At 38.7% G+C, this 71,423-nt stretch overlaps 1 protein-coding gene across 1 annotated transcript; it reads left to right on the top strand.

Annotated features, from left to right (window-relative positions):
* The first annotated feature begins 32,963 nt into the window (after positions 1-32,963).
* On the top strand, positions 32,964-42,528 carry SPINK1 (serine peptidase inhibitor Kazal type 1). Its single transcript, XM_061188980.1, has 5 exons — positions 32,964-33,018; positions 34,737-34,768; positions 36,252-36,358; positions 39,376-39,429; positions 42,324-42,528. Exons 1-5 carry the CDS (start codon positions 32,964-32,966, stop codon positions 42,526-42,528), a joined length of 453 nt encoding a protein of 150 aa, XP_061044963.1.
* The last annotated feature ends 28,895 nt before the right edge of the window (positions 42,529-71,423 follow it).

Here is a 71,423-nt window from a genome sequence, read left to right as displayed (position 1 = left end):
AATCTTAAAGGATAAAGATTTGCAATACATGATTTCAGAGACTAAGGAGATGAGTTCCTGGTCAAAGTTAAATGAACTAACCAGCAAATCATGACAGCTGTTCCCAGTTTATACCCAATTCAGAGTTAATTTATTGCTAAGAAAAAACCAGAAGACAATATCAGAGCTCTTGATCAGAGCAAAAAAGGACATTTTTCAGAGGACAATAGGAGATCTGCTGCAGGCAACACCACTAACAACAACTAAAAAGGAGGTGGAGCTTGGAATGATGTTTCTACAAAAGAGAGAAAAGCAAAATTATGCTTATAGGTTTTCCCACAGAAAATTGCTTTCAAGGAAATCAATGATAACCAATTGCATAGTCAATCTTGAGCATAATTCAAACACAAGTTACAATCTAGATAAACATTTTGAATATTTGTAATTCAAAGTTGCAGAGATAGAACTAAATCCTGAGTGCTGGGATGAGAATTAGCATAAGTGGCCCCAGGGGTGGGAAGATGAGGAACACTGGTAATGTCTGAGAAAGTCTTCATGGAGAGTGGGAATTTAGGCCAGACCTAGAGGAATGGGCAAAACCTAGGAACATACAAGTGGGTGAGGGCAGATGGTATGACAGGAAGAAACAAGTAAGGCAGAGAAAATTCCAGCTACACTATCTCAATAAGCTTCCATGAAAATACCATCAGAAACTCAAGTACTAATGGGACCCTACATTCAGTCAGATTTGTGCCAGAAACCCCTGAACAACTAAAATAATGGTATTTGGTAATCACAACACTAGCAGTGTTGGTACTAGGGTGAAACTAGTAAGATACTCACCTCAGGTACAAAATTTAGGGGAACACTGAAAAATTCAGCTTCAAGATAAATAATACCCTGATGCAATAATTTTTTATAAATCAAAATTAATGCAAAAATGTCCATGATGAACAAAATATAAAATTTTAAATGAAGACAAGGTCAAACTTTGCACTTGATGATTTGATGATGACCTCACTCCCCTCACCCTGGTCCTGGTTCTAAACAACAGGCTAGTGTTTCATCATCAAAGAAAGAGAAAAATAAACTCATACAACTCTGTATAGTAAATAAGAACAAAGGCTAATTAATTTTTTAAACATCTTTATTGGAGTATAGTTGCTTTACAATACTGTGTTAGTTTCTGCTGTATAACAAAGTGAATCAGCTATACATAAACATATATCCCCATTATCTCCTCCCTCTTGCGTCTCCCTCCCACCCTCCCTAAATATTTTTTCAACAAAGGTTGAAAAATTAAAATATTAAAAGAGATAACCAGCATTGAAAGGCCATGTGTATTTCAATGAATTTTAGGAAACAGAATTTTAATGGTGACAAATACATGCTTAATAACAAATATCTTTTGCAAAAGAGTCATCAGATAAAGCCAGTGCTATGAGCTGTGACACTGTGCACCGTGGCAAGCACTGTGGCAGGGGCTGGAGGTGGGGGTCCTTGCCTTCAGTAACTCCCTGTCTGGTATGTAGATGTTCGATTTCTTGAATGCAGAGGGAGAATGATAGTGGACATACCAAAGGGCTGAAGGACCCAGAGAAGGGAGGACTAAATTCCATCTGAGGAGGCAAGAAAGGCTTCACAAAAGAGGTGTATCTAAGCAAGATATAAAAAATGCCATAGGAACTTAATAGGTTAAAAAAAAGTGGGGTAGAAGATACGCACTGGAATGGAAGTCAACTTCATGAGAGATTTGAGATTGTTAGAAACACTGAAAATTCTAAAATTGTAGGAGTTCAAGGTTTTGGTAGAGAATGATAAGAGAGAATGAGTACTAGTCAAGGACCAGATTTTATTTTATTTTCTCAAAATTATCACATATACATGGTTTGAATGATACGAAAACATGTCTTATTTATCCTTTGAGCATTCATTTATGTAAATAAGAGAAAATATAAATAAGTTATTTTATTCCCTCTCTTTCATACCCAAATGATGGCATGCATCTCTTTTTCCCTCTACTTCCAATATAACCTAGAGCTTTTTTCTAAACATGCAGTTTCTTCATTATCCTTTTTTCAGTTGTATGTATTTCCAGTGTGAGCATATATTGGAGTTTAATTATTAAGTGCCAGATTTTGAATTTTGAATGTCTTAATGAGAAGTTCACACAGTTTTCCTAGAGTCCATAAGGAGCCATGAAAAGTTTTTAGGTGTAAATGGTATGATAAGAACCATGTTTTCGGAAATTTACTCTAGCTGCAATGTGGTCTGCAGTGGGGTGGGGTGCACCTGTGGTGATGGTTAGAGAAAAGGCATCAGAATAGACAACACAGTATGAAAAATGTTGATAATTTCTATCTTAGTGCACCTCTGAGTCAAGAATTGGATAATTGAGGTACTGTGCACTCATGAGGCAGCCTGATGCCATGGAAAGAACTTAAGAGACAGGGCATATGGCCTCTAATCCCTGCTCTGCTTAACAGTAGCTGTGTAACCTTTGGCAAGGCATTCTTTCTGAGCAGAGGATTTTAAATGAGGGGTGCTGTGTTTGATGATCCCAAGCCTCCTTCCAACTCTAACATTCTACATATGTACAATGGTACCTGCCTCCCCTGACCCAACACTCCTTCTGAGCTTTTCCTTTGGGATCAAGAAGACTGGAGGTCTCTCAAAAGAGTGAGTAGTGTCTGAGAAGGCAGACGGCCAAGAGCCATAGATGCCTTGTGACATGTAACTGCTGGTGGCAACTGCTAATTTCTAAGTTCCTATCAGCTTTTCTTCTAGCAAAATCCTCTAAGATCAGCTGTCCCGCCCAAATCTTCCCAAATGAGACTTGCCGTTTCATAAGCCCTAGACAGCAAGGCTGACATGCCTATAGCATTTCAAGAATAAATTTTTCCTAATTCAACAAGAGTAACCAGGTTATTCCCTAAACTCTCACAGTTGCTCAGAATTCACCAACTCCTTGAATTTCCTTGTGGCAATATATACATAACATAAAATTTACTGTTTTAACCATTTTTAACTCTACAGTTCAGTGGCATTAAGTACATACACTGCTGGGCAACCATCATCACCATCCATCTTCAGAACTTTTTAACCATCCCAAATTAAAACTTGTACCCGTACAGTAATTCCCCATTTCCTTCTTCCCCCCAGCCCCTGGCAGCCACCATTCTACTTTCTGTCTCTATGAATCTGACTACTCTAGGTTCATGTAAATGGAATCATACAATACTTATCCTTTTGTGACTGGTTTATTTCACTTAGCGTAATGCCATCAAGGCTCATCCATGTTTTAGCATGTATCAGAATTTCCAAGGGAGATCAGCTCGGTGCTTTGTGTCCACCTAGAGGGGTGGGATAGGGAACGTGGGAGGGAGACTCAAGAGGGAGGAGATATGGGGATATATGTATATGTATAGCTGATTCACTTTGTTATACAGCAGAAACTAACACACCATTGTAAAGCAATTATACTCCAATAAAGATGTTAAAAAAAAAATTTCCTTCCTTTTTAAGGCCAAATAATACTCTGTTGAATATATATACTACCTTTTGCTTATTTGTTCATTTTTCAATGGAAATTTAGGTTCTTTTCATCTTTTTGCTATTGTGAATAATGTTGTTATGATTCACAATACAAATATTGTATTAGGTGTACCAATATCTGTGAGTCCCCACTTTCAGTTCTTTTGAGTATTACTCAGAAGTAGAATTAATGTATCATGTAATAATTCTATGTTTAATTTTTTTGAGGAGACTTTATACTGTTTTCCACAGAGTCTGCACCATTTTACATTCCTACCAGTAATGAGCAGGGGTACCAATCTTTCCACATCCTGGCCAATACTTGTTATCTTCTTTCTTTTTTTTTTAATAGCACTCCTAATGGGTGTGAATTCTGCATTTCCTTTTTCACTCTAACTTGTCTTCAACACCTCTATTTACAGAGCAGAGTAGGAGTGTTCAAAGGCCAACACTATCATCTCCATCATCATAATCATTATTATGGATTTGGTTTTATAGTTTACAAAGTTCTTTTTGTAAACTATAAAATATATATGTTTGAAATAAATATATAATTTCATGTAATATCCACAAAGTATAGGAACTTGGGAAGTCTTAATATCTCTATTATGCAGAGAAGTAAACAGGTTTGGGTTTATTCGAATGGTCCTAATGTCATACCATAAACTGGTAGTCAGGATTGGAATCCAGATCATCTGCACCTCATTCTAAGTCTCTTCCTGCTACCCAATGAGCAAAACTCGGGGCTCATCATGTGGCTGTTTTTCCGGTGGTCTATGACTCTCCTCAAATCTGTGTGACCTACACAGATGTAGGTGTTTGATCAGATTGGTAAATCAAAATGAGATTCAGGGAGGTACCCATGGCCCTGACCCAGCCTTGTAAATGACTGGGTCTATTCCCACCCTCTCTTCCAGGGAAGACAAAAAGTTATGAGGTCCCAAATAACTACAAAGAAGATAAGTAGAATTACGCTCTCCTGTCACCAGCTCACTGGGCAACCAAAAAAATTGCATCTTACAATTGCTTATCAGTGAGAGACGCAGGTGAAGCCACTTACATACGACAGTGATTCTGAAAGTATAATCCTCAGATCAACATCGAGGATTTCTCTAGAAACTTGTCACCAAATTCTCTGGCTCGCTCTTAAACCCACTGATTGTATCAGAACCTCGGCCTGCAGCCCAACAACGTGTGGTTTCATAAGCCCTCCAAGTGATTCTGATGTGTGTCAAAGTTTGAGAACCTCTGATACAGAAGAAAGAACGCTTGTCTTAAGATCAAATAGACCACAGTGCTAGACAACTCTTGTTAACAGCACTGGCTTTGGGCCCAATACTTCATTTTAGCTGCTTTTATTCTTTAAAATTGGAAAAGTAGAGCCTCACCGTCTTGGTGAGTATTACTGAGTCATGTGTATTTGAGAACATTTCGTACTTAAATATCTTTAAGGAAACGTAGGGGGTTATGATTCCGCTGGATAGGCTGAGCCTAGGGATGCCTGCTGTGCTGATGGAAGGAAGCTGCCTCTCCTATAGCGCCTATTTACTCAATGACCATGAGGGTTATCACAAGATCCCAATCCAGAGGCTCTAATGGATTTACCCCGGGACCAAGCACTAGCTCCAGAGCAGACAAGCTACAGGCTGGCCTGAGAACTAGGAACTATGGTATGACCTAGTACACACACACACATACACACACACATACTGAGCTAGGTAAGAATTTTCATCTTAGAAACATGAAAGTGTTAATCCAAGAAAATGAAGTAGTAGGTGATAGAAGCTGAAACCTAAAGACTGCTTTGAGTCAAGACAGGTCATGGCAAGGTGAAATTATAAGGAAGCAGAAACTTTAAGAAAGATAAAAGATATAGAGAAGTTGCTGTCAGAGAGAAAGAGTAGAGCAGAGAGGAAGCAGGGTTGCCTTAAAAGATGGCAACCCTGTGACCCACAAGAGGGGAAAGAGGAGCTGATCCCTAAAGCAATCGCAGCTTCTGATGGCTTTCTAGCACCACTTTGAATCCCTTGTAATGAATGACATTTTCTCTTGAGTGGGTCCCTGTTCCTTTAAAGCCCAAATCCTCAATTCAACATATTTTCATTATTACCACATTTAGACTGTAGAAAAGAAGATCCAGCCTGGCAAGGAGGTGAGATAGTGTGTCGTTGCCTTCAGTTACATGATGGGCTATCATAAGGAAAAGATAGAGGGCTTAGACCATGCGTCTCCAAAAGCCTGAGTCAGAACAAATACATAGAAGTTATGTGATCCATGAGGGCTTAGAAAGGAGGTCTTTTCTAACAACAAAATTTCCTTTTTATACAGCTTTTCTTTTACCAAATTTTATCATGAGCATGCTTTACAGTTTAAAATTAAAAACTGTTTTTTAAAATGTTTTCAAATATTGGATCTTTCCTGTAAACTTTAGAAAAAAATATTTCCTTTGGTAAACATTGTATTAGCAGTCAGTGTTTGTTAAATTCTTAATGTAAAGTTCAGCAGATGACTTATGGGATTTTAAGACTCTTAATTGGCCACAGTCTGTAACCTGAACTGTGTGGACAAGGTAGGGTTTCACCAAGGGACTTCCTTGAGTGCTCAAATTCCAACCTAAGAGTCAACATACTGTTCTTTAGCGATTTCCTCCTTAATCCTTTCTAATATAATAAAGGAACAACTTGCTCACATGTTTAAGGCATAACCTACTTTCCAGAGACACACACAAATATTTCATTTCTACCAGTTTTAATGGAGCATGTAGGTGTAGAAGATGGCTTCTAGTGTGTGTAATAATGTGACTGTGTATTTACTAGGATCTGCTTCTAACTACCACTTCTAACAGTGTGGCCTCAAGTGTGGCAAGTAGGATTCATAACCCACATAACCTTAGTTTTCTTATCTGTTAAATGGGGATAATGATAGTCCCTAATGTGTTTTGTAGCACCAAATGAGTTCTATGGAATATGGCACAGTTCTTGGTACACATGAGTTCTTTTCATTATTTATTTTTATTATTTATCATAGATTTTTATTGCTACTGGTGCTTTTATTAATAATTATTTTTGGTTTTGCCATTATTATTGACTGAAGAAGAATTACTTTTGGCTTCTAGACTAAAGAATTACCAGTAATGCAAGCTGCCTTTTCAGTCCTTCTACCTAGTAACCACATACCTGCAGAGGTAGACATTTTCCTAAACTCACTATATGTGATGATTTAATTTTGATAATATCTGAATCAGGTACTTTACCAGCTTCAGAGAGCACCAGTGCCTGAGGACCATTCTCCCCTCAACTCTGATAAAGCCCAAATTTAGGGGAGAAGCCAAATGAGAATGGAAGTTGAATACATATAAAGAAACTCCAAAACCTTTCAAATTTTACATTTCAACAAGGACCTACTGTATAGCACAGGGAACTCTACTCAATACTCTATAATAACCTATATAGGAAAAGAATTTGGAAAAGAGTAGATAAACGTTTATGTATAAATAAGTCACTTTGCTGTATACCTGAAACTAACCCAACATTGTACATCAACTATACTGCAATATAAAATAAAATATTTTTTAAATGCCAAAAAATTTTTTTTTACATTTCTAGGTACATCTCTTTCTCTGCTTGTTTCCATCAGCTTAAGGGGAGGTATCCTGTTGGAAAGAACCTTAAGACCTTAATTCAATGTCCCATCCCTCTGTAAAATTACTTCTGTCCTGTGGCCACCCATGCCCTCCCAAATAACTCAGGCAGTTCATTACATATTTGGACAGTACTGACTATTGACAAGTACTTTAAAATATGTGCCTAATAATGTGTCTTCTTTTACTTATTGTTCCTACTTCTACCTTCTGGTGCCACAAAGGAAAATGGTTTCCTATTTTACTCAATAACCCTTCAGATATATCTTATACCCCTTCATATCATTCTTATATGTTTTAAATTATTACTTATTTACTCAATTCATTCAGAAAAGAAATTTTACCTACTACCCTATCAGATGCTGTACTTGGCATTAGGGGAGTACAACAGGAGGGAAAGTGATGCAGTCCTTAACCTCTTGAAGTTTATGTTACCGTTAAGTCTTTTTTCTGGGTCAAAATTTCTCAAGACATTTTTTTTTCAACTCAATAGCAACAAAACTAAAAATCCAATTTAAAAATGGGCAAAGGATCTGAATAGACATTTTTCCAAAGAAGACATCCAAATGGCCGACATGTGCATGAAAAGGTGTTCAACATTAATAATCATCAGGGAAATGCAAACAAAACCACAATGAGATATGACCTCACACCTGTTAGAATGGCTATGATCAAAAGGACAAGAGATAGCAAGTGTTGGCAAGGATGTGGAAATAAGGGAAGTCTGGTGAACTGCTGATGAGAATGTAAATTGGTGCAGCCACTATGGAAAACAGTATGGAGGTTTTTCAAAAATTTAAAAATAGAACCACCATATGATCAGCAATCCCACTTCTGGATATATATCCAAGGAAATGAAAACTAGAATCTTGAAGAGATATCTATACCCCCATGTTCATTGCCATGTCATTCACAATAGCCAAGACATGTAAACAACCTAAGTATCCATCAATAATAAATGAATGGATATTACCCATGGATAAATAATAGATAGATATTATTCAGCCATGAGAAAGAAGGAAATCCTGCCATTTGTGACAACGTAGATAGAAATGATGGAAGGTTATTGAATTATTATTATTCCCAAATAAAATAAGATACTGAAACATTACTGAACATAGGCTTCCTTTTACAGAAAAACTAAAAATTTTTAGGACTATTAATAAATATGTTTGGTGCCACATTGAGACATTTTCTGTAAGAAAGCACAGTTTTAGAAATTATAAATAGCATTTATAAGATTGTCATTCTACAGAATGCTAATGTAAAGCACAGTTTATAATTTCTTATTTCTTAGTTTCTACTAGAAATTAGGTTTTTAAAGGTTAAGGATTCTAATTAAAATATGAAATTAAAACTAGTAAAAATTAATAGGGAAAACATCATTGCATGCAAAAGAAAGAAGGTATAAGGAATGGAAGTGCATTTTGTTAAGGGAAAAGTAGGTGATTTTGTCCTAAAAAGGAGTTAAAAAAAGAGAAAAAGAGAAAAGGATGGAATCTGAAGGTGAAGAGAAAATCTGTAGAAGTTTTGTGGAAAAGAAACCCTGAGAAAGGAGTTTTATATGTGATCAGAACTGGCTAAGACTGGAATGAATTTTAATATTAACAGTAAGGTGGTACAAAGTTAGAACTGGTTTTTCTCCCTGTTAAGAGGACAAAGTTTTCTTGGACTCTTGATCTGATTTTTTTTCCTTTTTATTGAAGTATAGTTGATTTACAATGTTGTATTAGTGATCTTCTTTTGATAACAGACTATAAAATTTCTTTACCTTTTAAGTAATCTGTTGCAACGGCTCTGTATTTGCCTTTGAAATCTTTTATTGTCACTAAGCTAAATGAATAAGTATCGTTTCACAGTGACCTATGATCTTATTTGATCAAGTGTTTTAAAACCTTTTGGTATCTTTGATAAACTTCCTTAAGTCAAATTCTAAATGAAGTTCTTTTGACCTCTAGCTAACTTTGACATGATTCAGAGAGCCCCTGGAACATATCAGAGAGACATTAAACTAATTAGGCTTATTTAGTATGGTAAATTACATGGAAATTATTGTCAAATGAGTGGTGATAAAACTTCTTAGGTTATATTGTATGAGTAAATGTCAACAATATAAATGTTCTAGAAATTATATGGAATTTCTAATAATTGAATGTGTCATGGTATAATGTTATCAGTCATAATTCTAGTTAATATTTTAATATTGTATGTCACAAAAATAACCAAATTTCTTTGACAATTACATTGTAATCAGGCCTTTAACTGTGACTTTTTGAGTCTTTTGTCATTTATAGACACATTGTTTTACTATGATGCTTTTGCAAAAATTCTTCATCTTCAAGAAGAACCATAGAAAGGACTTCTTGACAAGCACAGGTTTCTGATAACTTTCAGATCATACCACTGAACTGGGTAATAAATTAAAGAATTCTAATGGAAAACCAGATGGCTTCATAAAACTACTAACAGAAGTCAAGATCAACAAGAATTAGTTACATAGGGCTGAATGATAATTTTTACGACTTTTTTTCTGAAATACTACTGGCTTTAATCTTTGTTTTGCAGATACAAGGAAACCTTTCCCCTTCAGCTAATTATGGCTTACAGCAATTTGGTAAGTTACACCTCTGTGAGCAGAATTGAAACAGTCATCTTTTCTCTCTAACTGATCCCTCTGCAATCTAGAAACTCAATAAGATTCTTATTTTCAAGACAATATAATTATTTGCATAAGTTTAATGACAATCTGTTTTTCCTATAATAGGACATAATTGGAAATACTGGTCATATTACCATGGCTTTGACTGGAATGTCATATTTGAGAATGTGCATAGAATCAGGTTAAGACCAGACAGCTTTAAATAACTAAGGTGAACTTTATGGAGCCATAAAGCTCCTTGGAAAAACAACCTGGTACCTTGCTTACAGGGTTCCCAGAAACCTTACCAGGTAAATAAAAAAGGTCACTTTCTGACAGGTACAGGAACCTCAAAATATTTTATTTGAGAACCTTGAGAAGAGAGGAGCCAACACAAATCTGTAGATGTTGTAGGTGAAATCTGATGACAAGTCCTTGGCATGGCTCTCCAGGTCTTGAGAGATCTTTTAAAAGTTCAATCTGAGATTCCTTATGAAAAGTTCCAGCAAAGCCGATTTAAAAGGGCCTATATCAGGACTTCTCTGGCAGTCCAGTGGTTAAGAGTCCGCCAAAACAAAACAAAACAAAAACCAAACAAAAACAAAACAAACAAAAAAGTAAAAGAGCCCATATGATCAATTACACTTATGTAAATAATCAGTTTATTAAAAGCCAGAATTATTTTACAAACAAATTAGTCTTAAGTTGACCATATTTGGTAGAAATGAAGGTAATGAGGTAAATTTAAAGAGAAAATTATGCTTCAGTGGATATTAAGTTCTAGTTTTAATTGTCTTTGTATTTAGCCTAAGTCTCACTTCCTAGATGGCTCCTTGTTACTATGTTGCATTATTGTAAAGTTTAATTGAATTATTAAAAGGACATTCTAAGCTTGTTCCTGAAGCTTATCACTTTAATCTATCTTTGGATGAAGATCAGATGCTCTGTGACCTGCAACCAGGAGATTATGTGCACTGGAAAAAGCATCACTTAAAGGACTGTCTTCCAACTAGTTAAAAGGACCCTGATGGTACTCTTAACTAGCTCATGAGCAACAAAACTGAAGGGAATTAACTCATGGATTCATATTTTTCACTTAAAAAGGACTCCTGCACTGGATTGGTCTATAGAGAGGACTGCTGATCTTGAACTCATCTTAAAACAATGCTCAAACAGAGGAGAAATGACACCCATATCAGGATGAGAAGAAGATGATATTAGAAGTAGATGGCTATCCCAAGATGCCAGACATGACCTGTATGATTATTCAGAGTGTTTTCTTGATTTCTTGGACTTTTGCATATGAATCAAATGTTTTTCTATCATGGGTTCAATCCTATGAAAATTTTAGAAATCAATCCAATTGTGAGGTTTGTAGTAAATTACCTACATCCAGTACTTCTGATTTACCTTGGTGGATTTCTTCTCTCTAAGGCTCTGATTGGATGATCTTTATAAAATTTATTTTAGAAGAAAGAAGTTGTAGTTCTGTTAAGGCAGCTATTGATATTGCTAAATGGATCCCCTCATTTGGCCAATCAATCATACTTGCTCTGACCATGGCCATAAATAATAATTTTCTTTTAAGTTACTCAAGTTCAATCAGAACAACAAGCTAACTTTCAGTCAAAGAATATAGCTAATAAATTATTAGGAGGGACCCACCCTCAGTTATGGGATGGATCTATATGGCTAACACCAAGCTACGGTCAGTTAAGTTTAAGGCTCCCCTGTGTTGGGAACAATTAAATCATACGAAGATTATCAGCCTAATAATGCTAGAAAATTAGGTTGGGTGCCTTATGAAAAATGCCAACATATCATTTCCCCTAAAGAGAGAGATTGGTATGGAACAGACTGGGTCAGGCAACCAGGAATATACGAGGTCACACCTAATGGAACTCAATGGTTTTCAGCATCAATTTGTGGTCTTGGCTTCCTCCAGGATGACAAGGAAGATGTATCCTAGGATTCCCTTGGTCTCAAGGCCACATGCATACCAATTTAGATATGACTCCAGCAAATTTACCATTAGTACTAGCCTGATGGACCAAGAGATCTGTATTCCATTGGTATGACCATTTAGCACCTATTTTTGTGCCTTCAGTAAAATTGGAAGATGTAATTGCCCACATCGAAGCCTTAACAAAATTCACCCAATAGGCCTTAAAACAATAGTGATCAGGCTATCAGCCTACTGAATTCTGAGGTCACTTTGATGAGAAAAGTGGTGTTACAAAATCACACAGCCCTCAATATCCTTCCAGCATCTCAAGGAGACCCCTGCACCATAATTCAAACTGAATGCTGTGTTTTTATACCAGATGAATCCTCTAATATAAAACATTTAATGACACACATGAAAAATCAGATTTCTGCCTTAAAGTGATCCACTTCCTAATATTGGTCATCTTCTAAAGAGTTTAATTCCGGAAGCTCGTGGCTTAAATCCCTACTTATGACCTTATTAGTGTTATTAGCTATATTACTCATATCCTATCTATTTTATAAAATTGTTGTTTTTTGCATGTGTAACCAAGTCTCTGACAAAATTAATGTTGGCTAAACATCTTGAGGCAATTGATCACATATATAGCTCTACATAAAATTAATTGTGTAGGGGACTTCCCTGGGCAGTCCAGTGGTTAGGACTCTGCGCTTCCACTGCAGGGAGCTCGGGTTTGATCCCTGGTCAGGGAACTAAGATCCCACATGCCGTGTGGTATGGCCACAAAGAAAAAGAAAAAAAAATTAATTGTATAGTGTAACTCTAGTTACGGGAAGAAGCAACAAGGGAAAACATTTCCTGGATCATGGTAGACAAGTAAGACATATGATCCAGAGAATTTATAGGGTATTAACAGAGCCTAATCTAGATATAGCACATGAATGGCCTATCAACAAAATCCTTACCTGAACTAGGAATGAGCCTTCAATAGTACTGTGGGACAAATCAGTCACAAAATGCCTCCCAAACCTTGGTCAAATTTATGACCAAAAGAGAGCAAGCTCCAAACAAAAGGAACAAAGATGGTCCTCATCATCTCCTGTGACAAAGTCACAACCCATTGCAGTTGCCTAGAAACATTGCACTCTGAGGGGAATTCAGGTTGGAAAAAACAGGAAGCATACGGTGCTTTGGATAGAGGGGCCCCTAGATAGTAAAAATGCGTATCTAAGAAAGAAGTTCAATGACCTCAGACTCTTGCATCTTACCATACATAGAAAAGCACTAAAATTATTAACTCGAGATGTCTGTTTTAATGATTAGCAGTAATCTTTTAATGCTCAACTACATTTTTTTTTCAGCAAAAACTCCTATATATCCTAGCTCCTCCCTTACCTCTTTAGAACAGTTCCTCAGAGCTATCTGAGAAGCTGTCTCCCAGGCTATATTTCTCAGTAAGATCCCTGAATAAAACTGAAACTCACAGTTCTCATGCTGTGCATTTTTATTTCAGTCAACACTCTCCCACTTAAATACCTTCAATATATCCCCTTTAAAGTAAAGTACAAACTTTTGACCAGGCATCCAGGCAACATCCATTCCAGTCTGGTCTCTAGGATTTTGTTTTACTCCTTTACTCCTTACTCTTTGTATATGTTTCATTTAGGCAGCAAAACTTGGGGAAAGGTATGTCTCATTCATTTTCACATTCTCTCCATACTCAGTAGATGCTCAAATGATGGAAAAGCAAATGTTTGGTAAACAAATATTTGCTGGGCCCTACAGAGACAAAGGGACACAAAGAAATTGTAACAAACACTTTGCTAGGTTCCTCTGTCTTTACACACATAGTTCCTACTACAGATATCTATGTTATAGCTCCCTTCCTGGAACAGATCCTCCATCTACATTCTTTAGGCAGTTCAGGGGAAGGTCAAATAGTATTCCTGAGTCTTTTGAGCCTTAAAAATAATCAGCCTAAATTAATCCTCAGGTCAAAGAGACACAATTTGGGGTGGCAAATTTTGCTCCCCTACACATTATTAAATTTTGTTCTATTTTCTCCTTTCAATCTGTAGCATGTCAATTTAATTCTCAGACCAGACAGAAGAACTTAGAAGGGTAGAGGAAAATTTCTTTCCTCCCCAACAAAAAGGCTCTCATATAAGGTTAAGGACTTCTCCACAGTTTCTATCTACCCACATCACACTCTGTATGCTGATGTGCAATTTTCACAACAGTAAAAGAAGCTGGTAATCAAGTTTCCTTGTGTAACAGGAGCCTGATAATTCAAGGCATTAGTAATAAAAGTTTGAAAAAGGGTAGGTGCAATATCTGTCATATTTTGTCAACCAATGTACTCAAATGTTCGTATCCCAGGGAGTCTTAATAAGATTGAAGTGATGTTTCCTCCTTTCTCTGTTAATCCAAATCTTAAGTATCTTTCAAGGCTCATCTCAAGAACTCTTTTAATGATGTTCCCAAGAAAAACTCTGGCAAGTATTAATTTCTACACTGTTCTGACCATTCATACAAGCTAAGAACTATTATTCAACACAGTTCTTCATTTTCTTTTAACACATCATTCTCTGTGTCATGTGTCCAAGTCTTATATGACTTTATCCACACTGAGGACCCATGAATATGCTTTCATAGCAAGTGATTTTTATGCTTTCCAACACAACCCTTCAGCCCACCTTTGATTTCAGTATGAACAGCTGCAATGACCAGTTTTGTGCACACTGACAATGTCTCACCTTAGAACTCTGTTGTGCCTCTCAATCTTTCTGCCTCAGAATCTTTTCCCTCCTCTAAGGAGCTTAAAAGCAAATGCAGGGAAGTTAACCTCCTGGAGCCAACCCTAAGCAATGGGAGCCAGAATTCCATAGATAAATACTCTGGCTTCCAATTTTATCCATGTTCTCAGAGAGCATCCAGTGGGGATTGAGCCCCATTTCCCCATTTGCCCACAACAGTAATCAGGCCAATAATGCATCACTTTTCTTTTTTTTTTTTTTTTTTTTGGTCTTACATATCCAGTTCCTTTCCTCCTGCTTCCTGCCAAGTAAACTTCTTGTCTTAGAATCTGTATTGTCAAGAGGAGGGGAGTGTTTGGGGGGAGAGGGTTCATGGGGGTTCATTATTTCATTCCTCAACTCTATTTTCTAGCATAATTTATATCTGTCAGTTGATTAAAATTCACATAGAATTTTCACAAACCTACTTCATTACATTCAAACTAAAAATCTGTAAGAAGCCACCATGCCCATTTTTCAAATGAGGACACTGTGGTTAGTTGCCATAGTAAAGATTACACAGTTTATTCACAGCCTACTACCATGCAGTCAGAGCACTAAGGAAACACACAGAAAGGTTTTCTAAACCCATGTTTGGGGAGTGGGGCATTGGTGAAAAATGGCTTCCCAGAAGAAGTGAAATCTAAACTGAGATGTGGGCGAATTGGTTCATAAAAAGGGGACAAATCATAAAGGATCGATTATGCCATGTTAAGGAATTTTTATTTTATCATAATTGTAAAAAAGGAGTCAACGAAAAATTTGAATTAAGGGAGTTACATTATCATTCTGCTTCCAGGTGAAGAACAGATTAGAGGATTAAAAAACTGGCAGGAGAAAAATGGCTGATTCTAGGGCTGAGGCAGGGAAAATGCAAGATGAGTTTCAAGCATCTTGTAGTGACTGAAATTAAGGAAATGCTCAGAAAAAAAAAGAAAAAGAGCATGCCATAGGGCTACAGGAGCCGAGTGGAAATCACACCCAATGGCAAAGCTGGAATGATCTGACCAACAAAATAAACAGCCTAGTATTAGATTATTTTAAAAATATAAAATAAATATTCATGAGGCTTTGTACTTATATCACTATCTAGACTGTTGGGGCTCAGGGCAAGTCATCATATTGATTATTTTGAATTAAGGTGACTTAAGAAATGGCCAATGCAGGAAGGACACTCTAACCCTCCTCTCTGTCTCCCTGAAAGCAGGAAATAAATCTCATGTGAAAAGTGCACTCCCTGCATCTGGAGGTAGAAGGACACCCTTATCACCAGAGGCAGAGAATTGGGGCCAAGATGCCTGTATAAACAAACCTTGTTACTTCTTTACTTTGCTACCTCAAGTCCAAACTCTGTTTAGATTCTTCACTAACTGTGCACCCAAAACCTAAGTTTCTTTGTCTAAAGAGTATAAAAGCTTCCTACTTTGGCCACCTCTTAGGTTCCAATTCTATGAACTTCGTGTACACAAATTAAAATTTGTTGCTTTTTCTTCTGTTAATCTATCTGTGTCAATTTTATTACTGGTCCAGCCAAAAGAACTCAAGAGGGGTAGAGGGGGAAATTTCTCCCTCCCTGAAATACTAATAATTATTGGATACATGAACAAACAAATAAGGGAGAAGAGACAAATATTCCGTATAGAGGAATTCAAAATAATCTATATAGATTCTCCCTCTTCAAGAAGATTGAACTTAACTTCTTTTCTCCCTGATGTAGGCCACACTTAATGATTTTGTTCCAAATAATAAACTATGAAAAGAGGGAAAAGGTAACTTTGTAGTTGAGGAAATTGGCCAACACTACCTGAACAAGGTGACCAAGTTTAATATCATCAGTGGCAAGTCATGTTAATTGCATGTACCCAAGATGTATGCCGAGAAAGGGTATCGCATCATCTCTGTGATGTTTTTCCCAAAATCTACAACCCCAGTCTGACGATGAGAAAAACACAAACAAACCCAAATTGAAAGACATTCTAAAAATACATGGCTAGTACTTCACAAAACTTGGGCAGGAATAGGCAAGGGGATTAACAAGGGATAACTGAGGAACTGTCTCAGATCAGAGGAGACTAAGGAATCATGACTATTAAATGTGATATTGTATCCTGGATGAGATCCTGGGACAAGAAAAGGACAGCAGTGGAAAAAGTAGTAAAATCTGAATAAGGTGTGAAGTTCAGTTAATAGAAATGTTCCAGTGTCAGTTCCTTAGTTTTGACAAAGCTACCAAGATAATGTAACAATACGGAAAACTAGATGAGGGGTATACACAGACTCTGTACTATTTTTTCAATATTTCTATAAATCTGAAACTATCCTAAAATGAAAGGTTTCCTTAAAAAAATAGTAGGATGTATTGAGAACAGTTCAGAGACAGTTTCAATGAGTTGATAATGGTCTGAATTAGAGAGACACACTGTCCCAGCAGAGAACAGAGTGAAGATTTTGAAAGTAGGTTCCACATGACTTGGTGACTGTGTTAGGGGACCAAGGAAACTGGTGATACAGAGATAGAAAACAGAGAGTACATTGCTGGTGAGTGGATGAACCAAGTCGTAAATCCAGGTCCTATGCCCCTTTAGAACTATTAGGTGCATAGCATATAGCATACAGGAGAGCCCACCTGAAAGAACATAGGAGCTAATCCAGGCATGGTGCAGAGTAATAGAATCAGAATAGAAAGAAGGATGTGGATCAAAGACGAACTAGGAAAATTGTAGTTGATTAGATCGAGTGCCATGGAAAAACAGGGACAAAAGATGGCTTTAAGCCTAAGATTTGAAATGATGATGGCTCTCAAGAGCTTAGGAGAAGTTTGGAAATGGAGGATTGATGGAAAAGATGATCAGATTTATTTGGTAAAGTGTTTGAAAATGATGTCAGGACATCAGTGGAAATGCTCCAGGGTAGAATGAAGCCAGGTAGACAGTCTGGAGACATAAACCATAAATCTAGAGATGTGAGAAAGACTAACAAAAGATCATTTGAATTGGCAAGAATGAATTCATTAATAAAATGTGAGAGGTTAGTTTAAGAATAGTAGGACCAGAAGCCAGAATCTACTCCAATTGTTTTCATTTCCTTCACATTCTCTCCCTCTTGCTGTGCTTGTTCCATACCAACCTGCATTTTCTTATTTGAAATGTGGTTAGTTATATATTGATCTTTTGTCCCTAAATATATGTTTCTACCTTTAGCCATAGAATTTTTCTTGGCTTCCATATATCCCAAAAACATTTTGTTTTCTTCCAGTAAACATTTACATATCTCAACTAGACTATTTCCTTCTCCCCTATTTGAGAATTTAGTTAATCATTGCTGGAGAGGAATCAGTGCCAGACTGGGAAAAGAGCAAAGCTGCTGGAAAGTGAGACTCAGGGCTGTATCAACAAGGAAACATGGGTGGGAGGTGGTCACAATCACTCTGGGTTTAATGGAGGTGGTCTTCAACACTGATGGCTAGTCCCTTTTTAAAAAAGTTAATGCAAGAGTAGTTCAGAAGTTCCCTATAAATTAAATATACATTAGAGAAAGATTTTACCAATCAGAGAAAAGAGAAAGGGCAAGAAGTTGATGCCAAATCTATCATAAGCTCTACTGTGGCAGCAGTAGTAACAGTAACCATTTATTAAGCCTTTAGTGTCATGGTCTGAGCCATGAGCTTTACATACATTATCCTCTTTATTTCTAATGACAACTCCATGAAGTAGGTATAGGTCCACAGTCCTTAATTCATAATTCCAAACCATACAGAGTTCTGAAATACAGAAGTTTTGTTTTATTTTGTAACTCATTTGACAGCAAAATCTGTCAAGAGATCATTTAAGGTTATTTATTTTCTTTATGTGTTTTGCTGCAGAATTATTAGTGTGCTTTTCTAGAGAGTGCTGCCCTAGACACCACTGAGCTTTCTATAATGAATAGTATATGCATCATATGACTTTTCTAAAATAAAAAAAAAACCCTCTGAATTCCTAAACTCATCTGGCAACCAGGAGTTTTGGAGAAAAGAATGTGAAAATTGAGGGTGATAAATGTGAAGTTTAGCTCAAAGCCATACAGGCAGAGTTTTTTTTTTTTTTTTTTTTTTGGCTGTGTTGGGTCTTTGTTGCTGTGCACGGGCTTTCTCTAGTTTTGGCCAACGGGGGCTACTTTTTGTTGCGGTGCATGGGCTTATTGTCATGGCTTCTCTTGTTGCAGAGCATGGGCTCCAGGCACACGGGCTTCAGTAGTTGTGGCATGCAGGCTCAACAGTTGTGGCTTGTGGGCTCTAGAGCGCAGGCTCAGTAGTTGTGGCGCACGGGCTTAGTTGCTCTGCGGCATGTGGGACCTTACTGGACCAGGGATTGAACCCGTGTCTCCTGCATTGGCAGGTGGATTCGTAACCACTGCGCCACCAGGGAGGCCCCAGGCAGAGATTTGAAATGAGGTCTGTCATTCTCCAAAGACTGGGATTTGGGTCATTATATAACATGCTGAAAATGTTATTATTTTAAGAGCTGGCACCAGAATTTATCTTGGGGGAAGAACTGTCTTCATTGGGAAAGGAATTTGTTGGGTATGATATTTTAAGGATCTAGGTGTCATCCGGTCCTGCTTTAGAAGCTTGTTGTTTTGTTCTTGAGTAGAGGGGGTAAAAAGAGAAGGAAAGAGAAGGAGCAACCAAACATTTGTGGGTTTGGCTTCTGTTTGGGGGGAAATAGCCAAGAAAGACTCCCAAGTAAGACTGGTTCTAAAGACCTATGTGTTACTTTATAGTATTTTGTTGTCTGGTGTGTGATATGATTTCCTCCATCATTACTTTGCAAACTTATTAAAGTCTACTATGCCCACAAAGGCTTAGAGTGAATCATTTTCCCCATCTTAACAGGTGCCTCTAGACTAAACAGCATGTTTATCTCTGGAGATGAAAAAAACAAGTCATGACCTCAAAGAGTTTAGTCTAGTAGAAGAGATAAGAAAAATAAAAAATTAGAATTCGCAGTTTAATGTTCTATAATAGAAGCATGCCTAAGTGCACGGTTTGCACAAATAAGTGAGCAACTCTTTCTGTCTAGCAGAGCACCATTATTCTAGCTGGGTACCCACAGGGGCAGCCAAAGCAGGGAAGACAGTATTCACATGACACTGAAAGGTATGTCTTTAATAACTGTTATTTGGAAATATACTACTAGGATTCCCAATGCTGGAAGAAATTTCCTTATTGAGTTCCAGAGTGCCTTTTGATCTCTATAAGAAGTCCTTTTATTCAAAAATATGATTGCCTGGAAAGTTGCTGAGTGTAAATCTTAAAAGTTCTATTACAAGGAAAAATATGTGCAACTTTGTGTGGTGACACATGGTGACCAGACTTACTGTGGTGATCATTTTGCAATATATAAATATGTGAAATCATTATGCTGTACACCTGAAACTAATATAGCATTGTATATCAATTATATTTCACAATATAAAAAAGATTGTCTCAATCGATTTTTTTCCTTTCCAACGGTAAACACTTATCACTTGCCTTTCATGTGTTGAATACAGGAAGGCTCTGTTGAAGGTTCATGACATTATTTTCTTCCTACTCTGGTAAATGATTAAAGGAACTAGGAATTTTGAGTTTGCAGAAAAGAGTGTTTAAGACATAGACTCACAGCCATTGAAAACAAACTTATGGCTACCAAAGGGGATAGCAGGTGAGGAGGGGAGAGATAAATTAGGAGTTTGGGATTAACATATACACACTACTGTATATAAAATAGATAAACAAGGACCTACTGTATAGCACAGGGAACTATACTCAATATCCTATATTGATGTAATGGAAAAGAATCTAAAAGAGAATAAATATATATGTATAACTGAATCACTTTGCTGTATACCTGAAATTAACACAACATTGTAAATTAACTATCCTTCAATAAAAAAAAGAAAAGAGTGTTTAGAATGGGCCTGATAGTTGTCTTCAGAAGTCTATATTTGAAGTACATTGTTTCCAATCTTAAGACCATTTTTGACCCCATGGCCACCTTCAGGAACAGCCTCTATTTCCTACTGTCTTTAGAGCAAAATTTCTTGAAATAGATGTCATTCTCTTTGTCTCCATTTTCTCACATTCTGTTCACTTTCTAACTTTATTTTTTTTTGATAGATCTTTATTGAAGTCACAATACTGTGTTAGTTTCTGTTGTACAACAAAGTGAATCAGCCATATGCATATATATATCCCTATATTCCCTCCCTCTTGCTTCACCCTCCCACCCTCCCTATCCCACCACTCTAGGTCTTCACAAAGCACCGAGCTGATCTCCCTGTGCTATGCTGCTGCTTCCCACTAGCTAACTATTTTACATTCGGTAGTGTGTATATGTCCATGCCACTCTCTCACTTTGTCCCAGCTTACCCTTCCCCCTCCCCGTGTCCTCAAGCCCATTCTCTATGTCTGCATCTTTATTCCTGTCCTGCCTCTAGGTTCATGAGAACCTTTTTTTTTTTTTTTAGATTCCATATACATGTGTTAGCATACGGTATTTGTTTTTCTCTTTCTGACTTATTCACTCTGTATGACAGACTCTAGGTCTATCCACTTCACTACAAATAACTCAGTTCCGTTTCTTTTTATGGCTGAGAAATATTCCATTGTATATATGTGCCACATCTTCTTTATCCATTCATCTGTCGATGGACACTTAGGTTGGTTCCATGTCCTGGCTAATGTAAATAGTGCTGCAATGAACATTGTGGTACATGTCTTTTTTGAATTATGGTTTTCTCAGGGTATATGCCCAGTAGTGGGATTGCTGGGTCATATGGTAGTTCTATTTTTAGTTTTTTAAGGGACCTCCATACTGTTCTCCATAGTGGTTGTATCAATTTACATTCCCACCAACAGTGCAGGAGGGTTCCCTTTTCACCACACCCTTTCCAACATTTATCATTTCTAGATTTTTTGATAATGGCCATTTATTTTTTTCTGGGCTTTCTATCCTGTTCCATTGATCTATATTTCTGTTTTTGTGCCAGTACCATATTGTCTTGATTACTGTAGCTCTGTAGTATAGTCTGAAGTCAGGGAGTCTGACTCCTCCAGCTCCGTTTTTTTCCCTCAAGACTGCTTTGGCTATTCGGGGTTTTTTGTGTCTCCATACATATTTTAAGATTTTTTTGTTCTAGATCTGTAAAAAATGCCATTGGTAATTTGATAGAGATTGCATTGAATCTGTAGATTGCTTTGGGTAGTATAGTCATTTTCACAATATTGATTCTTCCAATCCAAGAACATGGTATATCTCTCTGTTTGTATCATCTTTAATTTCTTTCATCAATGTCTTATAGTTTTCTGCATACAGGTCATTTGTCTCCCTAGGTAGGTTTATTCCTAGGTATTTTATCCTTTTTGTTGCAATGGTAAATGGGAGTGTTTCCTTAATTTCTCTTTCAGATTTTTCATCATTAGTGTATAGGAATGCAAGAGATTTCTGTGCATTAATTTTGTATCCTGCAACTTTACCAAATTCATTCATTAGCTCTAGTAGTTTTCTGGTGGCATCTTTAGGATTCTCTACGTATAGTATCATGTCATCTGCAAACAGTGACAGTTTTACTTCTTTTCCAATTTGTATTCCTTTTATTTCTTTTTCTTCTCTGATTGCCGTGGCTAGGACTTCCAAAACTATGTTGAATAATAGTGGTGAGAGTGGACATCCTTGTCTTGTTCCTGATCTTAGAGGAAATGCTTTCAGTTTTTCACCGTTGAGAATGATGTTTGCTGTGGGTTTGTCATATATGGCCTTTATTATGTTGAGGTAGGTTCCCTCTATGCCCATTTTCTGGAGAGATTTTATCATAAATGGGTGTTGAATTTTTTCAAAAGCTTTTTCTGCATCTATTGAGATGATCATATGGTTTTTCTTCTTCAATTTGTTAATATGGTGTATCACATTGATTGATTTGTGTATATTGAAGAATCCTTGCATTCCTGGGATAAATCCCACTTGATCGTGGTGTATGATCCTTTTAATGTGTTGTTGGATTCTGTTTGCTAGTATTTTGTTGAGTATTTTTGCATCTATATTCATCAGTGATATTGGTCTGTAATTTTCTTTTTTTGTAGAATCTTTGTCTGGTTTTGGTATCAGGGTGATGATGGCCTCATAGAATGAGTTTGGGAGTGTTCCTTCCTCTGCAATTTTTTGGAAGAGTTTGAGAAGGATGGGTGTTAGCTCTTCTCTAAATGTTTGGTAGAATTCACCTGTGAAGCCATCTGGTCCTGGACTTTTGTTTGTTGGAAGATTTTTAATCACAGTTTCAATTTCATTACTTGTGATTGGTCTGTTCATATTTTCTGTTTCTCCCTGGTTCAGTCTTGGAAGGTTATACCTTTCTAAGAATTTGTCCATTTCTTCCAGGTTGTCCATTTTATTGGCATAGAGTTGCTTGTAGTAGTCTCTTAGGATGCTTTGTATTTCTGCGGTGTCTGTTGTAACTTCTCCTTTTTCATTTCTAATTTTATTGATTTGAGTCCACTCCCTCTTTTTCTTGATGAGTCTGGCTAATGTTTATCAATTTTGTTTATCTTCTCAAAGAACCAGCTTTTAGTTTTATTGATCTTTGCTATTGTTTTCTTTGTTTCCATTTCATTTATTTCTGCTCTGATCTTTATGATTTCTTTCCTTCTGCTAACTTTAGCTTTTGTTTGTTTTTCTTTCTCTAGTTCCTTTAGGTGTAAGGTTAGATTGTTTACTTGAGATTTTTCTTGTTTCTTGAGGTAGGCTTCTATAGCTATAAACTTCCCTCTTAGAACTGCTTTTGCTGCATCCCATAGGTTTTGGATCGTTGTGTTTTCATTGTCATTTGTCTCTAGATATTTTTTGATTTCCTCTTTGATTTCTTCAGTGATCTCGTTTATTTAGTAACGTATTGTTTAGCCTCCATGTGTTTGTGTTTTTTACGTTTTTTCCCCTGTAATTGATTTCTAATCTCAAAGCATTGTGGTCAGAAAAGATGCTTGATATGATTTCAAGTTTCTTAAATTTACTGAGGCTTGATTTATGACCCAAGATGTGATCTATCCTGGAGAATGTTCCATGTGCACTTGAGAAGAAAATATAATCTGCTGTTTTTGAATGGAATGTCCTATAAATATAAATTAAATCTATCTGGTCTATTGTGTCATTTAAAGCTTCTGTTTCCTTATTAATTTTCTGCTTGGATGATCTGTTCATTGGTGTAAGTGAGGTGTTAAAGTCCCCCACTATTATTGTGTTACTGTCGATTTCCTCTTTTATAGCTGTTAGCAGTTGCCTTATGTATTGAGGTGATCCTATGTTGGGTGCATATATATGTATAATTGTTATATTTTCTTCTTGGATTGATCCCTTGATCATTATGTAGTGTCCTTCCTTGTCTCTTGTAACAATCTTTGTTTTAAAGTCTATTTTATCTGATATGAGTATTGATACTCCAGCTTTCTTTTGATTTCCATTTGCATGGAATATCTTTTTCCATCCCCTCACTTTCAGTCTGTATGTGTCCCTAGGTCTGAAGTGGGTCTCTTGTAGACAGCATATATATGGGTCTTGTTTTTGTATCCATTCAGCAAACCTGTTTCTTTTGGTTGGAGCATTTAATTCATTCACGTTTAAGGTAATTATCGATATGTATATTCCCATGACCATTTTCTTAATTGTTTTGCGTTTGTTTTTGTAGGTCCTTTTCTTCCCTTATGTTTCCCACTTAGATAAGTTCCTTAGCATTTGTTGTAGAGCTGGTTTGGTGGTGCTGAATTCTCTTAGCTTCTGCCTGTCTGTAAAGCTTTTGATTTCTCCATCGAATCTGAATGAGATCCTTGCTGGGTAGAGTAATCTTGGTTGTAGGTTCTTCCCTTTCATCACTTTAAGTATATCATGCCACTCCCTTCTGGCTTGTAGAGTTTCAGCTGAGAAATCAGCTGTTAACCTTATGGGAGTTCCCTTGTATATTATTTGTCATTTTTCCCTTGCTGCTTCCAATAATTCTTCTTTGTCTGTAATTTTTGCCAATTTGATAACTATGTGTCTCGGAGTGTTTCTCCTTGGGTTTATCCTGTATGGGACTCTCTGCACTTACTGGACTTGGGTGGCTATTTCCTTTCCCATGTTAGGGAAGTTTGTGACTATAATCTCTTCAAATATTTTCTCAGGTTCTTTCTCTCTCTTCTCCTTCTGGGACCCCTATAACGCGAATGTTGTTGCATTTAATGTTGTCCTAGAGGTCTCTTAGGCTGTCTTCATTACTTTTCATGTGCAGATATATATTTTATATACATATATACATGCACACACATATATATAAATGTATATACAGATATCTGTGTGGATATATGTATCTATATATAGAGACACAAATATATGTATGCCAGTAATTGATCTCTGTGACCAGAAACATGAGAACTGAAATCTCTGTGCCTCAGTTTCCTTACTTGTAAATGGGAATAATAATGCCGTAGGGTTTCTAAATGATGGAAATAAAGTCCCACAGTGCCCGGAATAAAAGTTTTGAAATTTTTCAGCTGCAGTGGTTATATTGTAATTATAGTAATGATGATGATCTAATTTTTTAAATTATTATTTTTTAAATTTTATTTTTATTTTACTTTATTTTATTTATTTAATTCTTTTAGGCTGCGTTGGGTCTTTGTTGTTGTGTGCAGGTTTCTCTAGATGTGGCGAGCGGGGGCTGCTCTTCATTGTGGTGCGTGGGCTTCTCATTGCGGTGGCTTCTCCTGTTGCAGAGCATGGGCTCTAGGCATGCGGGCTTCAGTAGTTTCAGCACGTGGGTTCACTAGTTGTGGCATGTGGGCCCTAGAGTGAGGGGGCTTCAGTAGTTGCAGCGTGCAGGCTCAGTAGTTGTGGCTCGCGGGCTCTAGAGCGCAGGCTCAGTAGCTGTGGCGCATGGGCTTAGTTGCTCTGTGGCATGTGGGATCTTCCCAGACCAGGGATCAAACCATGTCCCCTGCATTGCACGCAGATTCTTAACCACTGTGCCACCAGGGAAGTCCTAAAATTATTATTAAGTGATAGGTTTATGAACTGCCATGAGAGATTAAAGAGGAGGGGGAATCATTACTAATTGAATCAAGCACCACAGATATTTTAGCCAAGCTTTAGAGGATGGGTACAATTAAAATCACTGGTACTTGTTTGGAAAGTAAGCAGTAGACGGAAAAGAAGGGATCATGTAAGAAAAGTCATGCAGGTCCATGAATAATGAAAAATAAGATTTAAGAGTTAAGATGCAGCTAAGTCAAAGAAGTCTTCAAATGTCAGGTTAAATATATGAGGCTCTGTCTCTCCAGTCTCCATCATTTTTCATACTAGTCAAACCTTGGGCACAGGATGTGAAAATCAACAGGTGCTCAGCCAATATCCCCATTCCAGCCAATATTATCGGTACCATTAGAACAGTTCTCTTAAGGTTTGTTATCATTCTTTATTCAGGTGAATAATTTGTCCTTGAAACAAAGGAGAGTAGGTCATAATATATCTGCTTGAGTTCCTGATGATATACATACATAGATATGTACACAGAGAGGTAAAATGAAGGAGAGATTTACACAAGCCTAGGCCATGCAAACACATTAAATATGACTAATAGTCTAGCATAGTAGCAGAGTTGTTCCAGCCAATGCCCATCCCATCCCCTAGGGCAAATAGTATTTATTCTGTCAAGACATTAATCATATGAAGCTTAAATGCATTATCCATTATTCCAGTCCATAGCAGGAAGAGTTATATTATTACCAGCTGGCAATTATTATTTCAGGGGAGATGGAAGACAATATTTTTGTACAATATTTATTTACTTTTCTAGGTTTATTCTCACTCCAAACAAATATATTATGATGTGCATTTTTATAGTTGAAGAAAATGATTTTCCCAGAGTCCTATCACAGTTGAAATGGCAGGCTTGTAATTGGAGCCAGGTTTGTCTCTTCATGTCCTCTTCAACTTGCTGCCTCCAAAGAGTCATTTTCCATCATAATTTTAGGGCGAGTTTCTAATTAGAATTTTATCTAAATTTTACAGCAATTAAGAAAACAAGAGTGGGGGACTACCGTGGTGGTCCAGTGGTTAAGACTCCGTGCTCCCATTGCAGGGGGCCTGGGTTTGATCCCTGGTCAGGGAACTAGATCCTACATGCCACAACTAAAGGTCCCACATGCCGCAACTAAGACCCAGTGCAGCCGAATAAATGAATGAATGAATGAGTGAATGAATGACTAAATAAATAAATAAATAAATAATAAAAGACAGTCTTCACCCAAAAGAAGCTTACATATTAAAAGAAAAGAAAAGAAAACAAGAGTGCATGGGTCCATGGGATATCACTGTAGTGAACAGGTTTTCAAACTGCAGGTCAGGATTGGTGAACTGTGAGATAGGACAGAATAAAAACTACCAAAAATCATCGCATATAAAAAGGTTATGTTTTATTTCTTAACAGTCTTACTTGTCTATACATATGTATGTATATACTAGGTCATAACACAAAATTTACTTTTTACTTTAGGTCCACAGTCCAAATGTTTAGTAATCACTGTTTTGGAAAGAGCCCGGGCTTTGGCATCAGATGGGTCTAAATCTGAATATTTCACTGCTGCTATTATTATCTAAAGAGTTCCTGCCCCAGGATCCAATTCCCTCTCCTCAGACTACTTGTGAAACCAAAGAAAAATCCCTTTTCTCAAATATTAACTGCTCCCCACCCTTTACAGTGGCTACTGGAAACTTCCTATTGGCAACAAAACTACTATTTAAATTATGATTTGAGATAAAATTATGATTTGAAATGAGTGAAGAATAAAACTCTACTCATTCAAACTATATCTATAAATGCTTAGCCTAAACTCCATGAAGGCAGAAATGATATGCATTTCCCTAGCACTCAGGCACCAGAGCTTTCAAACAGTAGGGCTCTATGAATATTTGATTATAACAATAGTTGAATAAATAAAAGACTGAAGAAACCAATGAATGACTACTCTATGTCAGGCACTGGAGACACAGAAATGAACAAGGCATAAATCTGGGTCTTCAAGAAAATCAGTATATACATGTACTACTTAATTCACGTTTTCAGTAAATATTTATTTAGAACCTACTATTTTCCAGGTACGTTGCTGCTACTACAGTAAACAAAAAAACCAACTCTGCTCCCTAAAGGTGAAGAGATATTACAGAATAATCATACAAACAGCTATAGAATAAAAGTTAAGTGCTATACAGGGTATCATGAAATGATAAAATAGCAAAGCTTAATCTAGATGCAGAAGAGAATTAGGGAAGACTCAGAAAAGCAGCTCCATGAGAAAATTTAGCCTGAATCTTGAGCGTTAAAAGCTAGATGCTTTTTCTCCCCCTCTGTTATGAGGGAACAGAGAAAAGTCCAATGTAGCTTAACAGATTGAACAAGGAGGAAAATGGTGGGGGATAAAGTGAGAGAGGTAGAAAGGAGGCATATCATTCAAATCAATCCTTCCTGGGGATTTTGAACAATGGGAAACTGGAGAGCGGCATGATCACATTTACACTCTATAAAGATCATTGAACTGTTCTATGGTGAGTAGCTTTGAGGATGAAATAATGGTAGATGTTGTTGGGAAACTATCTAAAGGAAATTTCAGAAAGTCAAAGTGGAAATGATGGCATCATCTTAGGTATGACAGTGTAAGGTAATGAGAAGTGTCCAGAATTGAGGCTATTTTGGACACAGAGTCAAGAAGAGAACTTGGCAATGAATTAAGAGTGGAAGATGGTGCATGGTAAGGGCAGAAGGAGGCATCAAGGAGAACACTTAGGTTTTGACTTGCCCAACCAGTTGGAAGGAAAAGAAGCTATGAGGAGACTGAAGAGACAAATATTTGTGGTAAATGATTAAAACAGTAGTATAGAACATTAAATTTGAAGTGCCTATAGGATGTCCAAAATTGTCAAGAAGGCACTTAATATTTGGTATGAAGATCAGAGGAGAGATATAGGAAAGAGATACATATTTGAGAAATATATATAATTTAAATAATGTGGATAAATGAGCTCACCTACAGAAATTGAAAAGTGAGGAAGGACTAGGACCCAGGACCAATACTTGAGAAACACCAAGTCTTCACTCATTTGAGGAGGAAGTGTCAACAGAGAGGATGGAGATGACGTGAGGATGAAGAAGGTATGAGGAAATGTAGGAGACTGTGGAGTCATGAAACCCAAGAAAAGAGATTATACCGCATTTGATCAAGTTTGAAGAATTAGAGGTCATGTGCTCTGAAAGAATGTTTATGGAATTCATCAACCTGAATTGGTGACCTAAACAAGATGGAGGAAGCTAGAATGGTAAAGGTTGAAGCATCAGTGGAAGATGAGGGAGCTAGTTATATACACAAACAGTTTCAACAGTGTATTATGTGTTATATTCAAGCATGTTCGAGATACCATGGAAACTCAGAATGAGCTGAGGAAGTTTTCCAATAAGAAACAGCATTCAAAGTGAATTTTAAAGACTTAGGAAGAGTTCATTTTTGTGTAAGGGTAAAGAGGAGCCTTCTGGTTAGATGGAACAACATTTTAAATACTGAAAAAATAACACCAATAAAAATAATAGTGATGGGTAATATTTCTAAATGTTTACCATGTGCCAGAAACTGTTCTAAAAGCTTTATATGTATTAATTCACCTCAACTATAAAATCAACCTCTTTCTTCCACTTTCACCATCATCTCTTGGTTGGACTATTATAATAGCCTAACATTAGGATTTTTTTGCTGCTGTTGTTGCCTTATAGTTTATTCTCATAGAGCACAGAAACCTTTTAGAAGGAATGTCATATCATGTCATTCTTCTGCCATAGCTCTCCAATGGCTTTCCGTTGGTTAAAAACCAAAGTCCTTACTATGGCCTACATGGCTCTTCATTATCCAGGCCCCCACTATTTCCTTTATCTTACTGCCTATGTTTCTCTCTACCACTTTGCTCCAGCCAGACGGTCATCTTGGATGTTTCTCAAACACATCGGCAAGTTTCTGCCTCGCAGACTTTGCACTTTCTATTCCCTCTGTCTGGAGTGCATGTTCTTGGATATTTGCACGATTCAATTCCTCACTTCCTCCATGTTTCTGTTCAAATGTCAATCAGCAAGGCATTCTCTGACCAATCTGTGATAACTACCTCCCCAAACCTCTAGGTTTATCTTCTCTATTCTTTTTCTCCATAATATTTATTATAATCTGATATACTTTATAATTATTTGATTACTTTTTTATTGCCTGTCTCCCCCAACTTAAATGCAATGGAAGCTCCATGAGGACAGGGGCTGTCATTTTCACTCACTGATCCATCCACATAGATGAGTACAGTTCTTGACATACATCAAGACCTGGGAGGGTCTAAGATTATACCCTATTCTTGGAGGCTGACATGTTAGCCTGCCACAGTTAAAGAGATGCTGGCAGAAGACACAGACTCCTGACTCAGAGAAAAGAGATATAATCATTCAATAGCAATAGCCAGACTGCCAGCATTTGCTCTGGTTCCCCAGGCCCAGCCTCCATAGGGTGACACAAAGAGGGCCAAGGGTACCTGCACAGAAAGCACAGTGTGTTACAAGGGAAGGATGCCAAGCTTTTAAAAATCCCTAATCTTGTAAATAGAGCCGCAGTGAACATTGTGGTACATGACTCTTTTGAATTATGGTTTTCTCAGGGTATATGCCCAGTAGTGGGATTGCTGGGTCGTATGGTAGTTCTATTTTTAGTTGTTTAAGGAACCTCCATACTGTTCTCCATAGTGGCTGTATCAATTTACATTCCCACCAACAGTGCAGGAGGGCTCCCTTTTCTCCACACCCTCTACAGCATTTATTGTTTGTAGATTTTTTGATGATGGCCATCCTGACCGGTGTGAGATGATATCTCATTGTAGTTTTGATTTGCATTTCCCTAATGATTAATGATGTTGAGCATTCTTTCATGTGTTTGTTGGCAATCTGTATATCTTCTTTGGAGAAATGTCTATTTAGGTATTCTGCCCGTTTTTGGATTGGGTTGTTTTTTTGATATTGAGCTGCATGAGCTGCTTGTAAATTTTGGAGATTAATCCTTTGTCAGTTGCTTCATTTGCAAATATTTTCTACTATTCTGAGGGTTGTCTTTTTGTCTTGTTGATGGTTTCCTTTGCTGTGCAAAAGCTTTTAAGTTTCATTAGGTCCCATTTGTTTATTTTTGTTTTTATTTCCATTTCTCTAGGAGGTGGGTCAAAAAGGATCTTGCTGTGATTTATGTCATAGAGTGTTCTGCCTATGTTTTCCTCTAAGAGTCTGAGAGTGTCTGGCCTTACATTTAGGTCTTTAGTCCATTTTGAGTTTATTTTTGTGTATGGTGTTAGGGAGTGTTCTAATTTCATTCTTTTACATGTAGCTGTCCAGTTTTCCCAGCACCACTTATTGAAGAGGCTGCCTTTTCTCCATTTTATATTCTTGCCTTCTTTATCAAAGATAAGGTGACCATATGTGCATGGGTTTATCTCTGGGCTTTCTATCCTGTTCCATTGATCTATATTTCTGTTTTTGTGCCAGTACCATACTGTCTTCATTACTGTAGCTTTGTAGTATAGTCTGAAGTCAGGGAGTCTGATTCCTCCAGCTCCATTTTTCTTTCTCAAGATTGCTTTGGCTATTTGGGGTCTTTTGTGTTTCCATACAAATTGTGAACTTTTTTGTTCTAGTTCTGTGAAAAATGCCCATGGTAATTTGATAGGAATTGCATTGAATCTGTAGATTGCTTTGGGTAGTACAGTCATTTTCACAATGTTGATTCTTCCAATATACACTACCAAATGTAAAATAGATAGCTAGTGGGAAGCAGCTGCATAGCACAGGGAGATCAGCTTGGTGCTTTGTGACCACCTAGAGGGGTGGGATAGGGAGGGTGGGAGGGAGGGAGATGCAAGAGGGAAGAGATATGGGGATATATGCATATGTATAACTGATTCACTTTGTTATAAAGCAGAAACTAACAGACGATTGTAAAGCAATTATACTCCAATAAAGATGTTAAAAAAAATCCCTAATCTTTTAATTTTTTTTAGTTTATTTTTATTATTATTATTTTTTTAATTTTTGGTTGCATTGGGTCTTCATTGCTGTGTGCGGGCTTTCTCTGGTTGCAGCAAGTGGGGGCTACTCTTCGTTGCGGTGCGGGGGCTTCTCATCGCGGCGGCTTCTCTTGTTGCAGAGCACGGGCTCTAGACAGACTGGCTTCAGTAGTTGTGGTTCGTGGGCTCTAGAGAGCAGGCTCAGTAGTTGTGGCGCGTGGGCTTAGTTGCTCTGCGGCATGTGGGATCTTCCCAGAGCAGGGCTCAAACCCGTGTCCCCTGCACTGGCAGGCAGATTCTTAACCACTGCACCACCAGGGAAGCCCCCCAAAATCCCTAATCTTTTAAAAAGGGCACTATGCCTGCCTAAACTTCACCCTGGTGAAAGATACTATCTTATTACACCCAACGGTAAACAAACGTCCCCTTTACTCCAGAGAGAGACAGTATTCCACCTCCCAAGGCTGTTTGTTATACAAACCCTCTTGAAAAAGTTGTTTGAAACACAGGCAGTGTCTCTACCCATGAGACATGCAGAAACATGAGAGATAATTGAGAATTGTCTCCCCAAACCACACATGACAGACACAATGCATATTTTAAAATGAAAGACCAACACTTTGAGGTAGGTACTATTATTATTTCTGTTCTCAGATGAATATACTGAAGCTCAGTGAAAGTGAACTACTTGTCCAAGGACAAAGAGCTGGTAAGGGTCTCTGGTGAGCCCACTCTACCTTGGAGCACACACACACCTTAGGGAACTGAGTCCTCCCTACCTCTACCCTGTCCCTCTCTCAGCTACTTTAGGCTTTGTGAATGGGTGACAGAAAAAAAGAGAAAAGAGAGAAAATAAAAAATGGAAAAGCTGAAGAAAAGGAAGAAAGAATGAAGGGAGTTTTTTAGATATTCACACCTGTTCATACACCCAGAACTACAGAGTACAAAGACCTTGGAGTTCACCTTACAGATGAGAAAACCAGGGCTTGAGAAAGGAAGGGCCTCTCCATAGTCACAGAGGAAGTTAGGGCAAGAACCAACAAACTAACCACTAGTCATCTCTTCCTGACAGTCTTTACCTTGCACATTTTAGGCCCACGGCATTCCTCTCACCTTTCTTAACACTGGTGCTGTGCCCCAAACCTGGGGGCCAGGCTATGCTATGGAGTCAATCAATAACCAAGGAGATCTGTGACAAAGGGCAGTAGGTGGAGACTGGGATACCATCCTGCCTGTATGAAACTTCCAGTCCCAGGATTCTAGAGAGAAGTGGTAAGTTGAGTTCAGTTTTTGACTGAGCTCTGGAGCCAGCACTCCAGCCATGAAGGTAGCCAGCATCTTTCTTCTCACTGCCTTGGTCCTGTTGAGTTTATCTGGTAGGTGGCTTTGCATATTTTTCTGATTTAAGTAAAACCTTTTTGACCTGTTGCTTTACTGACCACATTACTTTCTAGACTTAGAGTCTACTCTTGGACAGATCTTTGGGTCCCAATGAGATGAAATAAGAACAGTGGATGAGAATTATATATAGAAAGAGGGATTTTAACATAACACAGGAAAACAATTTTACTAGTGAGAACTGCCCAGACATGAAATGGTTTTCCCCAGGTAATGAGGCTGACTCTTTGTCAGAGATATGGTAGAAAAAAGAAGGGATTATTTCAATATCAAGTACACTTCTAACTCTGTAAATGTTTAAGGCCAATTTACAAATTTTATGTTTTCATGGAATTGCATAAATAGGTAACAATGATTTCCAGTTATTCCAGTATAAGGGCAGAGTTTGATTAAAATTTTTATTTTTGACCTACAGAGTATTTCTAGAAAAAATATTCCTCTTGAATAGACGGTATGTTTATATCTTCAGACTGTCTTAATAATGTTGACAGATGATCTGAACCCCTGGAATTGGCATCAGCTTCCTTTTCGTCTTTGGAGATGGTTAACACTTTTAACTTTTTATCAGATCTAGCAAAGAAACCTACTGACAGCCAAACCAGCACTTTGCGAAGAAAAGGAACAATACTATTTGTTGTATTTGCTAAATATTTATGGGAGCAGTGGTCCCTTTTCCCCTTCTCATGCATATTAATTAATACATATAGATGCCTGTGGTGACCACCTGCTCATTAAATTTTAGACTCAACTAGATTCTAAAATTCAGTGGGACTCTCACCGCATCAAGTTCTGACTATTCCAGGGGCCTTCTTCTCCAAGCCCCTAAGTGTCTCACTACTTTTCAATACATTTAGGTAGGAAGAACTACTTCCTTTAGATGACCTCAGAGATTGTTAGTATCAAAATCAAATCTCACCAACATTTCTTCCTCTGGATACTATCAAATTAGTTCTCCTTCCCTGCGGTGAGCTCACCCACAATCACCATCTCCTACACGATGTCAGCAAGACCTGCTATTTTCTAGAGAATGCAGCATGGCAATTTTAAGTATCTACCTGTAAATTCAAGAAATGTGAATTGAACTAATAGTCAGTATAATGCAATGGAGAGAAGGAGCTCTTTGGGAACTGAAGGTAAACTGTCAAAAGAGCTCCATTTTTTTTAAAACATTGCTTACAAAAGAAGACTTACATGTAAGTGCAAAAGTTAGTTTTTCATCAGTAGACCTGGTAATTGCTAGTGTTCACAGCTAGTTATAGAAACTTTCCATATCTTTATCTATGAACTGAGATAAAGATACTTATATTTCCTACATCACTGTGAGATCAACAATCTGGTTGTTACTAGAATGTCAGTGAGCGTTCAGAAGGTATTTGCTCTGTGCCTGCCACATTTGAAGCAGTAAGTACATCATTTCTATTTTCAAGGAAATAGGTCAACTTGTCTTAAATATCAAATTGAGATACTTTGATCCTAATCAAATTTTTGCTTAATTTTTTTGAGGTTTCAGCAGGCAGGGAGTGAATGGACACCAATGAGATATACTTGAAAAAAAATGGTAATAAGAAGGGGTGGGTGGTGGAAGAGGAAGCAGAGAAGTCACAGACTTAAATGGAAGCAGAAAATTCTGAATGAGAATACATCAGGCTTCTCCCATTCATGACCCAACTTGACATGTCTGATTTATGTTTTCTAGGTAGTACTAGAGCTAACTTCCTGGAAAGAGAGGTAAAGACAATTTTGTTAATTTTTATTTCTGGGGCTAAGACTGTTTGTTCCACCCAAAGCGTAGTCTAACTCACCTTTCAATTTAGCCTGAAGTTAATATGAGGAGTATGAATGCTGGCAAGACTTAACCCATTAAATGTGGACAGTAATTGTAGTTCCGCCACAGGCGCTTATGGTGAAGGACAAATTCACTGATACATAGGCAATTTCTCTGTAGTCATATTATGCTTGCTGTGAAGGAGTTTTTATATATACTAGGGCTATCTGGTAGGACAAGAATTTTAAGTGGAAACCTTCTAAACATCACTCCAAGCAGCCCTTCCTCCTTACAGCCAGTTTGACCATGTTGGCATAAAGTTCTCTTCATCAACAAGGTGGAGCTCTAATTTATAATGAGCAAATAATAATAATAAACTAGGCTCTTCCTCTAGAAAAATATTCTATATCTAACTTTTCCAGTTTTTCTTGTACTTATAATGTAAATTTCAGTAAATTTGGCGACCAGAGGAAGAAGTGTCCCTCTTCTCGTTACATTTATATTTAGTGGGAAGGCCGATGGCAAACCAAAAGTGTATAAGTAAATAAATTACTACATTGGTGATGTGTTGTAAAGAAGTTCTGGTTCCATTAGAAACCTAGCCTAGTTAAATCAGGGAAGGTGCACTAAGTCAGTGAGATTTATTTTCAGCCCTGAAGGATAAATGAGTGTTAGCAAAGGGAGAAGTAGGGGAGTAAAGTGGTTAAGAGCTAAAGCTCAGGACCTAGATTGACTGGGTTTAAATCCTGGATCCAGTAATTATTAGGTGTGTGGCCTTGGGTGATTCAATCTCTTTGTGCCTCATTGTCTTTACCAGAAGAAGAGTATAATAAAAAGTTCATAGGATAGTTGTAGAGTTTAAATATAATAATACATGAAAAGCACTTAGGACAGTGTCTGCCCTGTGAAAGTCATTTGATAATTACTAGTTCTTACTGACAGTAGAGAAAACAGGCTGTGCAAAAACCCCAAGGGTAGAAGGCACCGCGTGTCTTTAATTGACTTAGAGAAGACCAGCGTGACAGGACTACCGTGTGCAAGGAAGAACATGTCCCAAGGTGTGGCTGACCTGAGAGAGCCAGCACAGGTAGTAATTGTAAATTTGAACATTATCTCACTCACTTTTTTCAAACCTCACAACGCCATGATGAGATAGGTAGGGAAACAACATCATTTCCACTTTGCAAATGAAGTGACTGTGGTTCAGAGACACCAAGAGATTTACCAATGTCACACAGCTTGCAGATAGCAGAGGCATTACTTAAAACCAGGTTTTCTGACTCCAAATTTTGGATTCTTCCTCTTGGAACACTTAGTATCACTCTCCCAATCACAATCATGCTTCCATCTTTAAGCCGATCAACTCCAGGGAGATTTTAGAGACTTTGCTATAAATTCAAAGAATGAAAAATGATGGGAAATGATTCTGTTTCATTCCATTTTTAGGCTAAATGTACAAATGAAGTGAGTGGATGTCCCAAGATTTATAGCCCTGTCTGTGGGACGGATGGAGTTACTTATTCTAATGAATGCATGTTATGTATTGAAAATAAGTGAGTACAAACTTGAATTTCTTTTAAAATATATGTTTTAAGCTAGAAGTCTTCAAATTTTTACATATATTATCCTTTTAAGCCTCAAAGAATATACCAATAACATTAATCTCACCATGAGAGAAACAAAATACCTAGTTTTCCCCCAAACAATTCTTGATTTCTTTTTCTCCTTATTATATATGTTATGATTATATATAGAGGTGTGCATGTGTGTGTGTGTGTGTGTGTGTGTGTGTATTATGATAGAAAGTAGTATTTATTATGTCAAGCATTGTGCGAGGCACTTAATATTCACAATGACTCTATGAGGTAAATAATACTAAGCTTATTATACCCATGAAGAAATTGAGACTCAGTTAGTTTAAATAACTTGCTCAAGATCACCCAGCCATGAGTGGCAGATCTGGTACAAAATCCTTGCTCTTTCCACTATACTTTAAAGTCAGGTACTAGACTAAATATTTGTGAGATCCAGAAGAAAATCCAACATGTTTTGTCTCCCAGTTTGCTTACACTCAACGCTAACACAGTGTGGTCAATGGTAGTATAAGCAAAGTGCTCTGAGAGCACAAAATTAAAAAGAACTAATTGTGCCTGCTAGGATTTGGAAAAGTTTGAGGTTTTCTCTAGGACATAAAGAAGGAGAGAGAGGCATTTCAAGATGAAGAAAAAACTGAACAGAAGTGAGAAAGGAATTAATAACATGGTGCTGTATAAAAGGTGTTAAAGAAAGGACAATGGGCTAGAGGAAGGCAAGTGTTTGAATGTTTCTTTCAATTAATTAAAAAAAAAATCACTTCTATGAAAAAAACACAACCTTTTATAGCGAACAAGAGATAGTCTGGATTTTTTAAAGACCACATACCCAAAATACCATTATACTTAAAAATTCATTCTTGGTGATAGCAATGATTGTGTTCACTAAAGCCCTAAAGTATGCAAATATGAATTATATAGATTAGGTGACCAAAACCATGTTTTTGTAACACTTTATGTAATACTTTATTTATGGATGTGAGACCTAGCCTCAGTGGAGTTTCTGAACTGATTGTAGGTGGGTAGGTGATGGGAATTAGACTCAGGTACTCAGAGAAATAAATTTGCCACAGATTTTCTGTCTTATTCAGCTGCTGAACACTTATGTGCCAGGCATTGTGCTAGTCTCCTCTGCTTTCCTAGTGGATATAACTAAAAGAAAACAGCACAAATAAGGTAGCTTCTTGTAACTTGTGACAAATGCCATCAAATGAGGTGTGAGCAACATGCTACAGGAGTGAAGGAAAAATACAGATTGCTTCTTACTGAAAGGGTCAAGAAAGGATTCATGAAAAGGGCGTCATTTAAACTGGACTTTGCATTTTCATAGCATCACAAAAGCGCTCCAGGTTAAATAAAGGTGTAGAATGATCAAAACAAATAAAAGAGATTCCGCAAGCGACCCAGAAAACTCTGTTATTTTGGAACTGATGTGGTATTAAGACTTTGATTTAGGTTCAAATGACTGCATGCATTCCACATCTCTAATTCCTTGTACCATGCACCCTCTTCTTGGTCTGCTTTAAGTCATTTCAGAAAATTCTCAGTATTTAACAAGGATTGTGGAAATAGGTCCCCAGGGAGAAACATCTAATATCCTGAAGTTTTAGGCCCAAAACATTGGATGTTCTGCTTTTTCAAAAAAATTTCCACATTAAAGACTTGTAAAATGAACTTGAAACCACTTGTTAATTTTCTCACGGCCTGTGTTCTTGGCATTAAGGTCAAACATCATATTTCCATCCAAGGGGAGGAGAACGCAACACAACAGCCTTGAAACTTGGGCAATTTCCAAGTGCCAAGATCAAAAGGCCCAGTATTTAGAGTGAACCATTGGGAACATATGAGCATAGAGCTGGGACACCCTGTTTCCTTAGACTTTAAAACCTACCAGTCCTACCTGCTCTTTCTATTCTTTTAAAATTATGTAAATATGGGAGCAACATTTGAACGCCAGAAAATGTAACTTCTCTTCCTATATTTCTCTGATAAGAAAACGGGTCTAGAGAGAAAATGTGTCTTTTTCAAATGCAACATATTTTCAAATGTACCATTTTGCCTTTCCTCTACTGCCCATTAAAAGCCCCAAACAAATACATTGTATGGTTAACTAGAGCCAGGCTCTGACCTCAGTTGTTGAGCTTTGAGATGGGTAGACAAACAAGGGCTTGCATCTCCTTGATCATTAAGTGCTTAGCAGATATATTCAGTAAGAACTTTTTTTCTAATTCCTGTATGTCTTCTTAGGAAATCTATACTGGCAAATTCTTCTCTATAGACTAGTATTCTCCTGTAGAACTTTCTGCAATGACAGAAATGCTGTCCAATATGGAGGCCTCTAGCCATGGTACCAGCACTTAAAATGTGGCTACTATAACTGAAAGCCTGGATTTTTAATAATACTTAACTTTAACTGATTTAAATTTAAATAGTTATATGGGATAGTGAACAGCACAGCTATGGAAAATAAGCCAATCCGTGGGCTCTGTCTAGATGCTAACTAAAGCAGCTATCATATGGGACAAGGATATAATTTCCTTTTGCAAGATCTCACAGATGAGAATCCCCAGAGTTCTAAGGCAAAGGATCAATCAATTAGAATGTCCTGAAGGAGCCCAGGCACCAGCTAAGATGGAGACCTGGTGGCTAGGACAATGACGTCAGAAGGAAAAGAAGCAACAATGGATTAAAGATTAATTTCAGAAGCTTTTTATAACGCCCTGCTACATCTGTAAACTCTGTAAGGACGGACATTTTTCCCTTTTGTTGTATCCTTAAGGTATGTTATAGTTCTCAATCAATATTTGAGGAGTTAACGAATAAGCGAATGAGTAAATGAATAAGAGAAATAGAAATGGAAATGAATCTCAAACCTCTCTATTTTAAATAAAGCTGATATTTTTTCCTTGTTTGTCTCCCATTGTCACGTTTTATCAGCAAAGTTTAAGCTGATTTTTTTCCCCCAATCTCTTCTATAGGAAACACCAGATTCCTGTCCTCATTCAAAAGTCTGGGCCTTGCCGAAAACCAAGGTTCTGAAATCCCAAAAGAACACTATAATGCGGTGGCTGGCCTGATTGCTGAATAAAATGCATCTAAACACTTCCTGTTGCTCCCATATGCTTTTTCCTCAAAGGCACGTTTGATTATACTGGGGACGGAGGATGGAGGCAAACTCAGAATAAACCAAGTTTTACAAAATACAGCAATCCTGTAATTTTGGACAGGGTTTCCTTCATGCTTTTTCCTTCCCCATCTTCCTCACATTCTGAAGACTCTGTCTCAGGAAATGCGATTGCAGATATTAAGTGACAGGACATGATCGATCATGAATACATGTAATCCCATGAGGACTAGACTAGCATTTTAAGAAACAGTTGGAAAACTCTCAGTCCAGAAACATGTTGCCCATCACCTTTCACCGACTGAAATAATTCCTTTAGAGTTCCTTGGGATGTAACTGAGCATCTATTGTGCCTGGCACTAGTCTAGGTACAGAGGCATATGATTTTGAAATGCTGCCTGTCTGGTAAAACAGAGTTTAGTCTTAAGATTTTCCATATATCTCACATAGCAGATTTCAGGTGAGACACGACTTTTTCAAAGAGGCTCTGAATCATTGAGGAAACCAAAAAAGCTACATTTTCTCAACTATGCAGTGGAGGAGCCTCTGCATTCAGCCTTAATTCTCCCCCAGCAGAGGCCATTCCCTACTAGTTACTGAGGTGAGTAGCAGTGATGTAGAGCTCCCCATTTTCCCTGGTAGCCTGAGGACTATATCTCAGCCTTGACTTGGAGATCTGCTTCTTTGGGTCTGACAGGTTTGTGCTGAGATAACCAAAGAAGAACTAAGACCTCATTGTGAACTAACTTTTACCACCAAACCATCCCCAAGAGATGATTTGCCATGGAAGGAAGGGACTACAGACCAGATGAACTGATCGTGAGGCCGCTGTGTAGTTCACTTTGCTTTACATATGAGCCACAATAACCCTGTAAGGTTATCCTTATCTTGTGAGTAAACTTAGAAAAGTTAAGTAACTTGACTAATATCACCAGCAAATAAGGTGGCAAAGTTAGGCTTTTAATTCAGGGCTGACTCCAAATCTAATGCTTCCTAGTCTAAACCACAATCACCCCAGGTGGACTATTCCTTCCCGATTTCTTTCACAGGAACTTTAGGTAACATTCTCATATTAAATGGCCTATGTGTTTATAGTCAGGGACAGCAAATAAGGTAGAAATAACGAAGTGCCTCAAAAGTAGAAAAGTTGGGCTTCCCTGGTGGCGCAGTGGTTGAGAATCTGCCTGCCAATGCAGGGGACACAGGTTCGAGCCCTGGTCTGGGCAAATCCCACATGCCGCAGAGCAACTGGGCCAGTGAGCCACAATTACTGAGCCTGCGCGTCTGGAGCCTGTGCTCCTCAACAAGAGAGGTCGCCACGGTGAGAGGCCCGCGCACCACGATGAAGAGTGGCCCCCGCTTGCCACAACTAGAGAAAGCCCTCGCACAGAAACGAAGACCCAACACAGCCAAAAATAAAAAAATAAAAAAGATTTTAAAAAAGTGGAAAAGTATCTATAATCACAAAAAAAGAGAAGGAGAAGCAGCTTGAATTCCTAAACTCATACAAAGAAGCAGCCCAGAATGGAGAAGTGGGTAGAGGGTTAAATGAACCTGAGATGCATCAGGTTCCCTGATAAATAGTGGAGAATACATCACCCACTGAACCAAAGGTAGCCAATAAAATCTGTGCCACACATGCAAAACACAGTTGCCTGACACTCTAAGGGTTAGGTTAATTTCTTGTGATATTCAGAATATACAAGACTTGAGGTTTAAATCTGACCACTAGGGGATGCTGTGGTCTACCAAGTGACTCAGCCAAACCACCACCTCACAGTTCAGGTAAGTTATGAATGCAAGATGGCTTCCAGCATCTTGTCTGTGATGCTAGAGGACATTTCAAGGACAACGCTAAGCTTAAGGAACTTGGACACAGTAAATGGATTTAAACATTGAATGCTAGAAATTTTCGTGTCTAATTGGACCATATTACAGGCCTGGAGAGAAGAGGTTTGGAGATTACAGGCAGAGACAATACATAAACCCAGATTGTCTGCCTTTAATGGTTCTGCTCTCTTTCTGACCTGTTAATAAACTTAGGCAACCCACATTTCTGCCTGGCCATGCCCCCAAACTGTTGCCAAGCCAAGTTCTCAGGACCCAAAATAAGACAAACAAGAGGCAATAGCTGCCCCTGGGAAAGAAAGGATGGACAACCAATGGTACCTGAAAGCAAATTCACAAGTCACACAATTCAAGGATCTGAAACTGAGCCGGATCCTGTGGGGCCCTCCTGGGTACAAATCCTTTCCCTGTCCCCCATTTCTTGCTTGCAGGAAGAGGGCTTCAGCCTCCTAGACCTTCCCTGAGTTCCAAAGAGCACATTCAAACAGTTCGTGATCAGGAAAGTAAGAGAATGCAGAAACAAAGGCGGAGCGATCAAGAAACTATAGTGCAGTGATTAAAGCCGCGAACTCATTCCCCCTCAAGGGATATACTTAACAGTATCTTTGAGTTCTTCTGCAGGAACTAAAGCCCCCACCCAGGTGGAGGACGGTAACTTCAGGCTGAGCACAAGATTCCTGGAGCACCTCCCTGTTACCTCACCAACAACCAATCTGTAGAAAGTCACACCCCCTATAGGCCTCATCCCAAATTTTACCTATAAAAATTTCTCCCTGAGAAGCATCGGGGAGTTCGGGGGTTTTTGAGCATGAGCCACCCCATTCTCCTTGCTTGGTCCTGTATTAAGCCTTCCTCTGCTCCAGACTCCGACATTTTGGTTTATTTAGCCTGTGTGATGGGCACAGGATCTTGTGTTCGGTAACATTAAAATCTCATAAATGTTTTTCCCGCCAGTCTGGATTTGGAAAGGAAGGGACAAAATGAAATTTTACCTTCCTCTCTCGACCAGGCACCACAGAGAGAAACAGAGATGGGCCAGCTGACTTCGGTAAGGATTCTTACCCTTGGCCGGCTCCTGCAGGATTTCCCTGAATCCTGTCTGTGGGTTCCAGAGACAGTGGGGTGTCCCAGTGGGTTTTCCCTCTACCCTTCATGGTGAGCGCTTGGCTGAGACTCCATTTTCTCCAGGGCGCGTCATACATGAATAATCTTGTCTAGGTTCAAAGTTCTCCATTGCGGCCATTGTAATTCATGTTTATCTTTGGTAAGCTTAACCTGCTCATTCAGCCTTCAAGCAAAATTTTATTCACCCGAGGCGTCACTCCGGACCAGTTCAGCGTAAGTCGGACCAAGTCGGACCAATTCTGACCCGGGACCCGGTCTAGTTTCGGAGTCGGTCCCGTCCATCACCGGAAACAGTCCGGTCTGTATGTCCGTCGTATCCCAACTCCGGCCAGTTACAGAACCCAGGCCAGGGGGTAAAAAATGCTCAAAGTCTTAAAGTTCTTAACACACAAGGCATGGATGGAGGATTGGAGTGAATTTACCCACCACCTCCAGAGGCGGCGAGAAAGCCGCGACTCAAGGGGCTCTGCAGGTACCTTCACTGCTGTTTCTCGTCCCCCTGAGGGCTGTCGAGGGTCTCCTTGGGTTCCCTCTTCTGTCACCAGACCTGTGAAAAGATAAACTGAGGCATATTTTTTCTTTTCTTTATTTATTTATTTATTTTTGGCTGTGTTGGGTCTTCGTTTCTGTGCGAGGGCTTTCTCCAGTTGCGGCAAGCGGGGGCCACTCTTCACCGCGGTGCGCGGGCCTCTCACTATCGCGGCCTCTCTTGTTGCGGAGCACAGGCTCCAGACGCGCAGGCTCAGCAATTGTGGCTCACGAGCACAGCTGCTCCGCGGCATGTGGGATCTTCCCAGACCAGGGCTCGAACCCTTGTCCCCTGCATTGGCAGGCAGATTCTCAACCACTGCGCCACCAGGGAAGCCCAGACTGAGGCGTATTAAAAATTTTAAGTTTGAGCAAAAATTGATTCAAATCGGGCAGCATCCAAACTAGCAGACAGGAAGGAGCTCCAAGGGTCAGTGCAAAATGGCATTTACAGCCAGAAAGGAGGGGAGACAAGGAAGTTACTAGACAAAAAGCAGGTTGGTTATTGCAAAGTCACTTTCCTTTAGGGGATGGCAGGGGTCTAGCAGGCAGATTATTTAACTAATGCTGGTTAGGCGATTTCTGATCTACTAGTTTAAGATTCCATTTCTCGGAATGGAAACTATAATTCAGTTAAGTCTTGGTTTGGTGGCGTGGGTCTCAGCATAAGCAACTTCATTTGGGGCCATGTTGCCTTATTTTTAACAGAACCATCAGAAAGCATGGGGATTACTGTGTTCATGTCTGGTTGGTTCATTTTTTAAAAAGATATTTACAACTGGAATATGTTTAGAGGAGACAGATAACCATGATAGATAAGAATTTGAAACTTTTTCCTATGATAGATGGTTGAAAGAAGTAGGAAGCTTTCGTTTGAGGAAAGGAAAACCCTTAGAAATCTGGTGAGTCTTTTCAAACAATTTAAGGGGGAGAATGTTAACACCATGAAAGCAGAAACTTTGTTCTTTTTTTATTGCTGTATTACAGGCTGGAAGACAGTACCCAACATCTAGGAGGTACTCAATTAATATTCTTTTTGTTACATAAATGAATGAGGAAGAGGAATAAACATGTTCTTGTTGACTCCAAAGGGTAGAATTTAGAATAATTGTGCAGGGATTAAAGGGAGATTGATTTGGGTTCAGTAGAAAAGCATATAGTATAATGGTTAAAATCAGGCGCTCTGATTTAGAGTGCCTGGGCTGGAATCTGGTTTTACCACTATTTAACCATGTGTCCTGGAAAAAGGCAGAGGATTTCTCAAAGTCTCAGTTTTCTCATCTCTAATATAGGGTTAATAATAACAAGTCCCTCTTAGGGCAATCAGTACAATGCTTGCTCTACAGTAAGTGCTCAAGAAGGACTAACTATTATTATCGCCGTTGTTATTGTTCATCTCGTAACCCTTCGAGCTCACTAAAAAGGTCTCCTGGTACATGAACATTTCCCTGATAGGAGGAGCTTTGCTTCTTCAGGTAACAATTCACTGCATTACTGAATTGTTACCTTCTGGAACAGATTCCTTAACTGGATACAAGATTAGACTAAAATCACTCTGCTTTTAACTGTAGAAAATTCCAAGGTTATAAACCACACCCCCAAAACAAGAACTCAAGGGTAGTGACTGAGAATAAGTTTTGTGGAAGGAGAAGGGTTTTGTGGCCATGGTGGAAAATAGGGTAGTAAACCCAACTTCCACTGTTAGTTGCTCATCCCTGGGGAATTAGGAATGCAGGACAGTTTCCTTTACTGGTTTCAGGGTATTTGAAATATAAAGCTATCAGACAAAAATAGTATACAAAAAAATATTTTTGTCCCATTGAATAAGTAAACTTGTTTGAAATAAAACATTTTTAAAAGTATTTTTAATAGTTTTTAAATAGTTTTTAAAACTATGATGATTTTTAATAGTTTATGAGCCTCCTGAGAAATAGGAACATGAGGAACATTGAAACTTTTATTTCCATTTCTCTTGCCCAATTTATCCCCTAAAAGCCTTTACTTATTCCAACTAAGTAAAAATAAAATGTATTTGCATAATAAAGGAAGCAATTACATAAAAAGGTGCAAAGCTCTTACATTTCAAAGCTCTTACATTTTTTTTTTTTCAGATTCTTAACCACTGCACCGCCAGGGAAATCCCTAGGAATTTGCATTTTAAGCCAGCTAAGCATCTGATGGGCTTGGGGGTTGGAGAACCTACTTGCGGGTATTTGGGCACAGGTAGGGACCTCAGAACAGTTTTCTTGCCAAGAGGGTGCTAGACGCATGGGGAGAAATATTGAAAATGGGGATGGGAAAAAAACTTATTCTGAGTAAATATAAAACTTATACTGAGTACTTAGCACTGCCAACAATTTCCTTTGTTTTCTTTTTTTTTTTTAATTTTTTATTGGAGTATAGTTGTTTTACAATGTTGTATTAGTTTCTGCTGTATAGCGAAGTGGAGTTCCCTGTGCTATATAGCAGGTTCTCATTAGTTATCTATTTTATACATATTACTGTATATATGTCAATCCCAGTCTCCCAATGCATCCCACCCCCGCCACTTTTCCCCCCTTGGTGTCCATACATTTGTCCTCTACATCTATGTCTCTATTTCTGCCTTGCAAACAGGTTCATCTGTACCATTTTTCTAGATTCCACATATATGTGTTAATATACGATATATGTTTTTCTCTTTCTGACTTACTTCACCCTGTATGAGTCTCTAGGTCCATCCACATCTCTACAAATGACCCAATTTCGTTCCTTTTTATGGCTGAGTAATATTCCATTGTGTATATGTACCACATCTTCTTTATCCATTCATCTGTCGATGGGCATTTAAGTTGCTTCCATGACCTGGCTATTGTAAATAGTGCTGCAGTGAACATTGAGGTGCATGTGTCCTGTTTTTTTTTTTTTTTCACATCTTTATTGGAGTATAAATGCTTTACAATGTTGTGTTAGTTTCTACTGTACAACAGCTATATGAATCAGCTATATGTATACATATATCGCCATATCCCCTCCGTCTTGAGGCTCCCTCCCACCCTCCCTATCCCATCCCTCTAGGTCATCACAAAGCACTGAGCTGATCTCCCTGTGCTATGCAGCAGCTTCCCACTAGCCATCCATTTTACATTTGGTAGTGTACATATGTCAATGCTACTCTCTCACTTCAACCCAGCTTACCCTTCCCCTGCCGTGCCCTCACGTCCATTCTCTACATCTGCGTCTTTATTCTGGCCCTGCCACTAGGTTCATCAGTACTGTTTTTTAAATTCCATATATATGCGTTAGCATACAGTGTTTGTTTTTCTCCTTCTGACTTACTTCACTCTGTATGACAGTCCATCCACATCTGTACAAATGACCCAATTTTGTTCCTTTTTATGGCTGAGTAATATTCCACCATATATATGTGCCACATCTTCGTTATCCATTCACCTGTTGATGGACATTTAGGTTGCTTCCATGTCCTGGCTATTGTAAATAGTGCTGCAGTGAACACTGTGGTACATGCATCATTCTGAACCATGATTCAGAAAGGTATATGCCCAGTAGTGGGACTGCTGGGTCACATGGTAGTTCTATTTTTAGTTTTTTAAGGAACCTCCATACTGCTCTCCATAGTGGCTGTATCAATTTACCTTCCCACCAACAGTGCAGGAGGGCTCCCTTTTCTCCACACCCTCTACAGCATTTATTGTTTGTAGATTTTTTGTTGATTGCCATTCTGACCGGTGTGAGGTGATACCTCATTGTGGTTTTGATTTACATTTCTCTAATGATTAGTGATGTTGAGCATCTTTTCATGTATTTGTTGGCCATCTGTGTGTCTTCTTTGGAGAAATGTCTATCTAGGTCTTCTGCCCATTTTTGGATTGGGTTGTTTGTTTTTGTGATATTGAGCTGCATGAGCTACTTGTATATTTTGGAGATTAATCCTTTGTCAGTTGCTTCATTTGCAAATATTTTCTCCCATTCTGAGTGTTGTCTTTTCCTCTTGCATATGGTTTCCTTTGCTGTGCAAAAGCTTTTAAGTTTAATTAGGTCCCATTTGTTTATTTTTGTTTTTATTTCCCTTACTCTAGGAGGTGGGTCAAAAAGGATCTTGCTGTGATTTATGTCAGAGAGTGTTCTGCCTCTGTTTCCCTCTAAGAGTTTTATAGTGTCTGGCCTTACATTTAGGCCTTTAATCCATTTTGAGTTTATTTTTGTGTATGGTGTTAGGGTGTGTTCTAATTTCATTCTTTTACATGCAGCTATCCTTTTTTCCCAGCACCATTTATTGAAGAGGCTGTGTTTTCTCCATTGTATATTTTTGTCTCCTTTGTCAAAGATAAGGTGACCATATGTGCGTGGGTTTATCTCTGGGCTTTCTATCCTGTTCCATTGATCTATATTTCTGTTCTTGTGTCAGTACCATACTGTTTCGGTGACTGTCGCTTTGTAGTACAGTCTGAAGTCAGGGAGGCTGATTCCTCCAGCTCTGTTTTTCTTTCTTAAGATTGCTTTGGTTATTCGGGGTCTTTTGTGTTTCCATACAAATTGTAAAATTTCTTGTTCTAGTTCTGTGAAAAATGCCATTGGTAATTTGATAGGGATTGCATTGAACATGTAGATTGCTTTGGGTAGAATAGTCATTTTCACAATATTGATTCTTCCAATCCAGGAGCATGGTATATCTCTCCATCTGTTTGTGTCATCTTTGATTTCTTTCGTCAGTGTCTTATAGTTTTCTGAGTACAAGTCTTTTACCTCCTTAGGTAGATTTATTCCTAGGTGCTTTATTCTTTTTGTTTCATTATTTAAGCAGTACCTAACTTTTAGCTAAATAATATGAAACATGTAGATAATAAAATGATGTTCATGAAAAAGGAATAATATAGGTTTTTGCTTTTCAACAAGTCAACATTCAACATTCACTGGAAAGCCAACAAACATCAAAAGTAAAAAAGGCTTGTTGGAGATCAGGTCAAAAGACACTTGGTTTGGTGGATTGCTATTTGTGGCCATGCATTTTTTTAGATAGTAATAGGTGACCATTCTATTTATTGCATGTGTAGTCATGAATAAAGCATGTAAAATAAAATTAATACTATTCTGGGGGGGCTTTTTATTATTCCCTGTTGAAGGAAGAAAAGGACTAACAGAAAGTGACAGATTAGGAGTCATCAAACAGTTGTCTTAGAAAAAGAAAATAAACGCAAAGAAAACTACTGAGAAAATAAGAAAAATACATACCTGTGGAATTTAGAGGAGGAAAAAGCAGAAGGAGCCATGTGTACTATAAAAACAAAAATAAAACAAAAAGACAACAACAACAACAAAAGAAACAGAGAGATAAGCACCTGAATAGAAAAAGAATGGGAAGCAGAGAGAAAGACAGTGAAAATTTAGGAAGTTTTATAGTGACTATAATTCTTCAGGACCACATTCAAAGTAAGCTATTATATTTTGAACTGCTTATGCTAAATATCAGGGTTTTTAAACTCTTTTGTTTATTGAAATGTATGTGCTTTTCTTTAAAACTTACAGCTATATTTTTGAAATAAAGTTTTTTTTTTGATTTCTAGAGAACTTTAAAATATTCAAAAGAATGACTTAATGGAAATTAACTTACAAACCTTAACAATGTAAATTACTATCTGGTGAAAGTTAATGAAGAATAATAAATAGGAGCTAACCTGTATTGAGTAATTAATCCTATGTGCCAGACCCTATGTTAAATGCTTCCCTTGCATTGTCGCATTGAATCCTCACAGGCACCCCTGAGATCCTCATTTTAGGAATGAGAAAACTGAGATTCTCATTCACTCAGGGTTAGAACTATTAAAACCGCAGAATTCCTTGGCTTATCTGGCATGTTACACTGCCTGTCCATCTCTTACTTATAACTGCTACTGCCTCTGCCTTCTATAACAGCATTTATAGCCTCCCCTTCTTTAAAAATAATTACTCCAGGTTCCCTGAACCTACCATGCTCTCTGGCCTCTGCATTACTTCTCTGACTGAGTTGTCCTTATTGTTCAACCTCCCCACCATTCACACACACACACACATTATTCCCACACAATCCATCTGTCTAATTTTTTCTTGGCTTATCAGAATGCAGGTGTGACCTCTGAGAACTCTTTCTTAATACAACTCTTCTTAAGTGCCCCCTCTTTTTGCTCCTTTTATGTGCTTGGCCAATTTCTCAAACATCTTTTCAAGATCTCTGCCACTGCAGAAACCCCGGTCTCCCCAAAGTTTTCTAAGTTTTCCTCTTTTCTTGATTTTCTAGGCATTCAAAGCACTCTTAGGTATATGAGTCAGGTCAATAAATCTGTTTCATAGCCAAACACTACATCCCCTTCCCCAACTCATGCTCATCAGAAAAATCAACTGTATCTAGTAGAGCTAAGAAGTGAGGACCAACAAAATTTTCCATAGAACTTGGACAATGAAATCCATTCCTAAAACACTCTCTCAAATCCAACCCTTCTTCTCCATTTCCTCAAATACTGCCCTCTCTAAGCCCAGCATCACTTCTGATGTGGTTTAATATAACTCACTAGGTGCTCTATCTGTCCAAGGTTATTCAGCCTATCTTCCTTCCAGTGTATCCTCCTACTCTATACACTGCACAATGCCAACTCTTTCTGAACCAGTAAATACTTCTAGACCACAAAATAAAGTAGTACTTTGATTTTTAAAAAAAAGCTGTATGGGCTACACATTGTCCACTAAAGAAAGTCCTAATTTAGCCTGGTGGTTATAACCCCTCAGGAATATAAAACCTCACATGTTCCTGTCTTCACTCTAGGCATTTTTCCCACTATAATGTCTTTCTGCATTCCTTTTTTACATGTCACTTTTACCTATTTAATAAACATCACACACACATGTGTTATCACTTAAGGTAGTAGTTCTCAAACTTTAGATTCCATGAGAATCCCCTGGAGAGCTTCTTTACAATTTCAATGGCCAAGCCTCACCCTCTAGATATTTTGGATCAGTTGATTTGAGGTGGATCCCACTGATTTGTCATCCATCTCAGTTGTTAAATCTCCCATGAATTTTTCCTGCTCTCCCAAGCCTATCTCTTCCAAATTCCCATAATAATTTGTTGGTTCCTCTCTTATTGTAACCACAGTCAACACTGAAATATAAGAAAGTGTGCTAATGTTTATTTGTTTTAGTTTCCTAAGGGGAGTGATTGAGTCCTAAGTATCTCTGTATTCTGTATTACACAAACACAGCACATTCTCAGTATACTGACTCAATAAATAAATGAAAATTAATTTTATATCATGAATCTGGTGGTGGTCAATATTTTTAAAGAGTTGGGTTTCCTTCTTTCATATTAGGTGAAAATTCCTGTTTGAAAATTGATGTGTGGAGAAGGACACCTTTTCCTTTACCCAATTATATTCAGTATCTGGGGTCTGCAAATTAAACTGATATATTACAGATTAACAGGAGAAAAACGGCTGATTCATATGCATATGAAAGCTAACAAAAGAAGTAACTAGCTCACTAGATAATTAAACGTAGAGGCATAGATGCCTAACTCAGTAGGGGAAAAGGAGGGAGAAGAAAAGGCTTCTGTGGGAAGAACAAATAGGAGAGACAAATGGGTTTTTAGGAGAGCAGATGAAAAAGTTTGTGATGATGTTTTTCTGTGCAGGTGTGAATGGTCTTTCCCTCTTCTTCACGGCCTTATTTTCATTTATAGTAGGTTTACTCGTCTTCTTTCGTCTCCCAGTAGACCTGCCCCAAAGAGGGAATTTACGGCAGTCTTATTTCCCAGAAGTTGCCTGGATCTCTGGATGAACTGTTCCTTCTGTTCAGTAGATAAAATTCTGCACATACGAGGATGGGAGAAAGGGCCACTGTCCATGGAAAAAGAAAGCAAGACCTTCAAAGGAGGTAAGATTGAGGGATTGGGGGTTTTATGCCTATTATCCCCCCTTTCTGCTTTCAGTGTAGATGGCAATGAGAACAAGGTTTCTTAGGGGTGAGAGGGAAAGGAACATGTAAAGGCATGGGGAAACCTACCTGAGCATCAAGGAGGGTTATCTTCAAGGAAAAGATTATCACTGTTCTCAAAGATATCATCGTGGTGCTAGATTTGTCACTTGTTTCACATCCCTACTACCAACACTCTCCGAAATCCCTGCTCCAGTGTAACTTATGCTTTTACTTCTCTCGTATCTTGTTCTTACCTTTATCTATCTATGTCTACCACATTTAACTGGAGGTCTATTGGAAGACAGTGAAGTGTACCATCCCTACAAATTGTGTCTATGGGAACAAAAATGGGTTTTTTGCACACGTAACTAGGAAGGAGGAGGCTTATTGATGATTTTGGAAAGTGAGACAGAGTTTTCCTCTCAGGCATTCAAAAGGTCAAAGCCAGAAGTTCCTTACCTGATATAAAGTACTTCCAATCAAACATAATTGAGAGACACTGGTATTAAGGACGTTAAGTTCTGAAAGTGAGAAGAGGGATAATTTGGCTTATTCTAAGGAAGCTGGGTGAAATACTCTATTTGAATGTCACTAGAGCAGAAAGAGACTGAGGCTGGGACACAGCAAAGTCCCCTAACACCCAGGCAGCACCAGCTTTCTCAAGATAACATTGGCTGGAAGTCAGTTTCAGGTGGTAGGCAAGGAACTAAGAGAAAATTCACCTCTGTAACAGGATCCTTTTAGCAGTGAGAGGTCTGCACTTTGGTCCCAGGAGAGGAAATTGTGAGCTTCCCTAGAAGGGATGGAAGGAGAAAGCAGAAGCAGGAAGGAGAAAGCCCTCTCCACTCTGACCTGTGTGTCCTTGACAGTCCTGTATTGTCTAACATGAAGTTCCTCTTAGAACCCAGAATACCCAGGTGGGAAGACCTGGTGCTATTTATAATTCCCAGTGTGGCCCTGACACCTGCCAATGAGGTTGCTGTGTAATTATCCACCCATCCTTTCAAAATGAAGGGAATTTCAGGGGTCACTTGTTTTTCATTCCCTAAAAAGGAAAACAGTGAGTTGGGCATCAGATAGAAACATCTGCCTCTGTCCTCCTCAACTTCTGATTTCTACCCTTCAATAGTCACCAAATTCCCACCTAATTCCCCTTAAAAACCAAACAGTAGAGAGGTGTGTATATTTCACTTTCTCCCCCATGATACATCCATGTTACAGAAACCACTGAAGCATGCTCCAAGACAATCATTTGAAATTAGCTTTGAGTGGGCAAGGTTTGCAAGGGTCAGTTATTTCCCCTGAACTGGGAGACAGCACTTTAAGTGTGAGAGAAGGAGAAACACAGCTGTAAGGGACATTGAGGACAAGATTGGCCAAAACGTGTAAAGTAAGGAACAGAGCAAAACCAAATCAAGCATTAGAGTAGGATTTCCCAGGGCTCAGATCATGCCCATATCATATCCATATCAAAATTTTTAGGGTTCCTTTCCCTTCATCCCAGCTAAGCTCTTCAATTCTCTCTGCCGAGTCCCGGGTAAACCTAGGCCATCACCTGACCCAGCTTCTAAATCTTAATCTTTAGCTGTTTATCCTACTGCTCTCACCTGGATGTACCTGTTGCCCAAGGCAGGCTAAGTGTAAGACATGTCCATCTGTCTCCAGAGATCAACTTAATTAAAATGAGCATATCCTTCTCGTTGCAAACAAGATGGGTTTTTATTGATGTTTCGGGAAAACTCGGATGGAGTCATTCTCCTAAGATAGAGTACTGCATTTATTTACTGAAAGCCACTGGGAAGGAATGATTGATGGGCCAAGGTTTGCATTTCACCATATGTAACACGAGGAGTCTGTGCTTAGTGTTGCTGTGTCCCTCAGTATGCAGTCAATGGAAAATATATTTGATTGGAGCAAGAGAGAGCTATTTAAGTGACCACCTTTATTTTAGTATTAATGTTAGACCACAAATGAATCAGGTCTTCTATGTAAAAACTGGTATTTTAAAAGTCTTTTAAGTAAATAAAAAATTACTAACTTTCAGCACTGAAACCAAGAATGATCTACGTATTGAAGCACATGAGACTTTTTAAAATCAGATATACTGATTCGCTGGCCTATAGGACTACTATAAATGCAAATGGGAGATTCCAAATGAAAGGCTTCTTTCTAAAGATTCGTATGACATTCGCTGTATGATTACCGGGATCCTGCAGTAAATGTGCCCTCATGTTTAACTTGTTCTTGCCATGTCTGCTTACCTTGACTTTCTGATTAGTTTTGCTCCCACTGCTTTTTTCACCTGGGTTTCCCTTCCCAGATGCTTAATTGCAGGGAACTGTCCCTTATTCCAGGGAATTTATTTCTGATGCTCTTTACTGCACCATATTTGAGGCGTTTCCTTTTATCGTGGACTGGCAGAAAATCACATCAATGCCAATGCAGTGAGATTTGTGAGAGAAGAGGATGGAAAAGGCAGAATTTGGCTGTTTTTAAACTCTCTTGCATAAGTAGGCTCTACAGGGTATTTGAACTGTACTTCCTTGAAGAATAATTATGTATATCATAAAATTAGTCAACAATGAAAATTGTTACTAGACCAAGTACAGGACTAAGATAATCCCTCGGCTGTTCAAAACCTCAAGGAACACTCCTATCAGGTGAGAGTCATAGAGCAGGACCTCAGGAGTCGGAGGAGACAGAAGGTTCTATTTCATTTCCTACCTCTTCTAGCTTCTGCTTTACTCATTTGCTATAAACTAAGTATGCATTTCCTTTATTCAGTCATTTGTTGGCTGGCTTCATTATCTTGGGGGAGTCAACCAATTAGAGGAAAGAAACTCTGAAGGAGAAGAGACATTTCATTGATTTTTTAGGACCTTCTTTAATCCAGAACCCTGAGAGGCAAAGAAAAGAGATTTCCTAATCATACCAAAAATCTTGGCAGATTTAAGCAAGATAATCCCATATAAAGCCTTCAGGTATCTCCATATTTGAAATTAGTCCGATCTCTGGAAAGAGAAGGGGATAATAGATGCCTGTAAAGGTACCTACTGTTTAAAAATTTTGTGAGCTCCAAAGAGGCTTCATGAAGCATCTCCTTTCATTGTCCTTCTATGTCTACCTACACCAAGTCCCTACCACAAAGAAAGGGTCTGAAATAAAACCCAGCCTTCTGTTATACCTCTCTATGACTCCATCCATGCTGGGACTGAGAGCTATGGGGGAATGGGAACAAGTACTGGAGGTTCACAGGAAACTGCATGCCTTCTGATTCTACTTGTTGCCCATGGGAGGTTATGACATACAGCAACTGTCTAGTAGTTGAGGCGTTTATGAGAGACAGTAGAGCAGAGACCCTAGAGAGCTCGTATACTTCTGGGTGCAAGAAAATGATGACCTCTCTTCAGAATTTTTTTTTTTCTGGGTCACAAGGACCCTTCTTAGATAATTCTTGGAGAATAAGAAAAGGCTGCTTGAAACCATCATTCGATGGCATCCTCTGATGCCTACCTGTGGTCCTCTGCCATGAAACCAAAGTACAGAAAACTCTGGGAGAGAGAATGATCCTTCCTTTGTCCCTTTCTTGTTCACCATATGCCATGACTTGAGTCCAAGTGGAGTAGTCTGGGAGAATGCAGAATAGTTTAGGATATATGACATGAATATTCATTTCTCCTAATTTCAGCTAATCTCTTCCCATCATTCTGACTATTAAAGCATCTCCAAGGTCTTCATTTGAAAGACTCTGCACTCATACTAAGAAGTTAGAACTAGCCCATCCAGAAGGAAGGGATAGAATTAGATGCACTCTAAGTGTCCGTGTATAATTTAGGAGGCTCTGACTTACCATGTTCACCCACACCAGGTGATGATGCCTGAATAAAAATTTGGCAGATAATGACAACCACAGTGATGGTGTCTGAGGCTCAGAGTCGGACAGGACAATTCGCTTCCTTTAATATAGCAATGGGAAACCTGGACATATGTAGCTTCTTAAAGTATTCTTCCCAGACTGGGTCTCTCATACTAAGAATCAGGGCATGAAGACCCTCCTATATAACTCTGACAAGCTTAAAGGGGATTTCAAGAAGCAAGCCCTTCCCCGATGTCACATAACTCTGCATTTCTCTGCCGTTAAGCATGAGTGTAAAGTAGATAAGAATTTCAAGGAATGAGGGCATTACTTGAGGCACAGAATCCTTTTTTTTCTTTCCAGTCTTCTCTAGAGATCAGGGCTTAAAACAATGGGGAAAAAAACTTGGGGATGTAGGAAGCACAATAGAAGATGCAATATGAAGCTTTACTCCTCTTGATTCTCCAGCACTGAATTTGTTCCCAAACTCTAGCTATAGAAAGCCCACCCCCAGGGAGTTCCCTGGTGGTCCAGCAGTTAGGACTGGGCACTTTCACTGCCTTGGGCCTGGGTTCTATCCTTGGTCAGGGAGCTAAGATCCCACAAGCCACGTGGTGCAGCCAAAAAATAAATAACTAAATAAATTTTTTTAAAAAATCCCATCCCCCCCAATTCTATGGTACTAAACAGAAAACATACCACACAGTTCACTGATCTACAACTTGACGATATTCTTCCAAAAGGCATATTTTAAAAAATAAGTAAATAAACATAGCCCTGAAGGTCAAATTTAGAGAGATCTGGTTATGCTGTTGGGAGGGAAAGACACTCATTATGCATTGTAAGGACCTTACATCTCATAAAGGCTGGAAGAGAGAGGTAGATTATCTCTAAATGTTCTTCCCTGGAGAAGGAGCTCATAATAATTGATTCTCAATGAAGGTCCCAATACTAGTGAAAAATTTGCTGAGAATTTTATAGAAATTTCTGACCACAAGAATAAAGCATATAGCTTACTTCCTGTGGAATAAAAGTGTCTCCTTTAAGAAAATGACATGAGGAGATGTGAGCACTCATAGGTCAGAATCCTGCCCACCTAAGAAGAAACATGAAGTTTCCTCTCCAAGGCTGAGTCTCTTATCCTGAAATATGTCATGAAGGCACCTCCTAGAAAGCTCTGAAGGGCTAAGAGACAAGGAAGCATTGTCTCTCGGCTTCAGTTCCACTCTTCACTACTTTGATTTGCAGTATTAGGGCTGGGATTATGCAAACCCCATTGCTGCTTGGCCAGTAAACTCTGCCAATAGCAGGTGCCAGAGGGAGACTAGAAGACTGTAGGAAGGAAAAGGGACTGGTTCTTTCCCATTTGCATCCTGTGTGTTTGAGATTCCTGTGAGCATCACTGCAGCAACACTGGAAGGAGGAGGGAGGGCAGGGAAGAAAGAAAAGAGGGGAAAGGGGGAGGAAAAAGAGAAAACTTACAGAGAAAAGTGCAGACATTATGTTTTTTCCCCTAAATACTGTGTGTATTTCCTAAAAACAAGGGCAATTTCTTTCACAACAAGAATTCAATTATCAAAAGGAGGAAATTAACAATGATATAATTCTAATCTATATACCTTATTGAAATATTGCCAGTTATCTCATTAGTGTCCTTCATGGCACGTTGTTTTATTTTGTTTCAGTTCCCCAGGATCCAATCCAAGATTCCAAAGCACTTAATAATCATGTCTCTAGTCTTCTCTAATAGAGAAGATTTTCTCAGTCCTACTTGGTCTTTTATTACTTTGACATTTTTGAAGCGTGCAGACCAGTTATTTTGTAGAACATCCCCCAATCTGGGTTTATCCACTGTTTCCTCATGGATTAGAATTGCAATGTCATGAGTTTGGCAGATTCCTTGGAAGGGATGTTGTGTTCTTTCCCGTGCATCACGTTAAGGAGGCATGTGAGTTCTATTTGTCCTACTCTTGGTTATCTTTAATCACTTGATTAAAGAGATATCAACCAACTTTTCGTCACTATAAAGTTACAATTTTTCTCTTTGTAATTAATAGGGGCCTTGTGGAGAGGTAGTTTGAGGCTCTGTAAATGTCCACTTCCTCATCAAACTTTAACTCATTACTTTTAGCATCCATTGATGATTCATGCCTAAAAATATTACTATGATGTTTGCTAAATGATGGTTTGCCAAATGATGGATCACTCCTTTTATAGTTATTAATTGGCATTCTACTGTAGAAGGGAACTTTCCCTTCTCCCCTATTTATTCCATTTTGTTTATTTGTTTATATATGTTGGTATGGACTCATGAGATTCTGATTTTATTCTATGTATTATATTCCATTACTACAATTATTCATTTTGATGCTCAAACTTTCCCAGATTTTGCTAGTGGGAGTCTTTCAAGCTGGCTCATTTGATTTTGAAGTATCCCCGTCATTCTTTGTATACTTCTTTACTTTCTGGCATGGCAAGATGTTCCAGGCTCATCTTGTACTTTACTGCCTCGTCCTGGAATCAACCATTTCTCCAACGAGCTCTTGTTTCTTTTCTTTTAATGAAGTATGGTATTTAGAATTCATGGTCTGGATACTGGTGTGTCATGGCTGCTAGGCCTTCTCAGCAGACAGAGCTGACAGTTATGTTTAAGTATTCTCTCTCTGCCTCTCTCCCCCATCTCACTATCAATTTGCATTCACACAAGTAATCAATGAGAGTGTCTGTTTCTCCATGACTTCATCAGCAGAAGCTGTTTTCCATATACTCTGATTTTATAAGACAGTTTCCAATGGTCTTTTCTAGTCATAAAGGCATGATTCACACAGATCTGGGAAGGGACAATGCTCGCTGTGCCACTTAAAAGTAGCATAGGGAGATCAGGTCGGTGCTCTGCCTGCAGCTCTCAGTAGAAGGCAGGCTAGGTATTCCTCAGTAATCTCTGTCCACCTGCTCCCTTGTGTGTGGGAGACGTAATAAGTGTGATCACAAATTACAGGAAATACATGAAGCCCTGACTCAAAGGCTGGCCCCTGATATTAGACATGGATTATTAAGACTCACTGCTAACTCTGGAGTCCTCAAGTGTGTCTCAGTGAAAAAATCCTCTCTTTCAACTTTAAAGGCTACACATGAAAACTGGCCACAAAGGCAATTAAGAGTAGAAAAGAATATTGGGGAGATGAGTATAAGACATAAAGCAAAGCATTCCAGTACTGCTCTTTGGCCTGTCCTCCATGCTAAGATTCTTGCCATAGTAGAAAGTGACTGAAAACAGAAACAGGATAAAAAGAGTTAGCATGAAGCTCTATTCCACTTGATTCTGCCATAGCAAATTTGTTCACCAATGTGTGAAAACCCATCCCAGACTGTTTAATAGCATAAGATATAGGATATACCCATGACTGCCCCACAGTTTAGATGAGGTCCTGCCAGAAGGCATGACTCAAAAAATCCTGGTCTTGATGGTTAGACTCAATAAGTTCTGGGTATGGTCCTGGGAGGGGTGAAATTCAGTGTTCTACTGATGAATTTTTAATCAAACCAAGACTGGAGGAAGAGTTAAGTAAGATGTATTCTAAAGGCTTTTCACTGGAAAAGGAAAGTACAATTCTAGTTTCCACCTATAGCTCCCATGCACAGCTACAGAGACTGAGGGTTTTGCAGGGACAGTCATGGAATCACTCCTCTATTGAGGGATGGAGGTGGAGGGGAGATGTCCATACTAAAAGGACACTAGGAGTGTTGGTGACATGTCACTCAAATATTTGTTAAAGGAGATGGAGAGAAACTGCATCAGGGTTCCTCTTCAAGTTTTGGTCTCTCAGACTAGGCTCTGAACTAAGAAATTACTACCGTGTGCTTGGAATTTTTGGTCTCAATCATCTTCATTTTCACATCCTCTATTTCATACATGAATCTGTCTGACCTGAAAATAGGGTGCCAAATGGAGGAAAGTATGAGGATTGAGGGCATTGCTTCATTGAATTTTGTGGTGTATTAGCTAAAGCTTAGGTTAAAGAAATCTGGAAAGCCCAGGAGATGTTAACAGCCAAAGAAGCTCCTTTGCCTTTGTCTCATACCATCTGCTTGTAAAATCCTATTTATAGAGCCTTACCTAGGTTGATCTGAGAAACTGAGGCTCAAAAACTAAATTTAATATCTCTTACAAGCTTTGGTTCAAGAGATAGAAAAGATTGTCATTATGACCTGTAAGAGACCAGGACTTTGACTTAATCTAATTTAGGTCACAGAAGCCACAATAAGGCATAAATGTCCTTTCTGGGCTTGATATCTCATACTGAGGTCTGGGACATGATGACTCTTCCTTCAGGGAAGGTATGCGAAATAAACCTACTCTTGTTCTGTAATATCTCCATACATATCTCCACATAAAATCAGACCTAGGACAGTTTCCAGAAAATTCTGGAAAATTAGGACATTGCATGATTCAAAGCACTTTGTTCTTCCTCTTTGACATCCTCATGCTATTGTGTATTAGAGCCAAAATAGAAATGGTTGGAAAAATGGAGGAAATATTAGGAGCTCCATCACATCTGATTCACTGTAAGTTTTTTAATCCTATTAATTATGTATTAAAATCAGATAGTCATTAGTCATTCCACTGTATCAAAAAAAAAAAGAATAAAGATCTTCTCTCAATTATGAAGAGCAAACAAATCTTAAAAATTACAGAGGAATTTGCATGAAGCACAATACGCCATATCTCCTTTTGCTCTTATATTTAAAAATTGTTCCTGGGACTTCCCTGGCCGTCCAGTGGTTAAGACTCCATGCTTCCACTGCAGGGGATGTGGGTTCGATCCCTGGTTGGGGGAACTAAGATCCCACATGCTGTGTGGTGCAGCCAAAATAAATAAATAAAAATAAATAAATAAATAAATAAAATAAAAATTGTTCCTGGTTACAGAGGCTGGGAATCTAGGGGACATAATCATGAAGCAATGTGACCTATTCCTCCTGTCTGGGTCGCCGGTTATTCAGTGACTAAAGATAAAATAAAGAAGGCTTGGAAATTGAGCTGTTTGGAGGTATAGAAAGAATGGACATTTTTCTTTGTCAGTGTTAATTTGCTCCTGATGTAATGACTTTTAAAGCCTCACCTAGGACAGTAGAGTAGCCTGAAAGGAGAGGTTAAATTCACCACTCATGGCATTCTTACATATCAGGCCTTTCAGGAGATAAGAGGATGATCTAATAACAGTACAGTCTTGAATTCTACCACTGATACTCTGTTCTCATATTGAAGGCAAAACACCCAAAACTCTGGATAAGTCCCTGGCCCAGTTTTCCTTATTATAACATAAAATCTAAATTTGCCTGGTGTTGGGATGATGTAAGTGACCCCTAAGGAGACCTCTGTGGTGTAAAATTCATTGACTCTCTGCATTGCCCAGAAGCACAGCTATAATAACTCTATAGGGAACTGTGGCTACATGGTGTTAAGCTTTCTAAGAGGAGCTTTCATTTGAAGGGGACACTAAAGAAGTAGTGTCCACAGACTTTACAGTTCTATTGAAAAGGAGAGGCATGAAGTCCTTTCCCCGGGCTAGATTTCTCATACTGACTCCAGGCTAGGAAGTCCTCTGCCAGACACTCCAGATAAATGAAGGGAAACTCGTGAAACAAAATTTTCTCTCTTCTCATGACTTCAAGAAACTCTTTTATGAAGACAAACAGTGAGATTAACAGGAAATTTGGGCATGAGCAAACTGTACAAATAAAAGCGTCTGTATTTTCTACCGCTGTCCTACTATACTCTAATGTGGAGACAGTGACGCATGAAAAGTCAGACAGATGATAGGGTTGTAGCATTAGGCTGCACTGCATTTCTGTAGCTCACTGTCAGTTTATCCAACTGAAAAGAAGATATGAGAGACTGGAGAAGGAACCTAAAACTATTTGTTGTATAACCAATATATCCTGACCCCTGATTTGCCTGGGTGAATGAATGAACCCTGACCTATTCACCCTAAAAAGTCACATTCCTGCCAAATACTCCCTTCTGCCCTCCACGTCCTCTGCTTCAATAGCTCTCTAAAAGACCCCAAGGGGATTATTATATGAGCTCAAGAATCCGTACTGCAGCCTCTGGTCTTTGCTTCTCAGGACCAGGCCTTCATCAGAGCCCGTAAACATGTAGAACCTTTTTGCTTCCAGGTGCCCTGCACACATGGTCTGCTGAGCTTCTACAATCCTGCACAGCCCTCTTCTCCTCCACACACGGTGGTTGACCCTGCCCACCGATGCCCTGGATCCTTGTCAGGCAGGAAGGCTTAGCACCTTTCAAGGTGAGGAAAAATTCACTCTCACCTCCACTCTTTAGGGAAGGAGAAAGCTCTTTCCCTTTATGCAAAGGTTTTTTAGTGAGGTGAGAACAATTCTCTCTGCCTTCTTTCAAATGGGTTGTTCAGGCAGGAATACTTGGGCCCCAGTGTGTGAAAGTGTTGAGTAGGGGGGATCTTTCAGTTTCCACACAGAGCACGTCACATCTCTGATGAGTCAAGACCGGTTCAAGCACCTGCACCACATTCTACCTGAAAGCATTGTTCTCATCCATTCTTCTTTTTTGTTCTCTGTTTTCAGTTACTTATCTCTTGCCATAAATAGAGTTGTAAAATGGGAGGATATTGTGAGAGACAAAGACATTGCATGAAATGAGAACCCCCAGATTTAACTTTGGGCATGTTGTGAGTCAGTGGATGAGGTTAAATAATTATCTGGCAAAACAAAGAAAGGTTAGGAGAAAGGATATGAAATTCCATTTCTCCAACTTCAGTATCAGACCATTGTGCCCTTATCATCCTGTGATGAGGTCTCTCCCAGGAACAAGAGAAGAGATTAATATTCATTCCGTCTCTTGAATCAGGTGATACAAGAGCTGGCTATTATGACTGGCAAAAGATCAATCACTAGTTTAGTTTATTCAGGGTCATAAAGATCAATCCTGTGCATAAAATGTGCGTCTCAAGGCTTGAAACTCAAGTCGACTGCATAAGAAAAACCACTCTTTTCCTTTCATTTTTCTATTGCCTATGAATATTTAGCTTCTCAAATGCACTTTGGACCAGTTTTAACATATTACAGGACCTCTGATTTAATAAATAAATAATAAATGAGTAAATTCACTGATGTGTACATTTTGCATTTGCCTGTGTCGTGATTTTACCATTTTGAAAATTATACTTCAACAAGAGTTAAGAGTTTACAGATTTACTTGAGAGATGGATTGGGATTTTGTTAAGAATTGAGAAATTTATTAGAAGAAGAAATAGATGCTGAGAAAAGAGAAGGAATTTGGACTTAGGGAAAAAAAAAAAGAGGTTTAATAGAGTTAAAAAGAGGAAAGCTGCTTTCCTGAAACTTAACTCCCCTCTCTGGGTTTGGTCCTGCCTTCCTTCCGTTATCCACATGCAGAATCAAACCTACTTGGTCCCCGGCGGTAGTCTCTGACTCCTCAGGAAAGACCCTTGTAGCATGAGCGAGAGCCGGGAACATGTTAAGGAAGAATATCTGGGGGAGGCAGTGGGCAGATGCAAGAGATCTCAAAGATTTCCTTGCAAAATCCTCTTGTCCTTGGTGGGGGAGGAAAAAACCCATGAAACTCCAGTTTCTTCATTGTGCATTTCTCTAGCATGAAAGTCTTAGCAAGCTCCAGGCTTCCAATTTCACACTTCAGATCAACTATAAGAAACAAATCAAATAGTAATAAAATGTAAATGCAGGATGTAAATATTTAAAGCAAGTTGGCTCATAAATATGTGAGACAGACCATGAAATCTGTAAATTCCACTTTTAGACAACGCTTTTCTCCTTTCAGTTCCTCTGTACCTGCCCTGTCAGAGGAAAATAAGTACTCAGCCATTGAGGGATCTAAGGAATAATATGGGGGTCTTGAGGTGGGAAGTACTAGGGAAGTTGTCCAGAAATTTAGGGGCTGGAAGGAAAAGATTGAGGCTTTAGTGGCTTTAATAAGAAAGGTTCAGATATGGAGGAGGAGACAATATAATAGAACAGCTGGAACTCATAGAGATCCTTCCACATGCCAGGCATGGACTAAGATTTTTACAAACATGATTTATTTAAACCTCCATTCAGTAAGCAAAGGCAGTTTTCACCCTGGCTTCATAGATGAAGCAATGGCGCTAAGAGAAGATAAGGTTTCCAGGTCTTATGATTAGAAGGTGGCTGAATCAGGACTGTAACCCAGGAAGAAGTCAAACTAGTTGTGGAAGAGAATATGGTTTAGAATGTTTAGGAGGCTCAGCACAGAGAAAGGCCATTGCTTGTTGGAAATCCACTTCTCAAAGCTTGGGGATTTTCTGAGTCAAAATCATGGGGTTCTCCCAGGCCTCATCTATCCCTTCCCAGCCAAGCTACTTCCACTGCAGTTGCCTAAGCTCAGTGATGATTTGCCCAATGCACCAACTGGTCATTAATGCCTAATTCACAAGGGCACTAGGCCTGGGGAGGGAGGGAGGAGGGACCCCCCACGAAAGTTGGGCACTTAGAACCCTTTTGAGTTTCCCCACACTTTTTTCAGAGCCAGAGCCCTGAGGCCTTTCCTCACCACAGAAGGTAAAAACCAAACCTCTTCCATTTCTTCAAAATGGAAGAGTTAGTTGTCTACTTAGAAGTAATCCTTAAAAAAATAAAAAAGTGATCCTTGATATTTACCCCTTCCTCAGCCCTAGGTTTCAGTCCATCAGCAAGTCCTCACAATGCCACCTCTAATATATATTCATTTGAGATAGTCCAATTTTCTCCCTATCCACTGCCACCACCCTAATTCTAGCCACTCTCATCTCCAGCCTAGGTGACCACTGCATCCTAACTTCGTCCACTTTTGCCCTTCAAAACTTCATTTCCCACAATGCTTCAAACCAAGTTTAAATTCTTCATGACTCTTCATTGCATTTAAGAAAAACTCCAGTTGCCTGACAGTGGGCTACAAGGTGCTGCATATTTTGGTTCCCACCCACCTTCCCAACTTCCCCTTATGGCACTTTCCCCCATGGTCACCGTATCCAGCTATACTGACCTTCAAAAATATTTCTCCTCCCTTGCTTTTCCTCTCCTCAGAGCTCATCTCCGTTGGAAACTCTCTTTTCTTAGCTCTTACAGGGCTGGCATAATCCATACTTCATTTCTCAACTTAAATGTCACCCCACAGTGAGTCATTCCTCTCCATCTCCAGTCCTCATCTTCCCTTCAGTTGTTCACTGCTTCATGGCACTTGTGAAAATGTGCTATTGTTTTAGTGGTTGGTTTTCTTATTCTTTGGCTGCCCCATCCACTAGACTCTAAGCCCAGCTAGGACAGGAACTAAGTCTGTTTTGTTCACTGTGGGGTGCACACACGCTTATTGTACTACCTGATTCACGTTCTCTCCTCTTAGTGCTGGAAGTAATGACGTTTTGAGTTCCTAAGCACTGTAAAAATTCTGACAATTACGGTGCCTCCCATTGTAAAAATTATACAAAAATTAAAATAAAATTTCTACATATACTGAAATTAAACTAGCTTATTTGCAGATTTTCTTTTTTAAAAAATTTTTATTGGAGTATAGTTGATTTACAATGTTGTGTTAGTTTCAGGTGTACCGCAAAGTGAATCAGTTATACATAACATGTATCCACTCTTTTCTTTTTAGATTCTTTTCCCATATAGGCCATTACAGAGTATTGAGTAGAGTTCCCTGTGCTATACAGCAGGTTCTTATTAGTTATCTATTTTATATATAGTAGTGTGTCTATGTCAATCCCAATCTCCCAATTATTTACAGATTTTCTGATTACAAAATTTTGGAAAAATTCATTGAAATGGAACTTTTCCCATTTCTTTGGTGTCCCTGATTTGCTGGTAACCTAAGCACATGTGTTGTCTGCCTTTGGGTAATATACAGCTGCCCAGAACCAGAAAGGAAAAAACTGCTTCTCATTTCAACATCAGAGCAAAGGTTGTCTTATCGAGTAAACCTTATTAGTAAATCTGTAATGGAGCAGTGGTCACTGTTAGCATTACACCTCTTTTTCTACTGTGGGAACAACAATGAATCTTTTGGCCTCTCTTCATGCTTTCTCATCCCACACAGCCTGTCAGCTCCTTAGCTACTGACAAACTCTAATCCCTCAAATAAATTAACAGAAGGAAAACCTAGAAGAAAGAACTGTGTGTCTATGTGTTAGGGGGGAAAGGAGGCTGATTCTTTCAACAAACACGTATGTGGCACATGATGTGCACAGGTACTGTGCTAGGTACTAGCACGAAACAAAAACTGAGTAACATGCCTGTTTTCCACACCTCGGACCAGCATACATTTCCTTCTCTTTGTCTGAAGCCATCTGCCCACACCCTACTCCACAATTCCTCCAAGAATGTCTTCCTAGGCTCTCAAACTCAGTTATGTTCTCTCTTTATATGCTATCAGAGCTTCCTGTAGTTATCTGTTATAGCCCTCAACATCATTTATTTTAAGAAATTATGTAGTGTCTCTTTCATTTTAGATTATAAACTCCTTTTTTGAAAAGAGTGTTCGCATTATCTTATGCACAGCTGTGTCCCTGGTACCTAGTACAGCATTAATGTATCAGTAAACAAATGAATGAATGGTATTGCTGACCTCAGTGTTCTTACAATCAAATAGGAGTGAAAGACAAAAAAATATTTACCGTTCAACATCATGAGCATAGTAATAAAGATGTGACAAGGGACAACGACAACGGGAATCTCATTTCTAATGCTAATCTAATGCTAATCCTGCTATCAGTGAAGAGTCCCTGAAGGAGGTGATGGATAAATCTTGAAGGTTGAAGAATTAGGGCAGGGAAGGGACTTCCAGAGGATACAGGGTGAGCAAAGGCAGAAGTGTCCGCCTGCTATGTAGAGTCATCCATAAGATGGTTGGCCATAGGACTGTAGAGTTCATGGGAGAGTTCCAATATACTTGCTTCCTGGGAGTATTGATAAAGGACATGCAGTGAGGTCAGAATGATATCCTTATCCTTAATGACCTCAAAAAGATCCTGGCTACTTACATTTAATGTTTTCTGTAAATAGACAATATGTTAATAACCTCTTACAGAATAGACAGGGAATAAACAACAGTCACTTCTGTGACCCCTAGCTTTTTGTCCCTTTTTTGGGGGAAATCAGGACATTGGCCTATCTCTGAGATAAACATTTTCAGAATTCCTCATAGTCTGCTGGTAGCTGGTCTGCAGTCATAACAACAAGTTCTTAGACTAGCTTGGAGTGATCTGAGTATTCTGTAAACACCTAGAAAAATGTGCTATGCATAACCATGGTTATTAAAAATTATGTTAATAATAATATTAGCTAACATTACTTATTTATTATATGCCAAATGCTTGTTGGCTCTTTGCACACATGAACTTTGATCTTCAAAAGAAACTGAGGTACAGAGAAATTAAGCACTTGCCCAAGGTCACTCAGAAAAAAAAAAAAATGGTGAAGTGTGGGCTCAATCCAGGTAGTCTGTCTCCAGAGCCCACACTTTGCACCTTCCTCCCTTTATGCTGTGGTTTCTCCTGAAAATTTAATGCTGCTTTTGGAGCCAAGACCCATAAACACCCTGTACTTTTTCAGACATCTCGTAGAATTCAGAAGTCAAAGCTGGAGAGATCTCAGGAGGGGTAGACAGTCTGGCCACAGTTAGTAGATGCTAACGTATGGAGAAGATGCTCTTGGAACAAAATCAGTGTTTCCCAAAGACTACCAGCAGTATACTAGGTGACTCTGAATATGCATGGGCAAACATTTCCATTTTAATAACTATATACTTTAAAAATATGTAATAGATACACATTATGCTAATATGCATGTATGCTAAAAAGATTATTATAATTACTTTCTAATTTTTAGAAATATCAAAAATAGATAACTGGAAAAATAATGTTATAATAATAACTTATTTAGCCATGGTTCAATGCAGAAGTTGTTTGATATTTCACTTATTTACTGGTTTGTTCATTTGACAAATATTTATTGAGCATCTAATATGGGTCAGGTACTGTTCACAAATAAACAAACAAACAAATATCTCTGCCCTTTCATAGGTAACATTCTAGTGGGGAGAAGCAGATAAAAATTTTAAAGCATAAATAAATAACATAGTATATTAATAGATAATAGATACCATGTGAACATAGAGCACAGTAACAGGAAATGGCAGTGGAGAGAAGGAATGAAATTTTAAATTTTCTTTTTTTTAACTAAAAATTATTACAAGTGAAGTTGAAGTCTTTGTTTAACTAAAAAAAAAAAAATATTGTTTTACATTAAGTTTCTTTCTCTGGGAACATTCTCTTTACCATGCCTAATTTTATTAATGTTTTGCCAAAGCCAGAGACAAATTTCCTTTTAAAGTAAATAAAAAATAATTAAAGTAAATAAAAATAAATACCACACAATTAAATATCTAAAGGAAAATATTAAATAACGGTAACAGTGCTGCATGGACATAGCCAAAAAAAAAAAAAAAGGAAGAGTACTATCTGAATGGTTAAATTAGGGAATTGTTTAAATAGGGAACACCAAACACTTTTCCCTTCCTATTGCCTCTGTGTTGATAGGAAGAGAGAAAACTAGAATCACTCACCCCAACCAAGTCAGCTCTTGGTGCTCAAGATAAAAGGCTTCCTCACAAGGCTGGTGGGGAGGATTCCATCACCTAAGCACGTCTGAGTTTCTACCACCTGCAGCTTTCTTCTCTGCTTACTTTACATGACCATCTTTGTGGAGACAGCAGAAGATGAAATACAGAGAAGAATACAAAAGCTAGACTATCACAACCCATTCCTTTATGCTACACAGCTACACTTACGTGCTGCTGATGTGCAAGTGTGTGTAGACTGACTGTCTAGGTTCTGGGGGAGGGAGGGGCCCCTAGCTGCACAGAGCAGGATGCAGGCGCTCCCCTGGAGAGGACCCGGAGGCAATGCCAAGTGCGGAGGATGAGTTGCAACCCTTTCCTCAACCACCTAATTGCCTTCAAGTCAGTTTTGCTAGAATAAGGCCCTGACATTAAGTGTGAACCCAAGCAGGAAAATGTCCTCTCACATTTTTTTTTTTTTAATTAATTAATTAATTTATTTATTTTTGGCTGTGTTGGGTCTTCGTTTCTGTGCGAGGGCTTTCTCCAGTTGCGGCAAGCGGGGGCCACTCTTCATCGCGGTGCGCGGGCCTCTCACTATCGCGGCCTCTCTTATTGTGGAGCACAGGCTCCAGACGCGCAAGCTTCAGTAGTTGTGGCTCGTGGGCTCTAGAGTGCAGGCTCAGTAGTTGTGGCACACGGGCCTAGTTGCTCCGCGGCGTGTGGGATCTTCCTAGGCCAGGGCTCAAACCCGTGTCCCCTGCATTAGCAGGCAGATTCTCAACCACTGCGCCACCAGGGAAGCCCTCCTCTCACATTTTAAAATTAATTACTTGAGAATGAGTAACGAAGAACCATAGCTAGCACTTACTGAACACTTACTCTGTGCTAGACATTGTGCTCATGCTCTACATGCATCATCCTATTTGATTCTCACGTTGAGGTTCTACAATTATTTCCATTTCACAGATGAAGAAACATAGGTTCAGGAAAGTTAATTAACATGTCCCAAATCATATCTAAAGTCAATCGAGCCCAGGCTGTCTGACTCTGAAATTTGTACTAATCCTATTTGAATCTGTAAATAACCCTATGGGTTAAGAACAAGAGTATCTCCATTCCATGGAGCAGTAGCAGAAAATGTAATGGTTCGGAGAGCAAATGCTAGTGTTAGAAGCATCAGAGTTTTAATTCTGGCTCTGCCATGTATTAGCCATGTGGATTTGGGAAACTTATTTAGCTCCTTTAAGGCTTACAACGTACTTAATTGTCACATTTTAGAGAACTTTTAATCTCTTAGGGCCTCGCTGTTTTTGTCATCATCGTCATTGTCACCATCATCTTCTTCATCATCATCATCATCATCATCACAGCTATCATGTATTAAGTGTTTTCTCACCTTAATTTTTTCCCGTGTCTGAAATTGCCACGCTATTCCTTCAATCCCTTGGATCAAGAAGTGGCTACAATGTACTACCACCACTACTAATAATAGCAATAAGAGTAAATAGCAATAATAGCAATAAGAGTAAACATTTATTGTATGCTTACTACATGCCAAGTGCTTTTAGTGCATTATCTCATTCAATCTTTACAACTACTGCCTGAGATAAATACTAGTGTCATTTATAATTTATAGTTAGAAACAGAATTCATCTAGAACTCAGCACTGCTGATTTCACATCCTTTTTTTCCTACTCACCACCCAGACCATCAGCTGGCTTGGGACCTCCAAAAGGGCATCCTTGAAATAGCATGGAATTTCCTGCAGGATATTGAACACTGCAGGAGTCTGACACCAGAAAGGTTTGAAACTATCCACCAACTGAGAGCCGTGGTTGCTCAAGGAATTTCTGATTCCTCTGTTCCAACTTCCTTTTCCACAGGGGAGTGCCAAACAACTCCAGGTCCTCTTCAGAGGGGGAGCTGGAAAAACAATGACTCACCTGAGAAGAACAAGCAGAGTAGTGCCAAGGAATCAAACAGACTCTTTTTTTAATTGCAAAGTCCAGCCACCCATTTTCCTTGTTAACAACCTTGAGTGGCTTTGAGTAAAAGATGCTATAAAGAACAAACATATTTGGAGTGATAATAATCTCCTATTACATTATATAACTTTCTCCATATTATTATTTTTTCTGATTGCAAATTTAATACATTTTATTGGAAAACCATATAAAATGAAAAAATAGCTAAGCTGTTTTGTATGATTCAGTCTAGATTTCAATAAAATTGAAATTATTCTCTTCCCATGGCTATACACCCTTACCCCATTTTTAAAGACCTGGAGTCCAGGGTAGGAGAGACCAAGAGCATCCCAGAGAGCAGAAGCGCACATTCACTCCCCTCCAGCCCCTGCAGCTCCTTTCACCCATCTCGCCTCCCTCTTAGTCTGGTGGCTTACCATTGGTCGTCGCCATGACAACCAGCAGCAGCCAGGGCTGGCAGCCTCTACCGCAGCAGGGGTGGGGCTTTGGAGGAGGGGGCAGGAGAGGAGGAGCCAGAGGAGGTATCTGCTGCAAGTTCCTGGCTGCTTCTGAGCTCACCCCATCCTCCGAGAGGGAGGAGGCCTAGTGGTGATGCTGCTGCTTCTGCCGCCTCGACTGCTGATACTCTAGTGAGGCTGGAAGGGTGGTTCCTATTCGCACCGTCGCCAACCAGAGAGTGAGGGAAAAAAATCCCAGCAGCCGCTGCTGATGTTGGGTTCGGAGGCTGCATCCGACTCGGTCACAAGGAAAATGGATTCAGTTTGCATCTCTCCCTCCTTTCAACAGCTTCTCCGGGTCTCAGCATGGTAAGTAGCAGAGAGCGGGGTTATCTTCTTGGTTTAGCCGGCTATTAAATGACCTGTGTATACATTTGTGCCCTGTACTTGAACAATGACTCCCTCAGAGAAGGAGAGGAAGATGTGGAGACAGTGATGGGGATGGGAGAGAGGAAGGTTGCCAGGAAGAGAGAAGTAAGAAGGCATCTGCTTGTGTTAAAAAAAAAAAAAAGAAAATCGTGTTCTGATTTTATCTTGAACTGGCTCAGAATGCAGACTGAGCCACTTGGTTCCTTTCCTTCCAAGCTTAGCAACAGAATCAGGGGGTGGAAAAAGAGCTCACAAGAAATGGATGTTATTGAAGGGAATCATTTAATTTGCGCCTCTCACATACAGGGTTGGGCCTTCCTCAAAAACACATTTGGTGCTTCCTAAGCTTTCCGGCCTAGTTATAAGGTGATTTTGCTTATTTCCCTCATTGCTAAGAAAAGGTAGCCCCAGAATTTAGCATTTTATTTCATATTCTGATGTACTTTTGCCGAGAAACCATTTGCCAGATAGAGTTTCATTTTTAGTACATAGATTTGATTGTGAACATACAAATGGATACCCTATGGATATGCATATCATACATACACATGTTACTTAGCATTTATGAAACATATTTATATGCAGAGTGTGCTTTGCAATCATTTTTATGGGTTATAAATGACCTTGCATGCTTGGAGGTAATTGCATATTTTTGAAACTATGCTTCTGGTTTGTATTATTATTCATTGGCTTCATTTGGATTAATGCAAGATTTATTCTTGTTATTGTCCCTTAGTTTCATTGTGACCAATTAGGACAATCTGTATCATAGCACTGGATGTGAATTCATAGCCTGCCTCTTTTCTTTATTTTTAATTGGGTTTGTGGGGGGTGATTTGAGAGCCCTGAATTTACAATGATAGGAAAGGGAGGTGGCTTGTGGTATTATTTTGTGTCTAGCATCTTGCCAAATGAATGTTGAAACAAATCAGTTTCCTTGAAATTCTACCCCAAGCCTTTCATGTTTGTACCTGTGTCCCAGGAAGCACAGATGAGTTGGAAGGTGAAATGCATTCATCTTTTCAATAGTGCTGCTATTTGCTGTTTATTCCTTCAGTATCCAGGCACCATTTTACAGTTCCCTCAAATGTTGTATTATGGGTCTACTTCTTT

The sequence above is a fragment of the Eubalaena glacialis genome, chromosome 4, assembly GCF_028564815.1.
Source record: "Eubalaena glacialis isolate mEubGla1 chromosome 4, mEubGla1.1.hap2.+ XY, whole genome shotgun sequence".
NCBI classification, from domain to species: Eukaryota; Metazoa; Chordata; class Mammalia; order Artiodactyla; family Balaenidae; genus Eubalaena; species Eubalaena glacialis.
Note: the sequence above shows the minus strand (reverse complement) of the source record. Positions and strands in the feature narration are given on the sequence as shown.

Coding starts and splice junctions, on each gene's coding strand:
- SPINK1 (XM_061188980.1), top strand. CDS start 32,964: ATGAAGGTAGCCAGCATCTTTCTTCTCACTGCCTTGGTCCTGTTGAGT. Junction 33,019..34,736: donor GGTCCTGTTGAGTTTATCTG/GTAGGTGGCTTT, acceptor TATGTTTTCTAG/GTAGTACTAGAGCTAACTTC. Junction 34,769..36,251: donor CTAACTTCCTGGAAAGAGAG/GTAAAGACAATT, acceptor TTCCATTTTTAG/GCTAAATGTACAAATGAAGT.